The sequence below is a fragment of the Azolla caroliniana genome, unplaced genomic scaffold, assembly GCF_043228905.1.
Source record: "Azolla caroliniana isolate FFs.n. ecotype wild unplaced genomic scaffold, voAzoCaro1.0.p SCAF_4, whole genome shotgun sequence".
Lineage (NCBI taxonomy): Eukaryota > Viridiplantae > Streptophyta > Polypodiopsida > Salviniales > Salviniaceae > Azolla > Azolla caroliniana.
Genome location: NW_028230439.1, coordinates 1,279,353 through 1,351,441, shown reverse-complemented (window position 1 = coordinate 1,351,441; position 72,089 = coordinate 1,279,353). Strand labels below are relative to the sequence as shown.

At 40.5% G+C, this 72,089-nt stretch overlaps 5 protein-coding genes across 6 annotated transcripts; all 5 read left to right on the top strand.

The window, feature by feature from the left end:
* The first annotated feature begins 1,548 nt into the window (after positions 1–1,548).
* On the top strand, positions 1,549–4,093 carry LOC147864697 (uncharacterized). Its single transcript, XM_087318823.1, has one exon. The coding sequence runs from the start codon at positions 1,748–1,750 to the stop codon at positions 2,813–2,815; it is 1,068 nt and encodes a 355-aa protein (XP_087174949.1). The 5' UTR covers positions 1,549–1,747; the 3' UTR covers positions 2,816–4,093.
* A 27,504-nt stretch (positions 4,094–31,597) lies between these two features.
* PTAC7 (plastid transcriptionally active7) lies at positions 31,598–33,922 on the top strand. Its single transcript, XM_087319029.1, has 3 exons — positions 31,598–31,722; positions 32,364–32,438; positions 33,426–33,922. The coding sequence occupies exons 1-3, from the start codon at positions 31,612–31,614 to the stop codon at positions 33,759–33,761; spliced, it is 522 nt and encodes a 173-aa protein (XP_087175155.1). The 5' UTR covers positions 31,598–31,611; the 3' UTR covers positions 33,762–33,922.
* A 16,609-nt stretch (positions 33,923–50,531) lies between these two features.
* On the top strand, positions 50,532–54,331 carry LOC147864695 (uncharacterized). Of its 2 annotated transcripts, XM_087318822.1 has the most exons (5): positions 50,532–50,626; positions 50,932–51,972; positions 52,570–52,703; positions 53,257–53,886; positions 53,967–54,118. In XM_087318822.1, the coding sequence occupies exons 2-5, from the start codon at positions 50,960–50,962 to the stop codon at positions 53,978–53,980; spliced, it is 1,791 nt and encodes a 596-aa protein (XP_087174948.1). In that variant the 5' UTR covers positions 50,532–50,626; positions 50,932–50,959; the 3' UTR covers positions 53,981–54,118. The 2 variants fall into 2 exon arrangements, with proteins under 2 accessions (XP_087174948.1, XP_087174947.1); XM_087318821.1 differs by having other exon boundaries at positions 53,257–54,331.
* Positions 54,332–57,489: 3,158 nt separating this feature from the next.
* On the top strand, positions 57,490–64,079 carry LOC147864694 (cilia- and flagella-associated protein 52-like). Its single transcript, XM_087317649.1, has 14 exons — positions 57,490–57,739; positions 58,463–58,558; positions 58,644–58,727; positions 58,861–59,151; positions 59,468–59,527; positions 60,008–60,279; positions 61,036–61,207; positions 61,492–61,632; positions 61,763–61,828; positions 61,930–62,013; positions 62,216–62,284; positions 62,918–63,019; positions 63,117–63,317; positions 63,579–64,079. Exons 1-14 carry the CDS (start codon positions 57,611–57,613, stop codon positions 63,843–63,845), a joined length of 2,034 nt encoding a protein of 677 aa, XP_087173775.1. The 5' UTR covers positions 57,490–57,610; the 3' UTR covers positions 63,846–64,079.
* A 1,315-nt stretch (positions 64,080–65,394) lies between these two features.
* On the top strand, positions 65,395–71,803 carry LOC147864693 (zinc finger matrin-type protein). The gene is made up of 7 exons (XM_087317831.1): positions 65,395–65,574; positions 65,672–65,785; positions 70,039–70,248; positions 70,574–70,653; positions 70,770–70,845; positions 71,200–71,301; positions 71,392–71,803. The coding sequence occupies exons 1-7, from the start codon at positions 65,518–65,520 to the stop codon at positions 71,563–71,565; spliced, it is 813 nt and encodes a 270-aa protein (XP_087173957.1). The 5' UTR covers positions 65,395–65,517; the 3' UTR covers positions 71,566–71,803.
* Positions 71,804–72,089: the final 286 nt, after the last annotated feature.

The window sequence follows — 72,089 nt, the reverse complement described above, 5'->3', positions numbered from 1 at the left end:
AGAGGGCTCAATTCAAGACTACTTTATGTCATATCAAACGTTGGGAGCCCTATGGCTAGCAAAGTGTCAGTGAGTCCGGCCTCATCTCTTGGCCGGACAAAAACAAAAAAGTGTGTACAAAGAGGGAAGGGCTTAAGTGTGAAACGGGCAGCGACAAAAGGCAAAAAAGAAAGAACACAAAAAGGGGAAAAAGAAGAACAGAGATTACGGCTGTCACGTGCTGTGTTCCACTTCCACGTGGCCGACACGTGGCGGTGAAGGGGCTCGGCCGCCGTCCGATGGGGGTTCAGATCCGACGGCTGGGAATTGCTCTCTATTCCCCCCGCTCTCCCCCGACCGACCGTCCGTACGACCTGTCGCTTTCGGTATGAATGCGAATTGGAAGCAAAATAAACCCCCCCCCCCCCCCAAAAATAAAAAGAAAAAAAGGGGTATCCGTGACGCCAGCGTGACGTCACGCCCACGCGCGCACGCCTGCCGATTCAGCATCGCCGCAGCAACAGAGGAAAAGCAAACAAAAAAAGAAAAATTGTAAAAAAAAATAAAAATGAATAACCTGGTTTTTATTTATTTATTAAAACAGGGAAAAAAGAAGAAGGATAGAAGACGCGAAAAATTAGAAAATGAAGAGAGATATGTAATTAGAAACAGAAAAATAAAGATTGCTTATTATTCGTATATGTATATACATAATTTCATTTGCTTTTTCGATTGCGTTTTTGCTTGTTTGATTTGTCTTAAGAAAAAAAAAAAAAGAAGAAGCAGTAGGGCCCATGGGCGATGTACGTTGATTTTTATTTTATTTTTGAGTTTCATTTTTTGTGTGTTGTTGATATATTATCTGTCATATATTATAATTTCTGTGTCGTTCACTGTTCATGGTGGACTGAGCAGTGTTCCTTCCCCCTGCCCCTATATTCTCTCTCTCTCTCTCTCTCTCTCTCTCTTATGATCTCTGTTTGTTTGATTCAGACACACAGAGAGAGAAAGAGAGAAGCTTCTTTTCGGGGGCTTCGTTCATTGCTCTTACTGTAGGTGGGGATGGGTCTTTTCCTGCGTGAAATAGTGATCAAAACCCTTCTCTCTCATAATTTCCTTTGATACTGTAGTCTGTGACTCGCTCTTTCTCCCCGTCCCTCCATCTTCCCCCCCCCCCCCCCTTTCTCTCTCTCTCTCTCTCTCTCTCTCTCTCTCTCTCTTGTGTCTGTCGCTCTTTCGCTCTTTGCACTGAGATTTTAGTTATATCCATTGATTTTAAATATATCATTAATTATAAAGAATATTATTAATTTTGCCTTGAAGCCAATCGAGTTTATGGATTTCAAGTAATAAATTAAGAAAGGAAAGAAAAACAGTTTGTTTATTTTTCTTTGGAGAAGGGGGGGGGGGGGGGGAGGGTTAATTTATGTATGTACATATATCAATCCTATTTATTTATTTATTTTTAAATTTTATTTATTTCGTTTTGGTTTTTGAAGTAGAGGTGGGGGTGGGGAGGGGGGGAGCAGATGATGGTGTTGTTGTGGGGTTGCATATGCATGATATCCAAATCCGCACCGACTGTTTGGTTTCTATGAGAAGAGGAATAAAGAAACAGAAAATGCTGCCATCCGTCAGGCAATCCATCCGATGATGATGATGATGATGACGACGACGACGGTGGCCAATTAGGGTTGCAGAGAAGAAGAAGGAGGAGAAGAAGAAGAAGAAGAAGAATTACTGAGGGGAAGAAGAAGGGGAGGAGGAAATGAGCGAGGGAAGAGGAGGAGGAGGAGGGCAGGGGAGTAATTATCAAATCCAAGGCGGCGGATCTGGGGCGGCGGGGAACGCGTCAGAATTTTCGGCGGCTGGGACGCAGGCATTCCTGGCGGCGGCGGCGGCGCAGGAGATGGCGGCGGCGACGGGGAAGACCGGCGGCAGCGGCGGCGGTGGAAGCAGCAGCAGCAGCAGCAGCCGGTACGAGTCGCAGAAGAGGCGAGACTGGAACACGTTCGGGCAGTACCTGCGGAACCACCGGCCGCCCCTGTCGCTGCCGCGGTGCAGCGGCGCGCACGTGCTGGAGTTCCTGCGCTACCTGGACCAGTTCGGAAAGACGAAGGTCCACACGCAGGGCTGCCCATTCTATGGCCACCCAAACCCCGCCGGCTCCTGCGCCTGCCCACTCCGCCAGGCCTGGGGCAGCCTGGACGCCCTCATCGGCCGCCTCCGCGCCGCCTACGAGGAGTTCGGCGGCGGCACCCCCGAGGCCAACCCCTTCGGGGCGCGTGCCGTCCGGCTCTACCTCCGCGAGGTCCGCGAGACCCAGGCCAAAGCCCGCGGGATCGGCTACGAGAAGAAGAAGCGGAAGAAACCCGGGGCCGGTGCCTCCGGCTTGGCCTCGGCCTCGGCCTCAGGTCCCGGCCCCAATGCCCCTAGTAGCACCCCTAGCCACCACCACCACCACCACCACCACTCTTTACACATTCAGCCTCCCTCCCTCAACACCACCACCACCATCACTACATCTGGCCATTCTTTTAGTGCCAATGTCCCCTCTTTTAGTGACCACCCTCCTTCACTCCACCCCCTTGGGCTTGGGGCCTTCCATACCTCCTCCCAACCTCTCAACCTTCAACACTTCATCAACCAACCCAATTCACAAACACAAACACAAGCACAAGCACAAGCACATGCACATGCACATGCACAACAAGGAGTTGGCCCTGGCATGAACCCTTTCAACCACAACCACCTCATGATGAACAACCTCATGAACAACCCTAGCTTCAATCCACACTCCCCCGGTAATAACAACAACTTCCATCAGCACAATTAAGATCGAGTCGCTCTGACATTTACTACTCTTGAATTCCTTGCATCCATTCGTAGCCATGATCTCTTGGACTAATTACCCATAGTTGAATCTCCAACCATGTCACATCAAAATAAAGCTTACCCCCCTTGGTACAATTGCTACGTTGCTCACAGATTTCCGTCGAAATTATCGAAGCATGAACCAATTCCCATCAACATAGCTAGGTTCCGAAATCCCCCCACCCCAAGAAAAAAAAAACAATCGATTCCATTGACATACATTAGTAACTCTACTCAACCTAGTAATTTTCCTATCAACAAAACATGGTTCTTAACTCCCTCGATATCTTTTCTCTAAATGCATCATCTTGCAATGGTTTCGAACCTTCTTATATATTATTTATTGATGCCAACTTTGACGAAACGTCCCACATATTTGTTGAATGTAAACCCTCCATCCAAATGCCTTGACCCCATTGTGAGCAACTACAACTAAAACCAGGTCAAAGTGTCCAAGATTATGCTAGAGCCCGTCCTTGTTCTAAGCATCATGAATCTAATTACTTCATCACTTTGAATCGGCTAATCGGGTGTTTATCTCCATCTTCAACTAAGGTAATCCATTAACCAATCCTAGCCTTCTCTTTTGTTCCATACCCGGTATTTATAAACATGAACTCTCTAGGATCACAGGGAGCTCAACTTCAAGAATTGCATTTTTCGACAAATGGGAAGTGCTTGTTGGCAATCATGATCTACACCATTATGTTCTCTCTTTGACTTGGACTAACCCAAACTAATCATGATATCTATGCAAGGTATTGAGATAATATACAGATTTAAAGGTAGATTAACAACATATTATAGCCCTACCAAATGAAGGTTGTGCAATCCCTTGTTGCTAATTCGGCACTCTCTATGTGCCATTAGTGCACTCTATGCCAATACCTTAAAAACACGTGGTCTACAACTTCTTTACAAAATTATAAGGTTTTTCCAAACATTTTATGTTCTCTAGGTGATTTGTTCCCTACCTTTCAAGGTATTTTATCTCCCAAAATTTTCTTCCTCCAAGGGTAATCCTCGTAAGTTCACAGGGTTGCTCGACGTGGCAAGTGTACATTATGTGAGTTTCTTACAAATGCATTGACAAAGCTTATTATACAACATTATGTTTAATACATATGTAATTTCTTTGACCATGCCTTTAAATTTATAAATTGTGTGTATGTATCCCAAGTTGGGACTCTACATATTTCATCGAATATAGTCATTAATACCCCGACCATTATTCATTATTTATGTTTATGATAATTTGGCACCTTTAGATAAAATTATTTGATCCCTCTTACAATTATGAATAAGTAGGAAACCATTATGCCTAATTTGTAATTGGAGGTGTTAGATTGCCATTGTCTGACCATATTAGTAGTCATTTGAATGGACGTTGCAAGATTACTCTTGTTTCATAAACTACACATAAGTTACAATATGCATTCAACATGTGTCACTTTCATATGATAATATTAGATGTATATTGATACGGAGTCCATTTTTTATTCAAATTCTAACTATCTCAATGACACCTTGTTTCTTGTGAGTGCTCTTAACTATTTCATGTTAAAAATATACTTTGCAGCTACAATATTCTTCCCCTTGTAGCTTGTTGTATATTGTAACCAAATATGTGAATATGATTGGTTATACAATTAAATTATCTAGGACAAGTGTCAAAGGGAAGTCTTTGGCTAATCTTATATTCATTATATTATATGCCACAATATGAACTCCATAGTAAAAGTGTTCATTTGATCAATTCTTATATATATACCATTTGCAGTTAATCCTTCATATGTATTATAAATAATAAGCGAATGAATATTATTCGAATAGGTTTTATATTTCATGCATAACAAGAGGATGGAAACACTAACACGTTGGTTTGATGCCGAAAAAATATCTACAAAGAGAATCAAAATGTATCTAGAGGAGGGGAGAGAGAGAGAGAGAGAGAGAGAGAGGGAATGAAGTGTGTAACCACAATATCATGTATATATCAACGCACTAAACTTCACATCAAATATCACCTCACAATTCAATGTGCTACTTATCGTGTTATTTGATGCGCAGTTTAAAATTAACATTACGTATTCATCTATAAAGAGTTGTCCACATTGACGTGGATGGTATGGTATTGTCACTACGTTACATCTACCAAAGGAAAAACCCTGTTAAGATCAAATCATCCCACTATAGTAACAAATAGAAATATTAGACTTTGAAAATAGCTACCATGACACGTGGAAAACGTAAATATGGCATTAGATTGTCGGGATAAGAAAAACATTTTTGAGTATTTTGTAATTGCACATGGAAAACGTAGATATGGTAGTAGATGTTAGGGGCATTAAGGAAAATTGTGAGAGTGTGCAATCATGTCTCGGCAATGATAGTTCTTCATATGTCATCACTAAACATTCGATATCCATGTGAAAGATATTTTTCAAATTTTAGTCAATTGAAGCAGAAGCCATAGCAAGTCTATCACGGCACATAAAGGGAGAAAAGTTGCGGTTATGAATTTGTAAAGATTTGAACTCTAGCATAATGAAGTGTTAGACCTAGGATATGGAACTTTGTGTTGGATATCCATGTGATGCATGATTATGCGCATCTTATCACAAGATAATATTGGTATATAGACCAATGTGGATACAACACATTAAGGCATGCAACCTTACTTTCAAATGTCCTCACTCATGAACCATTGTCAAACAATCTATCATTCCAAGTTTTGGATTCTTGTTGACAATATCAATGGAGAGTGAAAACAGTTGTATGCTCAAGTTGTGGCATTAAAGAACATCCACCCCTCACAACTAATATTGTGTCATGCTAGCCCATGGGATTAGTTGGATTTGTCATGGCTTAAGTTCTCCATTACAAATACACTAGGAATGAATCATGACGAAGTTTTATCTCAAATCATATCCAAAAATTGCTAAACAACTTAAAAGTTCCCCTTTAGTCATCTAGATGGTTGTATAATGTGCCTTTGCGACTCAATGATTATTAAAAGTCCCCCTCAACCCCCTCCCCAACCCACCCACCCACCCAAGCCCTAAGTTTTGATCCCATAGAAATTAAGCCTATCAAGCGCCTAGTATAAGTTGAATTTGTAACTTCCCAATTACTCAACCACACTCCTAAACTTATATATTCTTCACTAGATAAAGTATTGGCGAAAAGCCCTTTCTAGTTCATGAATAAAAGCTCTAACTTTCAAGGTAGATATTGCACCCGATTCACGAAATGTTTTCCTTATCGATCGAGGCAAAGGAAACATATTGTGTTCAGTAAAAATTGATTTGTAATAACCTTGCTTCTGCATTCACTATGTGTAAAACCCTTGGACACATAGATATGAATTCCGTGATCAAAGATTTTCTTAGTTAGACCTCATTAGAAATATCACATATCACATGTGAAGAGATTCTTAAACCCAACAAGGCCAAGTTCTTCAAAATTCTAACTCCATGCAAGCAAACTTAGAAGCTACCATTCTTTATGCTCAAGAAACACAAGCATTTGGTATGTGTATGCAACATAACCTAAAAGTTATCTCCAAACAACTTCACAACAATTAACGTTTATGGGTACTTGTGTTGGTCTCCTCTCTTCTTTGATTATAGAAAATTGTCAGAGTATTGTTCCTTGCTTTGTAAGAATAGTTTTCCATATATTTACGAGTGAGTAGTGATATCTCATTTTTGTTCCAACAATGTATTAGATGAGGTTTAGTTGAGGAACAGAGACAAAGAAGAATTATAAGCTCTTTGAGGGTTCCCAAATAGCAATGAACTGGACCATTTCGCTAGACATCTATCTAAAAATTGAAGACGTAAGATGATGTATGGATACTTTGGTTGAAATCATATCCTATAGGCTTTACAACTTCATGTGTTTATGACTTCTCACTCGCTTTGAGGATAACTATATTCCCATTTTCTAACAATGTTACGTGAGATATTCCCATTTCCCACTTTTCATAGGCTGAAATTGGTGGTGTGGTGATGATAGATGCTTGTGTAGCAGTGGCGATGATAGATGCCTAGCAGTGACAACTAAACAATTCGGTTAACACTTACACAACTACAAATCACGATCGAGCTATGAGAAAAAGTTGCATATATACTAAACATCTACAAAATTTACAACATTATTTTATTTCTAGAGTGACTTTGTGGAAGCCCAATAAGTTACATCAATAGTGTAGGGTAGATTTTCTACAATTTATCAACACCCATATTGGCACATGAATATGTGGTTTGCGTAATGAGTACCATTTAATTGTGTCATGTCACGTTCGAATGAAGTTTAGAACTAGAGATTTGGCCATTATCTCCTACGTTTTCTAATGTCCACATAACGAGGATCATTTCATTGCATCAATTCACTTTCAAATGAGACTTACGGGTTAAGATTTTACCTTCGCAAGATTGGCTCCTACAACTGCTTAAAGGTGAAATTTCTCCCTATAAGTATATTAGCTTCTTAAAATTGATTTTCATGTTGAAGTCAATTTATTTATTGGATAAATTTTCTTGGAATTTATTTGACTTTGCCCATGTGACCTAGTTGTTACAATTTACTTTTCATTTGTGGATAGTGAAAAATATTATAAAATCGCTTGAAAGTATTACAATACAAACTAAAATTATTATGAAACATCTATTCAATCTTTCTACAAAGTAAAACTTGATGATGATGTTAACATTGTACATCAATGGGGACGTGGTAATGGTCACATAACATGGAGATAAGAAAGATAAACTACAAATTTGGAGGCATCTAACTATGTTCAAATATTTGCCTATATATGTTTGTGAAACTTAGCAAATAAACTCAATGGCCATATGAAAGAGTGGATAAGAGAAGAATAAGGGTTTTATAAAAGGAACATACTTATTAGATGTGATAATAATATTGTGGGAAGGCCAAGAATCTGTGTCCAAAATCAATAAGGATAGTGTCTTTCAAATTTTATTTTGCATAGTATATGACTTATTGGATTGGAACTTTATCCTACAATCATTACTCAATGACATGGTGCTTGGGAATTGGTTTACCATTTTAATGAATATGTATCTTGGCAATGCTACTTCTAAAAATAAACAATGATGGAGACCTTTCCTAACCACTTGAACAACCCAATGTAACTTGCAATTGCTGTTTGTGGACTAACTTGACTAGTTCAAGACAAGGTTTTGAGTTGGAGGTTCTTTTGCAAATCGCCTAATTTGTTCCTTCTACTTGAAGTACATTAATCATTTCCATTAACTTTTTGAAACACAAACCTTGAAAAAACAACCATGAAAAATCTAAATAATAAAGCATATACTTTTTGAATGTATATGTAGTGCATTCTATATATACATAAACATTTTCAACATCACATATGTCCTCATAAAATGTTGGGTGCCCATCTAGAAGCATGCAAGCATAACATACGTCCCCCCATGTTGATTGATGTCCTAAGCTCTACTTGACAATAAAGTTAGATGCCCCCTAGATACAACATATGTCCCCTAGAGCCGGCTGACAGTTGAGGATGAAATGCATTTCAAATACAATGTTAGAATGTCTTTTCCCTTTGATGAATAACTAATTCCATTGAAGTTAGAATATGACAAGTTGTACCTTCTAAACTCGAAATTTCTTCTAAGGGGACATTTACATCATCACTCCCAAGTTCTTTAAGGTGAGTAACTATAAGTTTTAAGATGCATCAAATATAATTATGATGATATGGAGTAGTTCACAAAATCTACACGATTAATTTTGCACCTTTTCTAGTGCAAATTGTTTTATACCCTTTTCGACACTTCATGGCACATCCCTACTCCGTCTAGAAGATATGATACATAGCTCATAACATATATATTTCATAGCTTTGATTTCTACATTTCATCTATAATGAGAATGTGCAAAACTAGGTTTCCAATATCTAGAAAACCATCAACTAGAAAGTTTGGTATCATCATCATTGAGAATTTTGTTGGTAATACATACAATATATGTAGTTGTTACCAAAATTTTGAACCAAATTTGGTTTCTTAATAAAGAATTTAACAAGGTTTACCATTTTTGGAAGTCTATTGACCACAATCATGATGATTTCATTTCCTCTATTTAAGTGCACGTTAATCGCACACAATGAGATATATCCAGATACTTAGAGAGTTCTTTGAAATGGCACAAGTTAATGGCAACTCTTTTCGCTTTAATGCTTGGTGGTTTCTAAATGTTATCATAGATTTACATAGTCACAATCATGTAGTGTATAAATAACTCAAGAATATCATTATTCGATTTCTTTTGCAAAAAAACATAAAGATATTATCTTATTACTTTTGGAAAAAGTTGTGTGCGATGGACACATGCTTTCTGTACTATTTACCTCTACCATGACCCTTTTGGTCTGGAATCTATAATAGATATAATCACCTTGACATATTTTTGGTTCAACTTTGTTAAAGTTGATCATATAGAGTGGATTGTCGAACATAACTTTTGAGTAACAATATATCACCATGTACTAGACATAGCTATTTTGTACCATGAAAGCATTCTTTCATCCTATTATGTCTCCTATCCCCATATACCTTAATAGTGCTTCAATATATTAATTTTTGCATCCTTGACCAAGAGTTCCTCATTGGTCACTAGCATAGCAACATTGAGCTTATATTTGGTATCATTACAACAATCTTCCTTGGGCTAATTTATCTAGTAGGATTAGGAAGTGATTAAGATGCATGAGCCATGTGGTCAATGTGATGTAGAAAAGAGGAACCATAGTAGACATCTTCGAGTCTTCTTGTTATATTGTGGTTTCATTGATGACTATATTCCCCATGGAGGCATTTAATACATGTTTAGTGTCTCTCGCACTCACACAAACAATGCATATGATGATCACGAGCAATAAATGAGAAGGCCATAGAATAGCCTATCAATGTCTAAGGTGACAACATAATGGGGATTGAGGACCAAGAGGAGAAAGGGTAACATCGTCAAATTTCACCATCATAACCTATCCCTCGCCTTAAAATCTTTTGCACTTGTATTGTGTACCCTCCTATCATCACCGTGACATGCACAAGGCATGCTCATTGTCCCACATTAGTGCTAAGAAAGATACCTCATAGTAGAAACCATATGAGTGTTGTTTGTCACTAGTTCCTACTAGAATGAATATGTTGTTTGTGATTATGCTAGTGTCACACCATAGTTTTTGTTGAGTTTTGATGTGGTTCCAACGACGAGGTAGGTTCTACTAGCTCTCTTCGGGAGCCATCATCTGAGTGGATGATGTCATTAGTCTTGCATGGGTATTTCACAATTTGTATTTTATGGTAGCCTTCCGATGTAGTGGCTGGACACTCGGATTCAATTCCTACACTTCTAGTGGGGTTGCACCCATAACTTCTTAGTGTTGGTCAAAGTTATTTCATACTCTAGTTTGCATAAGATTCAACCATGTCTAAGACATGTGCTCTAGTTGGGATTCCAAGGTTTCCACCCATGGTTCTACGTGACAGTGTGCAATAATAAGTCTCAACTGACCTTGTACTACCTCCTACTCATATAAGGTGTGTGCCATCCAACTCGTCTTCCCCCCTAACCAAGTTGTTTGTTGTCTCTTAGAGTCGATGCTCCTTGGCTCCGAGCTCAGCCTAGCCAATTTCCTCTAAGAGACGATTGGCTTCTCATGCCAGAGGAGAGGGCATGGCACTTAATTATCAACATTTGGCATCAACAACCATATTGATAGTCAACTATCTCCACAACAACTCCAATTTCTCTTCACATTTGGCCTAGGTTCTCATATTGTGGCCAAACTATTGTTGAGATTGTAGTGCCCAAGGTACCCACAATGACATTTCATACAATTGGGATGGGGATGCGATTGGGTTGTCGTGGTTGATGTTGATTCCTCCACTCGAGACTGCAAGTAGTATATTTGCGGTTGGAATTGGCTTGGGTTGGTCTCGGATAAAGTTTGGGGTGAGGAAGTCGCAATGGTTGATGTTGAGCCCTTTGCCCGAGACTATGTAAGTGGCCCTTTTGTGGTTGATGTTTCACTTGGTCACCTTTCTTTGAGGAGAAAGCGAAGGACAAAGTGGGGACATCTACACACGCTTGCCATCTACATTGACCAAATCTTCTTCCCTCTTCCTTGAATTTGGCCTACTCCAACTTTCACACAGCTCCAAATACAAAAGGGTGCAAATGGTTAGCCTTCCAAAACCTCACCTCCATATTCAAATTTAAAATAGGAACCACCACCTCTTCACTCACGCCAAATGATGCATAGATGGCTCATTGGTGACACCTCCAATGCCTCATTATCACAACTAGGCTTTCAAAAGTCCCTCTCCCACCAAACAACTTACTTCACTTCACCCACATAGATCACTACATCTTGAAACTTGATGTGGCATGTGCAAAGGGAGAAAAGTGTCTAAATACATGGTAGAAAAAGCAATCAAAATGAAAATTAACTCAGTGAGACAATGTAGTTCAAATAAAACAAACTAGCCATTAAAATAATATGCTGAAAGGTTCGAACCTCATTATGGTGAGGAAGGAAAAAGATGAGTTGTGATGAAATCAACAAGGAATGTTGTCCAGAGGACATAAATGTAAATTAGGAAATTAGCGAACGGCGGTAGTGTAACCAAGTAGGTAAGAACGCCAGCGAACGCCGAGTCCGAGTATCATGAGCTCGACTGTGTATTAGGGAAACGTTATTTAAATGAGGTCTAGTACCTCAAGGGAGGAGTAGAAAATATAGGCGGAAGCACTAGCATATTCCATCGTAACTAGATAATCCTGTAAGGTCACCAGTCGTAGGCCGTGTTCTGTAATCCTTTGGGTGTTGCAGTAATATATATTTGATTTGTGCCCATCTTGCTCCATGTGTCTGTGCTTTTTCTCGTACTTATGATTTCAACGCCGTCCACGCCTATCAAGATCTCGCTAGTGTTTTATCTCTGATTATTTTCTCCCTCACGAAGCCTCTGTTTACGAGCCTTCACGTACCACGCCCTTGGGTACCGATAGCCGCAGGTCTATCGAAGGTGTTCACCCAAAGGAACGGGTAACACAATTTGGCACGCGCGGTTACAGCTGTGAGTGCACAGCGAATTTCGTTGAAGGTAACCACCAACCGCCATTACGACGCCCCCTCGCACCACGAGGTCTCGGCCACCTGCCCAACGCCCTGAGCCATTCGAAGGAACTTCCGACTCGGCGGTCACTGACCAATCCTTTCCCGAGCAATCGAAGGCTTCCCCAGTGCAATCCTTGCCACCGGACACTCAATCGTGAATTGATTCACCACCAAAGCCCCCGCCAAGCCCTCGGAGGTCAATCAACTGGAACTAAACCCTTTCCCGGTGCTACCAGAAGACCCAGAGTACGATATCATATCGTACCCATACCCACGATACACTGACGGACCAGACGCGGAGTCACACATCTGTGCCTTCATATCCACGTGGCAGGCCAACCACTCAACGCACCGCCTCACGCCGGCCGAAATCGATGCCTCAAAGATTGCCGAGTTCACACTCTCCCTCGATGGACCAGCCGCATGATGGTACTCTCGCCTCGAAATAGGAGAGGCCACCACTTTCCAAATCGTGCGCACAAAGTTCCTTGAACTTTTTCATCGCGAGGTGCCCAAACGGGAACTGCTCCGGCAATTCTTCTCTATATGCCAAGAACCGCACGAAACGGTCGCGCAGTTCACGATCCGGTTCCAAGATCTCTACAGACAAGTGGCCGATGATGTCTCGGCACAACATATACTAGACACTTTCCTGTCCAGTTTACGAGAGCCTCTCCGAACGACTCTCACACTTACAAATTTTGCCAACCATACTATCGAACAAGTCATAGCGCAGGTTCTCGCCCTCAATCGGACCCAGCACGACGCGGCCTTCTCGATGACATCCTTACAAAACGCTCTTCCCCAAGAGGACAATCGCTTTTGCCAAGCTCTCCAATGCACGGCGTGTTCAGGATTAGGGCACCTGGCCCTCGAATGTCCCCACCGACCACAGTGTCCGATCTATCAATCTTGAGCTCACATTGTCGAGCAGTGGGAATATAATATGCTGAACCGCACAACGGCGGCACCGGTCCGCCAGATCGAGCCAAGAAATACATACTCTCGGCAGGACAAGCGATATGCCTACCGAGACCAGGATAACGATCGACCGTGATCCCCGGATCGACGGCACCGAGACGACGACTACCGGCGTGATGACCGGCGCGATCGCTATCGCGATGATCGGGACGACGATTATGATCGATATGATGACGATCGTGATGACCGGTATGACCGACGGAACTCACGCAATGATCGGCGAAATGGCAACCGCAACTCACGCAACAATAGAAGTCATAACGACAACCGCTGACGGGACGCTCCTCAAAATGACCAGCGCAACTCCAACGCACCTCGGACAAACCCACCACCAAACGAGACTGGGAATCAACCGCAACAGCTTCCACACACAGACCGAGCGGACACCAGCAACTCGGCCAACGTTACGTGTTTTAAATGTAACCAACCAGGCCACTATGTCACGCAATGCCCAACAACCGACCGTGGCAAGGCACCCGCGGTGAATAGTATCATGGCCGATGTTCAAACCGTCACTACCCGGAGTAAAGCGCAGACTACACATGTCGTAATTCCGTGCTCGGCCACAACCGAGGAACAGGATCGATTCACAGAAAACGGGAAATACAACAATGCACGAAAAACAATAGAGAGAAGGGCACACTGGATGTTTTACGTGGAAAACCCTAAATGGGAAAAACCACGGGAGTGCAATACTCCAACTATCACTATACGCGGAAATGTACAATGGCGAGCTGCAAGGCGACGACCTTGAGCTCGCTGTTCTCGCCACAGGCGGCGGTATTACGCAGAGGCGTCGACCTCTTCCTTCCTCCTTCTCTCTCACTCACTCTCGGCTGCTCTCACTTCGCTCCCTCTTAGTGGAAAACAGAAAAATGAGCAACAACAGACTTAACTGTTTGCCCTAAGTCATATTTATACACATATGACTTTCGGGCTATTTACAAATATAGCCTCAAGGGCTCTTGGCAAACATATTCACAAATATGTCTCCGCATCCGGATCTCTCTCCGGGTACATTCGTCATCCGGCTCCGTAACCGGGGTCTTCATCATCCGGCTCCGTAGCCGGGGTCTTCATCATCCGGCTCCGTAACCGGGGTCTTCATCATCCGGCTCCGTAGCCGGGGTCTTCATCATCCGGCTCCGTAGCCGGGGTCTTCATCATCCGGCTCCGTAACCGGGGTCTTCATCATCCGGCTCCGTAACCGCAACCGGGCTTGCCGTCATTCATCTCCGGACATCCCATCCGGAGGGACCGAAATCCCAACAAACTCCCCCTTCACTTCGGCATGGGATGTCTCTCCAGTCCGATCCTCTTCCGGCATGCTTCCAGCTTGTCGGGTGTGAGCACCTTGGTCAGCATATCCGACCCGTTCTCGTCCGTGTGGACCTTCGTCAGCACGAACTCCTTGTCTTCTATCCTTTCCCGGATCCAGTGATATCTTCGCTGGATGTGCTTCGTCCGGGAGTGATAAGCCGCGTTCTTCGCAAGGTGGATGGCACTCTGACTGTCGCAGTAGAGTCGGTACTCCTCCTGCTGGATACCGAGCTCTCTAATGAAGTCCTTCATCCATATTATTTCCTTGCCGGCTTCAACAGCCGCCATGTACTCCGCCTCCGTGGTTGACAACGCAACCGTCTTCTGCAGCCTCGACCGCCACGAAACAGCTCCACCTGCATACGTCATCACATACCCTGATGTGGACCGACTGGTATCTGCATCAGCCGACATATCCGAATCGGTAAAGCCGTCGAATTCGGGCTTACCGGAGCCGAATCGGAGGCACACGTTTGCCGTGCCCTTCAGGTATCGGAGTATCCACTTGACCGCGTTCCAGTGCTCTTTGCCGGGATTCCTCATGTACCGGCTCACCACTCCAACTGCATATCCTATGTCCGGTCTTGTACACACCATTGCGTACATTAAGCTTCCGACGGCAGAGGCATATGGTACTTTCATCATGTCCTCCTTCTCAGCCTTTGTCTTGGGGCTTTGCTTGCTGGACAACTTGCAGTTTCCCGGGAGGGTTGACCCGACCGGTCTTGCTTCCGACATGTTGAACCGGTGAAGCACCTTTGTCACGTACTTCTCCTGTGACAGCCACAACTGCTTCTTCTTCCGGTCCCAGATGATGTGCATCCCTAGTATTTGCCTCGCCGGACCCAGGTCCTTCATTGAGAAGGTTCGGTGAAGCGCTTTCTTCAGCGTCCGTATCTTGACCTGGTCCCGTCCGACGATCAACATGTCGTCCACGTACAGGAGGAGTATTAGAGAGTCTCCTCCTTCGAACTTCTTCACAAACACGCAGTGATCAGACTGCGTTTTGTGGTACCCTTCGTCGGTCATGAAGGAGTCGAACTTCCGGTACCATTGCCGGGGAGCCTGCTTCAGTCCGTAAAGGCTCTTCTTCAACCGGCATACCAGGTGCTCCTTCCCTTTCTTCTCGAATCCTTCCGGTTGCTGCATGTAGATCTCTTCTTCGAGGTCACCGTGAAGGAATGCCGTCTTCACGTCCATCTGTTCTACCTCGAGGTCCATGCTTGCCGCTATGCTCAGCACCGTCCGGATGGAGGTCATCTTCACTACCGGGGCGAATATCTCGTCGAAGTCGACGCCCTTCTTCTGCTGAAACCCCTTCACCACGATCCTGGCTTTGTATCTCGGGGGGTTTCCGGCATCTCCCGGTTTCAGCTTGAACACCCACTTGTTTCGAAGTGCCCGCTTTCCTTTCGGCAACTCCACAAGTTCATATGTGTGGTTCTCATGCAGGGAATCCATCTCGTCCTGCATGGCACTCAACCACCTGCGGCTCTGGGTGTCATGCTTTGCTTCTTCAAAGCTCTCCGGCTCCCCTTCGTCGGTTAGCAGCACGTGCTCTGGTTCCGGAAATCTCCGGGGGGCCCTTCTCTCTCTTAGAGGATATCTCCGTTCCGGAGCTTCGGTAACCGGTTCTTCCGATTCTTCTTCATCCGAATCCATTTCGGGATCGGGGCCGGTTCCGGTATCATTTTCATCTTCTTCGGCCGGTTCTGTTTCTTCACCGTCTTCGGCCGGATCCTCGAGTGGTAACCGGTCCCTTGCCGGTCGGGACTGCTCCTCGTAGAGTTGATCCTCACCGGTCGACTTGGAGCTCTTCATCTTCTTCTCCGACTCCCAGTCGGCGAGTGTCTTGTTCTCCATGAAGATGATATCTCGACTCCTGAATATCTTCTTGTCGACCGGGTCCCATACTCGGTAGCCGAACTCGTCGTCGCCGTAACCGAGGAATATGCATGGCCGGGTCTTTGGATCTAGCTTTCCTCTCCGGTCCTTTGCCACATGCACGTATGCGAGACACCCGAACACCTTCAGATGCCGGTAAGATACTTCCCTACCGGTCCACACTCTCTGCGGCGTGTCTCCGTCCAAAGGTACTGAGGGTGATCGGTTTATCACATATGTCGCCGTCGACATTGCCTCAGCCCAAAACCCCTTGGGTAATTTCGCATGCGCCAGCATACTCCGGACCCTCTCCATTATGGTCCGGTTCATCCTCTCGGCCAGCCCGTTCAGTTCCGGCGTCTTCGGCACAGTAAACTCGAGCCGGATTCCCTTCGAGCGACAGTACTCCTGGAACTGTCCCCGGTATTCCCCTCCGTTATCCGCTCGTATCGCTTTCAGCTTCTTGCCGGATTCCCTTTCCACTCTTGCGTGGAGTTCTTTGAAGACGGACAACACTTGGTCCTTTTTCTTCAACGGCGCCGTCCACAGCTTCCGGCTGTGATCATCAATGAAAGTCACGAAGTACTGGGCTCCGCCATGTGACTTCGTTTCTACCTGACACACATCCGTGTGCACCAACTCCAATGGTGCGCTACGTCTCGTCGGTGGCCTTGAGTGGAAGGAGGTTCGGTTCTGCTTACCGGCCAGGCAATCGGTGCACTTCTCCAGATGCACATGCTTCACTGGAATGAGGTTGTCTTCTGCAAGCCTCTTCATCCCCTTCTCGCTCATGTGGCACAGTCTCTTGTGCCACAGCTCACCGGCAGTGTCGGCTGCCACGTTCAGCTCCTCCGGACATAGCCGGGAATTCATCAGGTACAGGGTGTTGACCTTCCGGGCCCGAGCCACTATCAGGCTCCCCTTGCTGAACTTCATGACACCGTTCCGGATGCTACCCGTGTAGCCTTCATCATCTAGCCTTCCGGCCGAGATCAGGTTCAAACGGACCTCCGGAACGTGTCGCACATCCTTCAACAGCATCTTGCATCCGGTTGATGTCAACAGCCACACGTCTCCTATGCCGGCAATCCGGCATGTGCCTTCATTTCCCATCCGGACACAGCCGTGCTCACCGGCTGTGTAGGATGAGAAGTATTTCTTCTCCGGGGTCAGGTGGAACGACGCTCCGGAATCGACCACCCAGGTCATCTCTACACCGGCAAGGTTCAGCTCCCTCTCTTCGGTAATAAGCATTATCTCTTCTTCACTTGCCGCGAGTGCCGTCGTTCCTTTCCGGTCCTGCCCTCGCCGATCCGGACCTCTCCGGTCCGTGGCTCCCCGGTATGCACCGTTTCTCTCCGGTGACTTCTTCGAATCGGTGTCGTCGGCTCCGTTGTCCTTTCGGTAATGCCGACAATTCTTCCGGAAGTGCCCCGGCTTCCCACAGTGGAAGCATGTTGGCCTTCCTCTTGACTGCGACCGGGTCCCCGACTTCTCCCGTCTTTGCGGACTCCGGTTCCATTGTCTTCCCCGATCCGATTCGGTAAGCAGCATCTTCTGATCAGAAACCGGTTCTTTATCTCTCCGACGCGCTTCTTCGTTCAAAATACTTGTCTTTACCGTTTGTAGGGACAAGTTATCTTCGGTGCAGGAGGTGCTGAGAGTCACCACCAAGTTCTCCCAGCTGTCCGGCAATGTACACATCAGGATGATGGCTTGCATTGCATCCTCCAACGGGAACTTGATCGCCGCAAGCTGGTTCACGAATCCCATGAACGTGCTTACGTGTTCCACCATACTCTCGCCGTCCCGATACTTGAGGTTCACTATCTTTCTCATCAGGGAGGTCCGGTTCAACGCATTCTTCCTCTCGTAGAGGCCCGACAGCTTCCGCCACATCTCATATGCGTTGGTGTCGTTCGCCACGTGTTGTAGAACGCTCACGTTGACGTATTGCCGAATGGTTGCAACGGCTTTCCGGTTCAGAAGCCTCCACTCCGTCTCAAGTACCCCCTTGGGTATTTCCGACCTGTCGATCGGTTCATACAGATCCCGAACAATGAGCAGATCCTCCATCTTTATCTTCCAGTCGGCGTAGTTCTGCGCATTCAGCACCATCATCCCCGGCTGCCCGCTGCTGCCGCCTTCCATTTTCTGTGTTACCGTCGCTCTGATACCAATTTGTCGTAATTCCGTGCTCGGCCACAACCGAGGAACAGGATCGATTCACAGAAAACGGGAAATACAACAATGCACGAAAAACAATAGAGAGAAGGGCACACTGGATGTTTTACGTGGAAAACCCTAAATGGGAAAAACCACGGGAGTGCAATACTCCAACTATCACTATACGCGGAAATGTACAATGGCGAGCTGCAAGGCGACGACCTTGAGCTCGCTGTTCTCGCCACAGGCGGCGGTATTACGCAGAGGCGTCGACCTCTTCCTTCCTCCTTCTCTCTCACTCACTCTCGGCTGCTCTCACTTCGCTCCCTCTTAGTGGAAAACAGAAAAATGAGCAACAACAGACTTAACTGTTTGCCCTAAGTCATATTTATACACATATGACTTTCGGGCTATTTACAAATATAGCCTCAAGGGCTCTTGGCAAACATATTCACAAATATGTCTCCGCATCCGGATCTCTCTCCGGGTACATTCGTCATCCGGCTCCGTAACCGGGGTCTTCATCATCCGGCTCCGTAACCGCAACCGGGCTTGCCGTCATTCATCTCCGGACATCCCATCCGGAGGGACCGAAATCCCAACAACACAGTGGCAAATCCAGGATGAAGTCCGTCAAGCAGCAAAAGAATGGATCGACACGGCCAATAAAAATAATGTCGTGCGCATGCAAACTGACATGAGAGATGGGCCCAGTGGAGCACAACAAACCTCGGTACCATCCACGTCGGAGGAGGACGACTAGCTATGGGATGCTCTTACCAACTCCCGCATCTCGCTGCCCCTACATAAGTTGTTACCACTCATGCCGAGATTTCGGGACACCCTGGCTGCACTCCAGGCCAATACTAAGCCCGTAACGCCACCGGTTCACCTCACCGAACCAGGCACAGGTCCACCACTCATGGATTCTCAGAACCCAGCCGTGAAAATCATCATTAAAGGACAAGACATGCACGGATGCATCATAGACGGCGGATCTGGCGTAAATGTTATTAGCGAGACAACTTGTCACAACCTCGGCCTAAATCAATGGGAACCGTGCCCCTTTTGGCTTCGGATGGCCGACACCTGCTCCGTTCGCCCCATTGGTTTAATCCGCCACCTCGACTTCACACTCGGAGGCCACATGTTCACCATCTCGGCCGTCGTGCTAAGACTGGAGACACAAGGCGCCTACCCAATGTTACTAGGTAGACCATGGTTGCGTACAGTGAATATCAAACAGCATTGGCAACGCAACATGATCTCGTTCCAACGAAGCAAGACAAAGGTCCGAATTATCACGGAAGAACACGTCCCCACGGTCCTCAACGCTTCGCCGTTATACGCGGAGGGGGTGTTGGGAGACAGGTCCCTCCGGATGGGAAGGGAGAAGAACAGTGCTGATGAGCAAACTCGGCCGAGGCCGATAGGCCCCGGTGAGAACCGGATGAGGAGTACTCGGCTACGGAGAGCCGGATGGTGCAGCCCCGGTGAGAACCGGATGAGGAGTACCCGGCTACGGAGAGCCGGATGGTGCAGACCCGGTGAGAACCGGATGAGAAGTACCCGGCTACGGAGAGCCGGATGGTGCAAACCCGGTGAGGAGTGCTCACCGGATGAAGAGACATATTCGTAAATATGTTTCTAAGAGTCCATCGTGGCTATATTTGTAAATAGCCGAAAAGTCATATTAGTATAAATATGACTTAAAGGGCAAACTTTTTGTGTGTGTTGTCATTCTTGTTTGCGCGAGATCAGAGTGTGTAACTGTGTACAGAGAGAGAGAGAGAGAGGAAGAGGTCGTTGCCTCTGTTGTAACCGCCGCCTGTGGCGAAGATGGAAAGCTCGAGGTCGTTGCCTCAGTGCTTTACTGTTGTACACTGTAACATAGTGATAGTTTGGAGTCTGTGGACTCCCGTGGTTTTTCCCTCTCGGGGTTTTCCACGTTAAACATCCTGTGTACTCTTCTCTCCTTTGTGTCGTGTGTCTTACTTTTTCCTGTTTTATTGTGTATGATTCTAAGCTCGGTTGTGGCCGAGCGTTGCGCATACGGGACGTGTAGTTCCCGTCAAGTGGTATCAGAGCAAAACGACACATAAAATGGACGATTCGTTGGGAGTCATGTTCAAGCTCACCGGCTCCAACTATTCGGTATGGAAGTCGAAGATGAGGGACATGCTCGTGGTTAAAGATCTGTGGTTGCCGGTTCAGTTTGGGGACAAGAGACTGGACAAAATTGACGCCATGATATGGGAGGTGATGCACATGAAGACAACGGCTTACATACGGTGCTTCATCGACATGAGCCTATACAACAACTTCAATGAAGAGAGCAAGGCTCATGAGCTCTGGGAGAAGATCGACATTATGTTTTAGAACAAAAATGTTGTTAATCAGGTTTCGGTTTTCCGGAAGCTAGTAAGACTCCGATACCAAGATGGCTCCAGCATGGCGGAAGACATGAATGCCTTCCAAGGGTTGATCCACCAGGCAACATCATTGGAAGTACCTCTCGCCGATGAGGTACTAGTGCTACTCCTGCTCGGTTCCCTCCCGGATAGCTGGGAGACGTTGGTTGTCACTTTGGGCAACGCTGGGCCGGATGGAAAACAGTTATCCCTAGCAAGAGTGAAGTCGAGCTTGCTGGATGAGGAGGCGCATCGGAAAGATAAGGATACGAGCTCCGACTCCAAAGCGCTCCTTACTGAATCGGAACGCGGAAGACAAAGGAACCGTAGTCCCCAGAACCGGTAAAAGTCGGGGACACGGTCAAAGTCAAGCCTACTTGCTTCTATTGCGGCAAGCCGGGACACTTCCAGAAGAACTGTCGACATTTCCGAAACCGACGGTACCGATTCGAAGCGGATACCGGACCGGAACGGTAAAGACTGGAGGGGAACGGACCGGAAGGGGACAACGGCAATCACGGCAAGTGAAGAAGAGTTGATGCTCATCACCGAGGAGAGTGAGATAAACCTTGCCGGCGACGAGATGACTTGGGTGGTCGACTCCGGAGCATCATTCCATCTTACCGGAAATGCTTCTCATCCTACTCAGCCGGTGATCACAGCTATGTCTAGATGGGGAATGAAGGAACATGCCGAATTGTCGGCATAGGAGACGTGTGGTTGACAACACCAACCGGTTGCAAGATGTTGCTAAAGCATGTCCGACACGTTCCGGAGGTTCGTCTGAACCTGATATCAGCCGGTCGGCTAGATGATGAAGGCTACACGGGTAGCATCCGGAACGGTGTCATGAAGTTCAGCAAAGGGAGCCTAATTGTGGCTCGGGCCCGGAAGGTAAACACATTGTACCTGATGAATGCCCGGTTATGTCCGGAGGAAGTGAACGTGGCATCCGACACTGTCGGTGAGCTGTGGCACAAAAGGCTGTGTCACATGAGCGAGAAGGGGATGAAGAGGCTTGCAGACGACAACCTCATTCTAGTGAAGAACGTGCACTTGGAGAAGTGCACTGATTGTCTGGCCGGTAAGCAAAACTGGACCTCTTTCTGATCAAGGCCACCGATGAGACGTAATGCGCCACTGGAGTTGGTGCATACGGATGTATGTCAAGTGGATACGAAGTCACATGCCGGATCGCAGTACTTCGTGACGTTCATAGATGACCACAGCCGGAAGCTGTGGGCCACACCATTGAAGATGAAGGATCAGGTGTTATCCGTCTTCAAAGAGCTCCACGCGAGAGTGGAAAGAGAAACCAGCCAGAAGCTCGGAAGAGAGGCGTCTAGCCGGATTCCCTCGAGTGGCGATGCCGGGTATCCATACGAAGCTGCTCGAGGTACGGGCCGAGAGCCGGACCTGGGAGGAGTTCGAAGGTCGGCTCCTCAAAAAATACGGGCTTGAAGATGCGCTTCGACTTTCGAAGTGGGACTTCATGGAGTGGGTGGAGACCCCCGACAAAGGAAGGAACACGTCGGTGCTCCTTCGGGAGTTTCAGGAACGCTTCGCGTGCCTCTCGGTGTTTGACCGGACCGTTCTGGACACGAGTCGTGTCCTATTGTTTGTTAAGTCGGTTGACGAGCGGGATCGGGAGCAGGTAGGCCTCCTATTGGAGACTGATGACGGGCTGACGGCCGACTGGGCCGTGGTGAAAAGGGTCTGTGGCCGTTTCGACAAACGGCGGGAATGGGTTGACAAAGGGTCGACAGGGGCGGGCTCTGTCGCAGCAAAGAAGCTCGAGCCAACACCACCAACGCGAAGGGAAGAGACCCGAGATTGGCTCGAGACCGGGTCGGCTTCAACCGGCGTGGTCAAGGGCTCGTCCGGGGGAGCAGCTCTGGAGGAGCTAACGCGGATGGTAAAGGATCTCCAAATCGCCCAGGCACAGAGGGATGGTGGCAAACAGGCCCATGACCGACGACCTCTGGCTGAAAACAGGTGCATGTGGTGTGACGCGGTGGGGCACGTCCGAAAGGACTGCGGGGACTTCGCCGAGGCGATGAGAAGCAACAAGGTGTACCTGTGGAACGGTCAGGTGCACACCAGCGAGACCCGGAGGGCCCTGAACCTGAACGTCGGGCGAGGGGGCATGAAAAGGCTGTTGGAGGAGGCGGTGGCTCGTCATGCGGAGACCGTCCACTACTCGGCGTCAGCTGGTATTCGGGTCGGAGGAGGCAAGGCCCCGAAGAAGAACAAAGCCGGGTTCTGGCCGACGATGCTAGAAGGCCTCGTCGGCGCACGGCTGAGGAAAGAAGAGGTGGACCGCGCGGAAAAACGGGTCCGGGAGGTAACCCGGTGGAGTGACCCGGTGGAAGAAAAGACGGGCTTCGTCGAAGCCACTTGTCAAAACTACGAGGCTCTGGTGGAGGACAAGCGGGTAGGGAAAACCGGAGGGGTCGGGCCCTCGCAACGATATGAAACTCGATTCGGGCAAAGATGGAATGAGGCCGTTGTAACCGGCGCCCAGGATAATCCCAAGAAGGGCGGGTACCAGCTGGGCACAGAAATCGAAAGATCCACAGACCTGCGAAAGGTCCTGGAAGAACGAATCCTCGACAGCAAGGTGGAGCTATCGCTGAGGGAAGTGCTCGGGATCGTCAAGAAGGAGTTCCACGACTCCATTGTAGACTTGGTGAAGAGGAAGAGGCTGTCGACGGAGACAGAAGGGCGGGTACCAGCTGGGCACAGAAATCGAAAGATCCACAGACCTGCGAAAGGTCCTGGAAGAACGAATCCTCGACAGCAAGGTGGAGCTATCGCTGAGGGAAGTGCTTGGGATCGTCAAGAAGGAGTTCCACGACTCCATTGTAGACTTGGTGAAGAGGAAGAGGCTGTCGACGGAGACAGAACCGGAGAAGCCGGTGGAGGTGCGGACGACGCACATAGAGGACATGGCGCTGGAAGACGAGTTGGTGGAGAGCCACTATTCGAGGCCGCATTGGGCCAGAGCGACCACGGAGACCCTCGTGAAGATCAGAGATGTTCATGAACCGGTGGTGGCGTTGGTGGACCACGGTTCAGAAATCAATTTGATGTCCATGGACTTCTATAAGAAGGGGAAATGGCCGATCAACACCAAGCACGGGTGAAAAATACGGGCGGCAACGCGTGCCACCGAGGAACTGCATGGAGCCTGCCCGAATGTACAAGTAAAGATCGGTGATGTCGAGATTGACCAGCACTTCTTCGTACAGGAGACGTCCTCACATCCGGTTATACTCAGAGAACCGTACATTACGGCAGCACGAATGGAAACCAAGGTGCTGGACAACGGCTCGGCCTATGTGAGGGTCAAGAGCCAGGATGGGCGCCACTCGGTCCAGTTCCTGACAGTGAGACCGAACCATGAGAGGAACTGTGAGACCCTCGGGGGCGAAAGCCAGGAGGATTTTTGAAGAGGGTTATCAAGGCGTGGGGCCGCGATAGTTCGGACACTCCGGGAGAACCCCACAAGTGTAAGATAACGAAGAAACCCTGTACTATAAGTAGGAAATTTTGGTTCTCCCACAACGGAGGGTGTACGATAGTTGACGTTGTTGGACGGAAGAAGAAAAGGGCGGAGGAGCAACTTCGGGCATGTGGCGTCCTCGGCCTTGGAGAGGAAATCAACGGAGCCGTGGAGACGGTCTCTTTCGACGATACCTTGGGGGAGCTGCGAGAGGTAGTCGGAGGAGTCCTTAAAGAGGACCGGACGATTCCGGTATGTTCGGAAAGGATGTACGAAGTCATCGCGGACTTCAGTAGAGGGCTCGGGTCGGGTCGGACGGCCCGGGTGGACACGAGGTACAAGACTGTGGACCGGAAGGTGAGGCCAGTCGCGGCTCCCTTGCCGGAGGGCAGCGAGTTGCGAATAAAGGGGGTTGCGTCGGACCCAAGTTTACGAAATCCGGCCTGGACACGGGCCAATTGTCAAAGCGCTAGTACGGGCGTGCGGAGGCCGAGTCGGGGACTGGCCACGGCTGCTACCTTATGCCTTGTGGGCGGACCGGACTACGCACAGTTCGGTAACCGGGTTCATGCCGACCGAGCTGATGTTCGGACAGAAGCCGATCATGCCAATAGAGAGAACGATCTCCTCGTGGGCCACGGTGGACTGGAGGGATGAGATGAGCCGGGAGGAACTGTTGGCGGCGCGGATTCGACAGCTCGAGCGGAGGCCGGAGGACGTAGAGCGAGCCACGGAGAAACTTCGAGTAGCGAGGATAAGGAACAAAGCCCGGTTCGACCGAACACACCGGTCCAGGCCGAGGAAGATCGAGCAAGGCGACTGGGTGCTAGTCTACGACAGTAACCTCGACAATCAGCACAGGGCCACACAGAAGTTTGCGAGGAGGTGGTTCGGGCCTTACGTAGTAACAGGCGCCAACGACAATGGGACGTACCATCTCGCGGAGCTCGACGGTACGAGAATGGCGATACCGGTAGCAGGGAAGAGGATCAAAGCGTTCACGAAACGACACGACGGTGAGCCGGAGCTAGGGGGCACGGACAGCGACGACGAGCAGCCCGAGGCGGAGGATGAACCGGTAAACGAGGAATAAAAGCAAGGACCGGTTTTCTCCAAGTAGGAACCCAATTTTGGCGCATACCGGTGGATGCGCGGTTAGGTGGGGGCGGATGTCGTGAAGAAAACCGTCCCCAGGCGCAAACCGTGTATAGTGTGTGTGAACCAGCCCTTACACGTGGGCACGTCCCTTGTTGTGCAGTAGATAGGTAGGCACAAAGGTCACATCCTAGGTAGCAATATTCTATAGGGAGAATCGAGGAGTATCTCTGTCCGAAAGGACGGAGAATTAACGTGATGTAAACGGGTAAGACGGCCTCCCTCCTTGAGCTATAAAAGAGAGGGAGACGGGGAGAGAAAGGTATCGCGCGCTAAGGAACGAAGTGTTGTCGGACTGGGACCGAGCTCTTCTTCTCTATCGTTCTCCATAGCTTCTTTTACGCAGGTTCTCAGGAGGCTGATTCTGCTCCATGGAACACCCATGTGCTTCCGACAGAATCTCCATCTTGCTCTCCTGTGCACGTGGGTGATCAGGCATCGGCATACACCTCGCCGACCTGATCGGCTGTAACCGTTCGAGTCGTCTGCATACTTACAAATACATGCATATATTTACATACATCCTCTAGTGTTCTCAACTCGTGTCTCCTGTGTTGTTGTGTCGCGTCCCTGTGCGCCTCTTTGTCTATACATGAGTGAGCGTCTCTCTCTCTCTCTCTCTTTCCTCACCTATTCCTCGGTCCAAGACCCCAGTGGTCCCGCCTTGTTCTCCACGCACGCGCGTAGCAACACGACAACGGAGTCTGTCCGAAAGATGAAGGAAGCACTTGCCGTAGCTCCGGCACTCCGGAAGGCTGTCTACGGTTACCCGTTTACATCACATTAATTCTCTGTCCTTTCGGACAGAGATACTCCTTGATTTCCCCTATAGAATATTGCTACCTAGGATTTGACTTTTGTGCCTACCTATCTACTATACAACAAGGGGCGTGCCCACGTGTAAGGGCCGGTTCACACACATTATACACGGTTTGCGCCTGGGGACGGTTTTCTTCACGACAACGCGGCCATCGTGGCAGAGAAAGAGAAGGAGGTCCTAGACCTACAGGCCGCACTTGACTATGCGAAAGAATGGAACCACCGGGAGGAGGAAAGAGATCGCCAACGGGAGGAGAAAATGGTCGCAGAGAATGCCGAGCTACAGAGTCAGCGTCTGTCCTTTAAAGAAATGGCTGACAAGTTTTTCGTAGAATGCAAGTTGCTTTCGGAGCAAAAGGATGAACTATCAGACTCCTACCTCGCCCTACAAGAAGAGAATCGTCGAACGGGAACAAGTCCGGGCCGAGTGTAAAAAAGAATGAGAGGGAGCTACCAAAGAGCTCACCAAGCATTACGAGCAATCTATCTAGCTTGTAATCGCGGAAGCAAAGAACACTCAAGCCACTTATGAACTACTCGCAGCGAAGCTTCAAGCCGAGGTCAACGGATTAAAAGAAGAATTGGCAGCCGTCCGGGCACAGCCCGGCATGGATGAGACACACATCAGGATATTGATCGAGAAACAGCGCCAGCACCTCACCAAAAAGGTGGAGGAAACATTAAGTCACGCAAGAGAAGAATGGGCAGCCCAAGCTGCCGAATTGCATATTTTACGAGGTGACGCCGAGAACCGACGGAAGGAGGCCCGCGGCTTTTATAAAATGGACGAAGCTAGCATCCAAAACCTCCGTGCAGATTTAACCGAGGATTATCATTCCTTGGCGAAATCTCACACCGCAGCAATCGAGCAAATGCTGGAGGACTTCAATGACGATCAGATGTTGTTTCGCCTGGAAGCAGAAGCCCTCGAACGTGAACGACTCGCAGCCATCCCAACAGAAGGAAGAACCTCCCAGCGAGGAGATCACGGACGCGACATAGGAGGAACTCGCCCCGGCCAACAGACCTCCCGAGGACGCCCACACAGAACCAGACTCGGTCGAAGTAGAGGTCAGCCCGCTCGAACCCACACCACCACCAGAATCAGCCACACTAGAGGAGGACTCCCGAGAAGAGATAACACCCCCGGCCCCAACTCAACCCCCTACACTGACGCTACAACAAGACCACCCTGCCACCACCCCAGACCCCGAAAACATCCTCGACATCTTAGAAGAGGAATAGAACGAGGATCACACCTAAAGGGCAATTTTTGTAACTTTGTTATTATTTTTTAAATCGTGGGTCCGACGGACAATGTCCTGTCCCACGGGCGTGCCAGGTGTTGTCCAGAGGACAGAAATGTAAATTAGGAAATTAGCGAACGGCGATAGTGTGACCAAGTAGGTAAGAACGCCAGCGAACGCCGAGTCCGAGTATCACGGGCTCGGGTGTGTATTAGGGAAACGTTATTTAAACGAGGTCCAATACCTCAGAGGAGGAGCAGAAAATATAGGCGGAAGCACTAGCATATTCCATCGTAACTAGATAATCCTGTAAGGTCACCAGCCGTAGGCCGTGTTCTGTAATCCTTTGGGTGTTGCAGTAATATATATCTGATTTGTGCCCATCTTGCTCCATGTGTCTATGCTTTTTCTCGTACTTATGATTTCAGCGCCGTCCATGCCTATCAAGATCTCGCTAGTGTTTTATCTCTGATTATTTTCTCCCTCACGACGCCTCTGTTTACGAGCCTTCACGTACCACGCCCTTGGATACCGATAGTCGCAGGTCTATCGAAGGTGTTCACCCAAAGGAACGGGTAACAAGGAATACAAACATGTAAACAAACATTTACTAGCATCATACATTCATGCAAGGATAAGGATGAGCGTGTGCACAAAAAAGAAAATTCATGGATGCACTCTAAAAGAGGTAACAATAACATTTTATCCAACAATATAGTTTTTGAAAGTTATATTATGAGAGCTCATTGTCGATTTTGTAAAATGGATTCAAACACTTGGGATTTGTTGACAAATGGATTATCACAAGGTAGTGAATAATGAGGGTATGTGAGAGGCCAATGTCAACCAAGGTGACATGTTTTCTATTATAGACTTGCTCCAATGAAATTGAAGGATATCCCTCAAGTTTTTTTCAATTATCTTAATGTCCCCCACCCTATATAAAAGGGTTTTAATTATAATAAAACTTATTTGATCTTCATTTTATTTTGCCTTGAACTAATTCTAGTTTGCAAGATTCATGAAGCTTATGGATTTAGTCTAAACTCTCTGTTTGGAACATACAATCATCTAGTTACAAACTAATTGCTACATACATAGTGCATGTTTACAAGGGTGCCCACACTAATCGAGATAAGAAGCTCAACTTGAAGAAGACCAAAGAAATGCCAACTCCACTTTTAATTTGTGCAAACCTCCATCTTGCAAAAGTTCAACTTCATGAAGGCACATACTTGCTTGCACGACACTTTTCAACACACTCGCACATTATGGCATATAGTGCATGTTTTCAAGGGTGCTTGCATGAATTGGGATAAGAAGCTGAACTTGAAGAAGGCCAAAAAGTGCCAACTCAATTGTTAACTCCCACAACCCTCCATCTTAAACAAGTCCAACTTCATGAAGATGTATGTCTGCTTGCACAACATTTTCATACATACTCGCACATTCCAACACACACAATCATACAGTATAAACATATTGCCACACACATATAGTGTGTACAGTGCCCACATGAATCAGGATAAGGAGCTCAACTTGAAGAAGACCAAAGAAGTGTCAAATCCAATATGAACTCCCTCAACCATCCACCTTGCACATGTTCAACTTCATGAAAATGTATATCCACTTGAATAACTTTCAAACACACTTACACATTCCAACACACATAGTGCATGTTTACAAGGGTGCTTCCATGAATCATTATAAGAAGCTCAACTTGAAGAATACCACAGAAGTGTTAACTCAACCATTAATTTCCAAAGCCCTCCATATTACACGAGTTCTAACTTCATAAAGACAAATATATGCTTTTCTACGAGGGTGCCAACATGAATCGAGATAAGAAGCTCAACTTGACAAAGAAGTGTCAACTCCATTGTTAACTCCCACAACCCTCCATCAACAAAATGTTATCTTTTATTCAAGTTGCGGTGGCCTACCCAACATTTTCAGACCCATGAGCATATATACTTACGATAATAGGAGGCTTTCCCCACTTTCTTAGAGGATCTTCATGCCACAACTACCTAGCTCCTTCTCACCTCTTATGTTTCCCCTCCCTTAACACATTCCCTCTATTGATCTCAAACATACATGTCACCTCCCACAACCGCCTATAGCACTTGACATGTCCACCGAACCTAACCAACCCTCCTCCCCTTTTAGTACCTCTAGTGGCACCTCAATTGGTGCACATGAGAGTGTACACACCTTGGGTCGAGGGATGTTAAGTAAACACCTCCTATGCTACAATCAATTATCCACCAAAGACCCGTTGAGGATGTAGGGTGATAAGGAGAATGAACTAAATATTGTAATGGATACAATGACAATATTTAGAAATCTTTATACCCTTAAAAAAGTGTGAATAGGACATAATTGTAAACCTTTTAGAAGGGGTAATCCATATAGCTCAAGCTTAAGCCTTTCTTTCTCTAATAACTTTCCTAATAATTTAAGACCTAAACATAATTACTGTATCTAACTAAGGTTTTAATTATGTAAGCAGACTAATGGAAGCTACTTTGTGTTAGTGATTGCCCATGTTGTTCCTTAAGGAGCATAGTCAGACATGATAAAGTCTCTTATGTATTTAGTTTTACCATCAATTGTGTGAACATGATTAAGTCTTAGACTAGGATTAAAGTTTGATCAATTAGTTTATATGTTAGTAGCCCGAGAGTGTTCAACCCACACTCTTGTTCCCACAAGTAATGGGTGTTCCCACACACCAACCTCGAGATGGTTCTCAAGAAGGACAAGGTAAGAAGTAGTTTCCGACTGGAACGCAAAGCAAAAAGTTGTTTCCTAGTCAATAATGGGGAATTTTAAGTGCTTTCCAACTCACTTATAGAATAATCCATTTATTTGTTGAACACCTATAGGCACATGTACACTTACATTTTGGATCATAGAGTTGCATTAAAGAAATCTTGATTGTGATGTCATCCACAAATGCATTGACTTCTTCATTTTAGTCTAGTAATTGCATAATTGGTGCCACGGATAACAAGAACTTCAATTCATTTAACCATGTGTGGTCACTTAGTAATTTCCAAAACTAGTCCAACCATTCCTCCTACTTTGTTTTCCATTGGTCTCTCAATGAACTCTTCCTCTTAGGAAAATAGATTAGTTGGCATGATTTTGATGCATGTTTTACAAAAGAATATCTCTATCAACTGATTTTCAATCCATTTATAAAAGGACTTACATAGTATGCCATTGCATCTAATGTTTTGCTACCATAACTTTGGATCATGTCCGAAATATTGGTAGTAAACATCCTTTGGCAAATGCTTGCCTTTGCTTCTAGATCATTTTGAGCATAATCATACATAAATTTTGGTTCTCATCTCATCCCATTAATGATATTTCGTTCTGCCTTTGCTAAGTCTTCGTCATCCATTTGCGCCGACATTCTATAGCTTTAAGTTTTCCACCAAGGAGTCCCCAAGTAGTCAATCAAACTTATTGTTACTAATAGGTAAGCTAGTTGGAGATGTGTCACATTTTTATCAAGAGACAATGAATAACCCCCCTCATTGATCATGTATTGTGGTAATATGACACTTTAACTTCATAACTATCCAAACACATGGCATGCCTCACCCACACGTGGCCATCCATGTATGTGCATAACCCATTTACTTCCACGCACACGTATACTATCAGCCTAGGATAACTGCACATGAACGATCGAATCAATACTCGGGCAAGTCAAGTCTACCATGATCCTCATAGGTGTGGAACCATGCCCAACGTTAGGATTTAGTGATTGAAGGGTACAAGGCAGACGAATCCATAAAACATGGAGCGATATTAACAATCATCACATATGGAATGGGACACGGGCGAGTCCATGATGAAACATCGAGCAATATTAACAATCATCGGATACATGAATGCGGATGACCGAAAGCATATGTGATGGGCATGAAACTTACCTCGAGAAAGGTAAGTTTGTGAGGAGAGAGTGGATAGGGTAGGGTAGAAGGAAAGGTGGGTGCCCATTTCATCCTATGTATGTATGTAATGTATGTATCTAATGTATGTAATGTATGTGTATGTAATGTATGTATGTAATGTATGTATGTATGTATGTATGTATGTATGTATGTATGTAGATTGGTTCCATTCTTATCAATGGCATCCACCTTCCCTTCGCTCGCCTTCTGCACATCAACGACGCTCTATCCGGTAAGCGATTCTTTCTGCGTGTTCTCTGAGATTTGATGATGATGATGATGAGGTGGGAAACAGAGACAGAGAAACAGAAGCCAATAACACTATAATTGTATATGGAAGACACCACACCTAATAAGAAACTGAAACCTGCTATGAAAGAGAGAAAACTAGAGAGATAGAAGGAGAGATTGAGAGGTTTCTACATAATTGGTTCACAGTAAAATATGGTGTCGCGTCAGCCTGTTTGGAGATCTTGAGGTGTGGCAATGTACTTTAGGAGAAGTGATAAATGGTGTAACAAAAGAACTCAGGACCTTGCTTTGATAGCCTAATTAGCTTACAACTAGGGTAGGCCCAGAATTTCAGAAAGAACGAAAGATATATTAACGTCTTCTAAGGCCAAAATTGGCCCATGAGACAGTTGGTTTACAACAAATTGGGTATTTATCCAATCAGAGAGAGAGAGAGAATCTGCATATGTGTTTATAGATGCATATATGCATATATGTGTAGATGTACATGCAGATGGAGACACATAAATACATGCATACATCACATATATGCAAATACATGTGTGAGTGTGAGTGAGTGAGTGTTTGTGTGTCTGGAGAGAGATAGAGATCTCTCTTTTTTTTATCTTGCGTCTTTTATAGGAACGTCCAAGAAAGCTAATCATAAATGCTTGCAGCCCAAGAAGGCCAGAAGAGCGTAGAAGGCGAAGGTTCCTGGTAAATTTCATATCCTCACTAATGTTAGAGATGATGTTAGTATTGGAAAAAAGTCCTATATTTCAGGAAGAACCATATATATAGGATTAAGGTTCCTGATAAACTCCAGTTCCTCTCTAATGTTAGAGATTATGTTAGTATTTGGCAAAAGTCGTATGTTCGAGGAAGAAACTATGTATAGAATGACAAAGATGCCTTCTTTTCTTCGTGTTTTGAGATATCCAATTGTCAGCTATAGAGTAGAGGTATGGTTATATTCACAAGCTTAAATATGGGAAATAGAAGCAATAGCTGTTTGTTCTGTTTGAAGATTTAGTATTGGATAGAAAATATCTCCATAAGGAAATTTAAATCTCAGATTTCTTTACAATTAAATCATAAGAAAATTAGAGAGTTAGAAATTTGAGCTGACCATCTGAAAAACATTAGACACAAAACAGAACATATGCAGCCAGAAAAGCTAACCAATCATTAGAAAAATAAAACTAAAAGGTAGCCAAAAGGGCAAATGAGAATAACAAAAAATGCAAAGAACATATGTCCAACAGACAGAAATAAAATAGAGCTGGAAATATTTATCACAAACTCAGAAATGGACCATTCAGGTAAAGCTAATATGGGCATCATGACTAGTAAAGAAAACCACAATGAAACTGGATTATACCTTACAGCAGCTAAGTATGAAACATAAACTCATAAACCAGAAATGTCAATGTCTAAATGATATACATATATGCAGACATTCATGTATATATACATATATACAGATACATTTTCGGATACATCTGCATATACATAGGCATGAACATACCATATATGCATCCATCCATACATATGTTTGTCAAAATATGATCTAATTAGACAGGGCTTAGCTCATGGTGAGGATCGAACTTGGGTTCTCTCAATTTGATGACTTTTGATGCTTCGGTGCAAAACTCTAAGCCTAGATGATGATGAGAGAGAGAGAGAGAGAGATTTTCCTACCAGAAACGAAAAGACACCAAATCTGAACGGGGTGAGGATTATTGGGATCCACATTTGGAGCGTCAAGAGCGGCGAATGAAAGAGCAAGGTATGCACCTCAATTATGATGTGGAGAAGATGAAGCTACAAAGTGACAACAAATTTGAGCTCATCTTAGAGATCGCAGAGGAAGCAAATGACTTTCTACTCAATAACCCTGATGAATCGATCTTGAAAAGACCAGTGTTAAAGGTTATTTCCGATCGAGTTAATGAGTCTGGAACTCGAGATGTTGCCGATGCATATCTTGATGCCACATTTGAGTTCCTTGAGGATCTTGGACAGTTCAATTTACATTGATGCATTCGAGAACAAGTTGCAGAAGGTATTGGTGTCTATAACTGTAGCATGGTTTCACGTAATTTTAGTATATGCACATTTCTCCCCTTTCAAAGCATGTATGCATCAATTTATGCTGATGTTGGTACCATGTCTTTTAATAGTAGCATTTGCTTTTTGCCCATCTTTCAAATGGAGATTATATTCCACATAAGAAGCCAAATTGATAGTGTAGACCACCATTGATTGTAAAGTGTTGTCACCTATTGGTTTTGTACAGCCATGCAAGTGAATACTTTAGTGAATAGGCTATGGTCTTCTCTAAACGAGGAATGGTTTACTGCAACTTTAGCATATGCCCTTTGTGCTTTTCACATGGTGCTTATACTATTATGTAAGATGTAGGCTTGTTATCAAGGTCACCATGGGTCTTATATTTGAAGCTATTCGATGCCTCAATGGGATTCTGATTCTTGAAGGATAGCATCTTGAGTATGCTTTTAAGGGGCTATGAAACCCTACAATGTTTTGTCAACCAATTTTAGTTGGCAATGCATGGGGAACTCTATTCACAAACTTGTGAAGAGGGTATGCCGCATTCCTTCAAACCCCAATTTCAGAGATAAAAGAAAGCCACTAGTCGCAATTTGGATTTTATTTTTTTCATTGAAGATTCGCCTGGGTATTAATGGAAAGATGCCCAAAGGCTACAAAGAACTCATACATGAAAACGCAACCACCATACCCACATGTTGAATAGCAAAAGCCATCACGTAGCTACCTTCCATAATGGGGGCCGGAAAAAGGCACCTTGGTGGAGCATGTCTCCACTTTATTCTCTCCCCAAACGATGTGAATACGTCTCTACCTTTGTCCACATTTCTCTAAAATGTTGTTGCTTACAAAACACAACATTAGGCTCACCAATATTGCTTCATATTGACTTCTTAGAGTACGCAAAAGTATCAACCATATCTCCTTGACTACTCAACCGCATTCTGTTTGACTTTTTGAAATACGTAGTCACATCTTGCCTTCCATAATAACCAAATTACTAAAGAAGATATCATATACCAAACCTTGTCCTCAATTTGGTTTTTCTCTCGCCAAAATAGTTTTTTATCTTCATTGCATCCTCCCTTGGTATAATGTTTGTTTAGCAAGATTCCTTTGTTGAGCTTGGCAAGTGTTATGTAAATGTTCCTTCAACTTCCAGCTCTAATTTTGTTGGTCTTATTTTTTCATAAACGAGAAAGTTGGCAACCTAGATGGTTATTACAATAAATTAAAGGTTTTGATCTTAAACATTTTCATATTCTTATGGGATAGCGTTGGATTTCAACATGATAAACCAATAGTATTATAATATCCATCAATGTATGAAAATTTCCAATGACTATCTAATAATCTTTGGTATGTGAAAGCCTCCAATAGAAAAACATTATGGCAATATCTAGAATGATCATTATAAAAGCTTCTTTTCTCTTTTTTTGTTCCCACGAGAAGGCCAAATTTCACCTTATGGAACCAAATAAACATATCACCTTGGATGTGAATGTAAAAATTGTCTATGTGAAAATAATGCATGCACATATGTGCTCATCGTTCTTAGTGGGAATTTGTATATGAATCTTAAATGGTCCTTATCACCTTATGTGTTGTGCATGTGAAAAGTGATATTCATCCTCCACAAGGTTTCATTGCATATCTTCATTCTTGGGGTAATGATGCCATTGTGTGGAAATGCAAGAATTTTGAACTACGGTAGCCCAACATGACAACCGTGCATTGGGTTCCAAGAAAAACGTTATGGAATGGGGGGGGGGGGGGAGATGAATATATATTGGATGGCTGGGAGATGAGTCAATGTCAACTTTTTGTGTTGTGTAAGCTACAAAGTCAAACATTATAGACAAATTGATAGCTAGATCCTATCATGCTTGGAGGTTGAATATGGTCAATCAGGCTATGAACATTACAATCAAGAGTGTAGCTTTCTAATTGTGAGAGATATGTTTCTATGCATTGGGTCAAAGTCAACATGTATGGAAAGAAAAATTAATCACAATTGAAGTCAAAGTACAACGCTTAGACTCATGAAGTTGTTCAAGTGTAGCAAATGCAAATTATGTATCCACGAGTTTCCTCACTTGTGCCCACTCATTAAAGAGAAAATGAGCTAAGCTATAGCAATGACATGGATGGTAGATAAAGGGATGGACTCTACCAAATATCAGTCAATGTGGTCTGCTCACATGTAGAAGAAGATGGTCTTTTTGTTTGGTAAAACATATGAGATGTAATGTGTGAAGCCTATGCTTCCAAATCTTTGAAAGTTCTAATATGTTCATATACCAAAAATGCCCTATTTACGAAGGAGTATATTCTACATCATGAAACAAGTATAACACATCCCATCTTACGAACCAATTTTTCATAACCAATCCATTGGAACACAAAAAAACTCTTTGAGTGTCTTTTGAAATTTTTTTACTTGTTTCCCATACAATTCTAGAAAGTGGATGTGAGGGGAGGGGATTGAGTTTAACTATAAGCATGTAGTCATAAACTTTTTCCATTTCCATGATCTCAAGGGGTAGTTATCTGTGCTCAAGAAGTTAGAACAAATATGGGCAATTTATCTTAACTTGACAACACCATAAGAAAAACACCATTGGACATTGTCAAACTCTTTCCAAGTGGACATTGAGTTATACTGCCCTATATTTCAATAAGAATTACATTCATTTCATTTAGAATTGGAGGGAATCTAAAGCCCAATTAACTTTAATCTTTCTATTGTTTCAAGTGGCTCAATATTATAATACTATGCATGGTTTATCCTTATTTTGAGTCTTCACAAACATTCAAATTTGCCTAGTTACAATTTGATGCAAAACCAAAGCAAGTATTTCATAGACATTCATTAGCCTCTCATGACAAATGGGCCCACTTGAAACTTGCAGCACAAGTATTCCATCAACTAAGTGAAGTTCAAAACAATGGCTTTTCTTTGTACTCACATGTAGAGTACTATGCCCAGTCATTTGCTTCAAAGTATTATGCCCAGTGGGCAAAACATTAGTTTATTCATTGCCCATTATTCGAGACATTTAGCTCCCCAATTTGAGCAAGAAATGTGCATGTATCATGGCGTCAAATTCTTGTTTTGGATATTTTTTGGGTCATTCCACATCCAAGACATTGTCCAAGTAGCATACCATAGTGTTGGCCAATTGGCAAGGGATATGTAAAGTAAGCATGTAATATTATAAAACTATAGGAGGGTTAATGTTGAAAATAGAAGAAGTCTCCTAACAAAGAGGCATCTGGGTGAAAGATATCATTCTCCTTTTATCTATTGCCTAAGGTGCTCAAATGGCTATTTCCAATGATTATTCCTTGACTTGTGCAATTGAGTTGACCTCATCGTTGTTTATCTAACACTCTTTAATCCCTATATTACACAAGTCTAAGAGTAACTAGCTCTCCCTAAAGCTACAAATGTTGGTAATTTATCATCTTCCAATTGATCTAATCAATTGCTACATATAATCTATGGTCAAGCTGGAATAATGTCATCGAAGACACTCATTGCAACCCACTAACTAACAATTGTTTCCCCACACCCACAAATTTGGGTTCTCATTGCTGCGAACATAAACAATTTGGAGTGATCATCCATCCACATGAACTTCAAGTGTAATCTAGGCATTTTAAAGTTGGACCCAATTAGGTCCATGTTTGGGGGAGGGGGGGGGGGGTGACACCACCTAGTTTTGGTACTATTATAGGGTTTTCTACACACATTTATTAATACGATTGTGTGTTTTCATGAGAGAGAGAGAGAGAGAGAGAGAGAGAGAGAGAGAGAGATTCTATTATCGTCTTTGGAGGTTAAATGTTATCTCTATCCTAGTCCTGAACATGATCTCAACTTTAACCCTAAGATATGCACATCTAGGCTTATGTATAGAAATTTTAAAAACCTAATCAAATGTGATTATAAAGGTAATCTACATTTCTTAGAAATAGTCGATGTGTTGAATTTCTTTAGGCTTCATCACCGTCTTTTCTTCGTCATTACAACATGTCAACTTAGATCTTTCTTGTGCTCTTTTCATCTTATTGTTATCCTTTGAAGTGTCTATATTACAAACAATATGATGGGACCACATGGTGATTACTAGTTATGCCAACTTATTAGTGGTCATTGTCATAGCGGTGAGGTATATTTCTTAACACATATATTCCCCAAAGTTTTGAAAAGGTACAATTATTGTGAAATAAAAAAGTAAGTCTTTTAAATAGGGACAACATATAAGCCTAGACATGTTCTCACCTATTTATGCTCATTATGTATATGTAGTGGCCCCTTTCCATAGTTTTTCCATGGGTTCTTCGTACTTATATAGATGTCATGTAAGGAAAAGGCATAAGGTAAAACAAAGATAATTGGCCTATGAACACTTGAGTATCTTGTCAATATTAACCCCATTATTATATGGAAAAAATCATAAAATATGCACACTCTCATAGAATAACTAGGACTTTAATAAAACATTCATTCATAGAAACATATCCTAGAACAAAAATGGATATAAACTCTTTGCATTTACAATCATTTGCCTTACATGGTAAGTAACCTAACAATGTCTTCGCCACAAGTTAGTTGCAAAATATCAAACTAGAATTGTAATGTTTCAACTTTTTAACAAAAGAAACATGTTATTGTGGTAAAAGTTTTACAACTTAACTTTACAATATCAAGGTGGTTGGATAACGAAGATATGGGTACAAGCTATATTATGTAGAATGTGATTTGGAATTATTGACATCGGATGCTATACATAATGTTAGAGCTTTTGAATTGCTAAACAGCTAGATAATGAACTTGAATCTAATTATCTCAACCAAGGAAAGCATGTTCCACTATATCCAACATGTTAAAGAGTTGTCGCAAATTATTATGAGTTTTATAATCATCTATTTTTTTGTACTTTGGAACAAGATGTGTTGATTCCATGATAAAGCTTGACATTTGCACGATAATGTTCTATGGAATGATGGAAATATGTTATGATTTGTTTAGCTCTTGTAATAAATTTATTTTTCTAATTCCAACCTTAGGTATAAAGAGCATTTGAAGCTTTTCTTCACTCAAATTAGGTAGATTATGTAGTTTGGCTTCCATTATCTTAAAACATACTTCGGAAACACAAACAAGAGGAGAATAGACAAATGATCATTTGACTAGACATAGAGGTTGATATACTAAGACTTCTGAAAGGATCAATTGAATGTTTAAAAGGCATTATATTTCATTGGCCCACATATTTATAACTAACCTTAGTGCCGAACAAGATTGTATCAAATAAATCATTGTGTTCTTTGTTACAAAGAAAACTAACGTGGAAATGTAGCTTAAATGTAATCAAACTTTTTGAATTTGTTTTTTTGAGTGGTAATTTCACCTCTAAAAGTGAGGGTACTCATGATCTTACTAAAGAGTCAAATCCATATTTTTACCGTATGTCCGAACAAATTGAGTTTCATCTAGGGCACTCTTTTAAACTCTAGATCTAAAATGGCAGAGTTATGATCTTTTTGCTATTTTTTTATTTTTTATTTTTTCCAAAAACCACTACTTCGCATTAGTTAGCAAATAGAATACAACAAAGTTTGTCCAAATCCACAATGGGATCAACATATACAACTTGGAGAAACAACATATGATCTTTTTGCTATTAACCAAATCCTTTGCAATATTTATTTTTGTGTAAAGTAGGAACCATATTCTAAGGAATAACAAGAAAAACATGACATAAAAGTCCATTCTAATAAGAACAATGTATTCCTAACAACATCATTTTATCCTTATAAGGGCAAACCCTTCATACAATGGATGAACCTATTATTACATAGTCTAAATCATCACCGAGAACTCTTGAACAAAAGAGCATAGTAATCATTAATGTTTTTAATGGATGCCGAAAAATGTTTGCAATTTGTCCACACTTCCCATTCTATTTTCTACGACACTATCTGACTCTCTTTGATGAGATACCGAAGAAATGTACATATTTCTATCACTTTCTCTGTCAAAGGATATATTTGTCATATATTGTTGCTTGAAAAGAGAATATGCCTACGTGTGGTTGTCACAAGCAAGAAGTCATGTTATTTGCTCCTCTTGCTATCCTTTCTTTTTTATTTTACATAATGCATACAATAACACTTTACTTTCTATTGTCAAATAACCTCAATCACAATCGTGTGCTTTACGATCGCTATTCTTTGCACCCTTCAACTTTTCATTCATAAACCTATCTAGATGTGCTAATGAGCCTCACACTTAGTGTGGTCTTGAATGAACTAAATTGTACCTACCAAGGTGTTGCGTTAGACACTATTTATTAGTGCTCATTATACCACGCAAATACATTCTATGGTTGTTGTCACTAATATTATGTGGCCATGGATCATGATAGTAATTTTGGGGCAAGCTCACACTTCTCACATTCTTGTATTAACTAAATTGTACCTACCAAAATGGTTATTAAACTTTGTATTTATAGCGATCATTACGTGACTAAGGATATTGCATATTCAATTAAGATTCTTAACTAGAATGTACCTGCCAAATGGTTAAACATTGTATTTATAACGATCATTATGTATAAAAGAATATTATATATTCAGCGGAGATTCTTGACTAGTAGAGTGACGAGTCACTAAAATAATGCAAACCTTGACAATGGATTTTGTTGCAAACCATCAACACATGTTTATTATATCGACAATTACTAATATCAAGTCACTTCATGGAAATGTCCTTGCCCATCAAGTAAATGAAAAGCATGGAAATTCTCTCTACTTCACATTGGGATTCGATTGTCTCATTCAGTCATCCGACTACCTTCAAGCATTTTGTCTTGTTCATTTAACTCTACATGCACTAAATTGCATTTTTTTTATGCCATTATGTAGTTTTTCTGGCAATACAAATAATGCAAAGAAAAGTTTACACACTTTATTACCTATCGTTGGATGTGTAGCAATTGGGAGAATCATTATTGTTCACACCATTTCATGATCTCAAAACTACACACAACACTTGATGATGTCCAAACCCACATTCACACCATAAATAACCGCCCAATCCTAGACCCAACTCTAGGAGCCAACAACAAGCTGCGTCATAAGGGTCAACATCCTATTTCGCTAATTCTCAGTACATGAATGTATGAGCAAGCACATCCCTCGTTCAATTTGTGGAGGCTCAATATCTTATTTTAAGCACTTTATATATAGAGGGCACGTCATGCATTTATCCAAATGCCTGGCAATGTCCCCTTATGATTAACCTATTCAAGATTGAGGATACTCATCTTGAGCAATCATGTATGTTTGTGGATAAGCCTATACTTGTGCCTTGTAGGATAGTTATTGGGTTGGCATGTAGAATAGGCTTGGTAGGGTTAACTTTGGTTGAACGCCAAACATCAGTATGACATTTATCAAGAATGTAAGGTTTACTCAAATACCAACCCAAATGTGCTACACATCATACATGGGTGGATGAAGGTAGTAAAGTTTTAGAGAATTATTATAAGTTTAGCTTTACCTATGCATTAATATGCTCAAAAATTAGTTACAACGTGTATATTTTCAAAACATTCAAAAACATATATTTCCTATGGTAAGTTATGGTTGTTTTGCTAAGTTGCACAATATTAAACCCAATATTTTAGAAGGACATAGTAAAAAATTGCACTACTAAAGTATAGAGTCGTATTCTATTATAGATCTTCGAAGTTTTGATACTTAGATTGTGCAAAATAATGTGGACATCTCGGAGACCTAGTTGCCCAAAAAAGGTTTACCATCTTATGGTAAATATTTAATTAAAAACATCATTCTATAAATAATATGACACATTCACCATAATAGCTCTCAAAATTCTATGTTACATATGTTGGCTATCATGGCAGACCGCAATTGGCAGATACGAGCATCAGGAGGAGGGGATGACTTTGGTGATAAAAGTCTTTTCCTCCTCCAGCAGCAATGTCCACTCCACTCCTCTTAATGACAAATCTCAAGAGGTGTTGGAATTGGTCAGCCCAATAACTCTTTGGATTCTATGGAAACAACGATGTAGGCGAGTCTTCTCCAACCAAACCGCATATCCAACAAGGTTACTGCAAGAGATATGGAGTGAAATTGTAGCCACTCTGAAGAGCCAATATGATGGCCTTAAGGGCGGCTCTGATGGAGTTGAAAGACAACGAATAGCCTTCATCCAACAATGGTCGTCCTCTCCCTTTCTTGAGTTAGTGGGCATCCACATAAGATGGAACTATCGCACCCCTTCAAGGATTTGTATATAATTGTCTCATTTGTAAAATTCTATAACTAATGGAAGGAGTTTTTTTTTTGGAAAAAAAAAAAATCCTATGTTAGACATAATGCATTATTTTATGTTTAGGTGAATTTTGAGATTATCAAGGATAAATATGAAAAATATCATAACGAATTCAATGAGGATATATCATGTTGAAAATGGGTGAAGGCATGTAAGAACACTTGTCTTTTTAGCAATGGAAAATGCAAAATCCAAGATTTTACTCATCAATTGGGTCATGGAAAAGTAATCTCCACTAAAGTTGTTTAGAGAAGAATGTCATGGACCTTTGACGAACCAAAGGGTTTAGATCCTAGGGCCTACACTATCTTGTGAACACCCATGTTATAAAATACTCTATCAACTTGGTTGTGTGGTTATGTCTTACAACGGAACATGCTTTATAACGATGGGTCATTATTTGCATATTTTTCAAATAACATGAACAATACCTTCACATAGCCAAATAACTTCACTATACTAAATATTTTGTTATCATAACTCTAATTTTACTACCAACCATATCCATGAAAGGAAGAGTGATTTTGTAAATGCATTTTTGTGGGGAATTATGCATGATCACAAATTAGAAAGATTGTGATTTTGAAAGTAAACCCACAACCTTTAGTTTTCAAAACATGAACTTTACCACTAGATCAACATGTCTATATATTATGATGTCGAATTGAATTATAGAGGGAACAAGATGTAGGAAATATGTTTAGATGAGAAAGCATAGATGTTTTGTATAGAAAACATAGCCATGGCCCATGATAATAGTAAGTGCCAATAAGTGAGCATGAATAATGCATATGAATAAGATGTTATTGCTCGCTACTTCACTCTAAATGAGTTGGAATGAGTTTAGTATGATTGTGTAATAGAAGGAAATTTTAACTTTGAATCAACTGAAGATGAAGAATGGTACAACAAGGGTAGGTGAAAACTTAAAACCTCGTCCACCTCAAAATAAAAATAGATGCCACATTCTGATTGACCAAATTTACTTCTACAAATATGTTAAGATAGTATTGAGAAAGGCTCTAAAGAGTGTCCATAAGAAGGTCGGGAAAGGAGACTTCCATCACACTTTTGCATTTCGTTCATATTCGATACAAAGTAATTTTCTTTTCACACCTTGTAGACTTCATACCTTCAAGGCAACTAAAATAACTCATGAACTCAAAGATGTTTACAAATAGGTCAAGGTTTTATCGATATAAACTTAAAACATAAGATGATCAATCAATGTAATTAAGAATGCTAATGAAGAAAATGTATGATCAATTGGTAAATAGATGTATTTTATAACAACCATGAACTATCAAAATACAATTTACGGGACAAGGTTGAACCCATGACAAGGATCCAACTTCGGTTCTCTATCTTAAGAATTTAGTTCACAACCATGAAGTAAACGGGAAGTTATTTGGTATAAGAAGTAAGAGCATCTATGGCACTTATATCTTAAGTTCAAGAAACTTCATAAGAAAATGATTTTGGACATCTTAAAACTTAGAAAGAGATTATGACAATGGTATCTTTAATGCCCTCAAGAAACTAGAAACATGAGGTTAGAGAGAAAAAATTGTAACTTGGTTTAAGGGTGCGCAAGTTTGCAATGAAAGATACTTTATTGCCTCAATTAGTTCAACAAATTGTCCCATGGATGAATATGTGTGTATCGTATTAGTATAATGTAGATATCCTACTTTTGGTGTTTGGGAAATCATTAATTGAGAATTTGTGTTTGGCAACTTTAATGGTCATATCAAAGGATGGCTCCATATGACCAACTTGATCAAGGATAAGAAGTTCGTCCATTTTGGTCACTCCATGAGATTTGAGAGTCTCCATTGGAGTTCTCTTTTTTATAACCCTTTAGCTCATGTGGAGCCATGTAGAGCATTCTTCTTAGCCAAATGAGGTGCAAATGTAATTTATGTTGAAGTCACTTGATGAATGGCATGCATGAAGTTGTTTAATGCAACAACACAATGCTTGTCCTTATCATGATCACAAATACATTTGCTCTAAAATGATGGGAAAACATCAACCATATACTCCCCTTGACATGAGTAGAAGCATTAAATAAGCATTTTGATTGCCAATTAAAACGAGGTAACATATTCTTCCATATGGTTGCACTATTTACTTGTAACATTTAGAGATTGCATTTTCCCCCTTTTGTGAGTACAGGTTTATCGAATTTCTTTACGCCAAATCACTGGATACGAGACATGGTAGAAGAAAAGACTTATTATACTTCGGAATTAAGAAGAATAATTCATGTCAAATCACCAACCCAATGGCATAGACTTAGGAGGTGTGTTTAGCCACCCTTTGGTAATTAGAAAGGGAGCTAGCATATTAAGACTTCTTATATTCAGATAAAGGAAATTAGTTCTAGGTAGGCAATTACCCACTTTGAAATTATTGTAATATTTATGTGTACATATATATGTAAGTATGTACATATATATATTCTACCCGAATATAGTTGGGTATGTAGCTACTCGGTGCACACATTCAAATGAGTAACTGGCTATTCTAATTGTCCTTGACGGCCTAGAGTTCCCTTCTTAACTCATGGCTATCTCCTCCTTGGTGTTTCCCATGTTAATGCAATTTCATTCATGTTTGCACCACTTTCAATCATGCGCCATTTATGTGCAACAAAAAATTGCAATAACATCACGTGACTATACATTGAATTAGAGTATTTTCATGATTTATTACTAATGTATACTTTCATTTGTGGTTGTGGTTCAATTATGTGTACCTCTTGAAGTCAATATGCTCAAGAGAGCTTGCGATATATGGAACCTTTGATTACTTTACTACTCGGCAATCATATTCTTTTCAGTCTTTGTGATGACTATTTATCTCCAACCCTCTTGTATAGCAAGTCACTTTTATTGGAAAAATCATGAACACATCAATCTAGTTTAAAGAAATTTTATGCTATATTATTTTAGATCTTTGTGATGACTATTTATCTCCAACCCTCTTGTATAGTAAGTCACTTTTATTGGAAAAACGATGAACACATCAATCTAGTTTTAATTTTTTTTATGTTATATTATGTTTCAACCATTAGGTGTGCATTTATTAGAGCTAAATTGCAATAGTAATTCACAACTATGAATCATACAATGTAAGTTCAATTATTGTTGTATTCTATATGATGAGATTTATGTCCTCGTTGGCATTAGTTTTGCAAGAAGGCGCAAAATCGAATGCCAAATAACGAATTGTCAAAGTTGTTTGTTAGACATTTAAAATGTGATCAATATGCTCATTGTCATATCATCTTAAGACGAGGCATGTGTGTATTTGAAGCTCATATGTAGTATTATGGAACGGCAAACAAAATATGTTTTATGTGTTATTTCTTACAATGGGACCAAGAGGAAGCTACAAAGTTGTACCTTGTAGCATCGATCCCACTTTTTCTCAAAATGTACATTGTCCCTTGAGGTATCTTAGAAGCTTGACATTGATAACATTCACCATAGTTTCTTGAGAATTGACCATAATTACTATCCATGTCTCTATTACACAGAAAACTCATGCGCACTTCATATTATGGAATAAAGAATCTCTCTCTCTCTCTCTCAAAACCTTTCTAATGATGATCAATAATAATAGTAATAATAAACAAAGGTTATGCACTCCATGAGAAAGTTGGAAAACCTCTTCCCAATGTTCATGTCATCTTTCAAGCTTTAAGACAAAGAAAGTTGTAATCCCATTCTCCAACAAGCATGGCATCTCAAGGTCACAATCACATCGCACTGTCACAACTCAAACATAAAGAAGTGTAACCCAAAAAAGGTAGAGCAAGACACACACAAATGGTAATGGTGGTTTATCAAGGTGGTTGAGACATTATGTAAAAGTCTTGAACTTTGAAAGTGGCCACTTTGCATAGTAGAACACCCTCACTACAAACCCCCAACCACAACTTTTTTTTACTTTTTGGGTTATGTCCCCCAATAACCCCTTGTGCACACATTGGAGCCACTTTTCATGCTTTGTTATGGTTGTATGGGTCATATTTCACCTCTGAGGACACTATCAAAGTATCGTGCTTTTCCTAAAGAAACCATTGGATTTGCCTTTCTATCCATATGCCATAAATATATCTTGCCCTAAATAGTTATAGGAGGTTTTACTATGTGTATATATAATATTCATATTTGTTTTCCATAATATATGCAAATCCTTGCTATGTCACTTTTGCAAGTAAAGACTAACTATCATTACCAATTAAACTTGTTACAAGTTTCCTATGTGAATATTCACAATAAACTAAGGTTGACGCATTTAAGATGGATGAAGATTATGCAACTACCAACATGAAACACAATTCATATAAAGAAATCCATGGTCTTGTCACCTCGTTGGAAGCCAAGCTCCAAACTAAGTATATATTGATTTTAAATCAGCCTAACTTAGAAGTCAACACCACATATCAAAGTTAATAAATCAGAATAAAGTATGTGCTTAAATTATCAAGACAAGAGTGTACAAGGAATTATCCAAATGAAAGATATATATCCAATGATTAAATTGATCAAGAATATACAATGGAGCACGATTGATGAGCAAATTACGTTAGAATTACTCATTTCCAATACACAAACTTTTGTAGATGTGCTAACGTAATAATGGTATGAATATAAAATAAAAATTAAGAAAATAAGAACCACAAAGATGTGTACTCCATATGATACCATTGTGAACATGCAAAATAATTATGTAATGTGATATAAACCAACAAGTCTCTTGTGACATACAAATCTAAGAAAATCCATAAATTAATAATAGGCATAGAGATAATTGAACAAAGTAGAATAGGCTTGATAATTTCAGTTCCTTCAAAGTTCCAAAAGACGATGATTGCCTTGTTTTATTAGAGAAAAAATAATTGGGTACACAAGGTACACCATAAAGCAAATGTATTAATTAAACCCCACCTAATCAATCAAGAGATGTGTGATTAATAAGTAATTGTTAATGGCTCATGGATTTAAAAAAATGCATACATAACTTTTATGCAAGATTATGTTCTCATTTTTGCAAACAAGTTCTCAACTACGCACATTACAAGTTACAACCTCTCAAATATCTGCAAAATATACATCATCCCCATGTGCATCCAATAGGGTGCTAAATCCACCCTCAAGAATATTAGGATCCCATGATCTTCATGCTAGGGTTTGGGGGTGAAAACTTGGGGTTTTGTGTTATAGATTAGCATGTGCTTAGTCCAGATAGTCTTTTATCATGCTAATGGAACATAATGCATGATATGATCTAAGGTTGAATACGTAAGATGTCGTTAAGATGTGTATGTTAATGAGAACACGATATGCCTTGTGTGCTCTATGTGTGTGTGTGTGTGTGTGTGTGTGAGAGAGAGAGAGAGAGAGAGAGAGAGAGAGATTACGCATCCAACCCAATTATGGGTTTATCTAGCAACAACTACAAAATATTGTATTGATGCAAGGTCATTTACCTTTACAAAAAGAAGAGCAATTGTTGTTTGATCGATTTTTACAGGGTATGATGCCTATTTACAAGTGACTACTAATCTCTTGTATCATTGCCTCGTTGAGTCTCTTCGATGGCTATCAACTAAGGCTAAGTAAAAATGGAAAATACATAGCTCTAATCATGCATGGTGGCAAATCTAAAAACATAGTTTGCATTCTAAATTGCTATTTGTAGTGAAGGTCTTCCTTTGGAGAGTTTTGATTGGGGGTTTACCTTTGGGATTAGCAATGGGCAATTCCTTCTTTTGCACTATTCAAATGGAGTACTCATCATTTCCTACAATGTCTAATTGCTTGTCAGATTTGGAGTTACATTTCTCAAATTTAGCAAGTTTTTTCACGATGTTATTTGACACCAAGACAGTGAATGTTTGCACAATTCACAAAGGTCAACCTAAAATTAGAGATGGAGGTAGTTTTCCTATTTTAGAGGTATTGGGGATTGCATCATAATTGGGATATGCACAATACTTTTGTATTTGATGGTAGGCATGGAGTCAAAGCATATCTACGAAAGTTGAAGGGAAATTTTAATGTGGCAAATTTCTTTATTGGAGCAAGTAGAAATTATTTTCTCGATGGAGTATTTGTCTTGCCTACTGGCAATTCACCATGTTCCACTACCCATCTACTTAGTGGGTGACAAAACTCCATTGTGACACCCATTGTAAGTAGTGTTTTTCACAAACATTTATTAATATAATTGTGTTTTTTGAGAGAGAGAGAGAGAGAGGAGTGCTTCAAGGATGATGAGAGATATATTATCTAATATATCATAAATAACAATAACAATACCCTATACTACTTGTGGCTAGTTGAATTATGCACACAATCTAATTGTGATTGTTACACATAAGGTCTGCCACTTCATAATGACTTTGTTAATATCAATCTAATAACTTCCCAACTGCAATTTGCTTTGATTGATTCGACAAATTAGAAGTATAGCTTGCTTTTATTAATTTATAACTTCTTTACTTGGGTACCAAATTGCAAATTCTTTGAATCTATTTCCAAATAACAAAATGGAGTTGATATCTCAAAAGTAAAAATTGCACAATCAACATTTAAGAGAATGGGAATCAAGTAAAATGGATGATTGTTGGTTACTTGCTTGGAGAAGAAGATGGTTTTGTAGTTTGGTATATTGTGTGAAGCATGACCTCCGTACATTTTCGTACAACATAATTTCTATTTGCGCCTTTGCCCACAACTATAAATTGGCGGAATGATCTCACCAAAGTTCATTGTGAGCCAAGGAACTTGATCACAATGGGATGCTCAAATGCTAACATGCCTCAAGCTCGTGGCATGGTACCTACTTAAAAACCACTAATGCGGTATCTCTACATAAACTTTGCTTACTGATGTGCTCACTTATGGTTGAAGCATAATAGGCGTGAATTTGCAAAATCATTTGACCAAGAAACAATTGTGAGTCAAGGAGCTTGATTGCACTAGGATCCCCCCTACCCAAATGACTCACCATGGATGAGTGATTCATCTGTGCATTCTTCTATTGGGGTAATTTCCCCTTGGCCACTTAAACAATCCCTGTGAAAAGCTCGACAATAATCTTTTGGTGTGAATGAACGCTATGTAGTTTGAGAAGAACAAGAAGAAGCAAAAGTGTGTTGATGTCTTTGAATAGGCAAATGTTGTCCATGAGACCAAAACAATATGACAACATAGATTGTTTGAAAAATGAAATGTAACAAACAATAAATAAAGATAAAAAGTGAGAAGGTAAGATTGGCCATGTTGGCCCATCCCAAAGCCCCATGAAATGCATAATTTTGGTTTTGTGATGCTTCCCAGTGATGGCTCATCTGTTTGCAAAAAGAGTGTTTCATTCTTCTCCCAAGTGGTCTAAGGAATTTCCTACCCCTAGTGCTTTAGCTCCCTTGAAGGTAATCTCTTTAGGGGAGTTCATTTGCTTCTTTTGTACTCTATTTAGGCTTCAATGAGTTGTGTTATGTATAGGCAATGCACATTATCATCGAGGGGTTTACATTCTTCTAATGAGTGCATGGGAGTGCCCTATCTTTCAATATGGTCGATATTTGCCTCTAAAATTCAATAATACAGATATCAAAACACATTTTGCCCTTGAATTGCACGATAAGGTGCAATGGTCCAACCCCTCCCTCCCTCCCTCCCTCCCACAAAACAATCAACAATATCTACCTCAAATATCACAATATACAATACATCCACAAAAATGAGACGTTCCTCTCGCCTCTATGCCCGTCAAATGAAGCTAGCATAGCCTATTATTAGATACTAATTTCTCCTATCTATGGTCAATGTCTATTTTGGGTTGATGTGAGGATGGTACTAATATGTTCAATGGTCGTAGCAAAGATGTGTATGAATACATGGTATACATAGTAGTGGGCATGGCAATGTGCGCCGAGACAGGGAGGGATGATGAAATCTAGATGAAGGTAAAATGTGTACTCGGGAAGCAGGAGGAGGAGGAGGAGACACTATAGTGACAAAAGGTGTCCTTCCAATGAGCCACCACCACCGGAAGAAGCCCAATAAGAAGGCTAGTTGTTCTAAAGTCCAAGGTTCGAATCTCTCTCTCTCTCTCTCACACACAAAATATATAGAACACACATAGCTTTCCATAGCTTTAATGTTTCTCTAAAGTCCAAGGTTCCAATGGGCCACCATAAGAAGCCCAATAAGAAAGCAAGTTATTCTGAAAGTCCAAGGTTCGAATCCTCCTCCCAACCCCCCCCCCCCCACCTCCCAATTCTCTCTCATAAACACACAATACAAACATATATATAATACACATAGCTTCCATAGCTTTAATCTCTCCCTCTCTCTCTCTCTCTGTGTTGTCCATTTACCCACCAATGAGGATGCTTCTCTAATGCCCTCCAGCTTCCCTTGGATGACTTCTGCAGGTAAAGTTCTTGATGGGCTTCTTTGTGTGTGCGTTTTGGGTTTTTTGAAATATTCGGGTTTTAAGGGGCGGCGCAAGGTTGCCTAAGGTTGCCTTAGGGTTCTGGGCTGATTAGGGTTTTGCTTTTCTGCAGGAGGGGATTGAGTATTTAAGGTTTGAGGCTCTCAGGGTTTTAGAGTTTTGGGGGATTTAGGGTTTTGAGAACTTAAGGTTTATAATAGGTTTTATATGGAAGTTGGTTATGGTATTCATTTTTGGAGATTTTAGGATCTAGTGTGTTCATATATTGTTGGCCTTTTGCTACAGGTGGTGGGCAGAGACCGAAAGATTATGCATGGCCTGGAACCCTAATTCTCCCCCTTGGGGTTGGGATTCAGGAGGTTTTTTCGCAACAACCCATGGACATAGTGAGAGTAATGAGCTTCAGAAATCAGCAGTAAACAAACACACCACCTCCTCCATATCTAGCCTAGATGGCTATGGATTTTCTTCACATAGAAACAAAAATTCAGGTCATTCTGACCCAAACCTGGGCATGATCACTTCTTCAATAGACAAAGATGACCGAGATTCTGACATGAATGGAATTGTTTCTTCCAATGGACATGGCATTGAAAGAATGCCTATTTTAACAACTTGCATTGGAGGTAATGGATACTTTGTTGATTCAAGTAGTGATGGTCGCGGCAGTGCAATCCAAGGTCGTTTTCATGATAATTGGGATGGGATTAGTCACTCTCTAAGCCTGGACAAAACACTTACACATAATGTTAATCAAAGAAATAGCTTAAAAGGTGGTGCTAGTAAGACGATGCATGCGATAGCAGATGCCGAACAAGGTCATCTTTATAGTGATGTGAAAAACCACGTAGAAAGTTGTTTGGATAAAACCATAGCTAATTATGTTGTTAATCAAAGGAATGGCTTAAGTGATAATGATGATGATAGTAAAATGATTTTAGATGCAAAACAATATATTCCTCTTCATAGTGGTGTAAATAGCTCAAACATTCTGAAAATAGGGTCTCAGGAAGATCAGTATAGTAGCACTGCCACCGGCTCTGGTGGCTCGGTGGATTCCTTAACGGGTCTTCATTTAGGAAAAAAGAGCTATTCTCAAGATGTTTGTCCAGATCTGAGTGTCAAGCCAAAGCCTAAAGCTCACCGGAAGTCGAGGATAGGGTTGGCCAGGTTGCAAGTGCCATGTTGTCAAGTGGAGGGATGCAAACTTGATCTAACTTCAGCCAAAGATTATCATCGCAGGCATAAAGTGTGTGAAACGCATTCAAAATCTGTGAAAGTGGTTGTCTCAAGCCTCGAACAACGCTTTTGCCAGCAGTGTAGCAGGTAATTCCTGCTGCTCTTTGTGTGTGTAGTTTTGCTTTTTGCTTCTTATGTGTGCCTTTGTTTTCTTTTTTAAAATAATTGCGATATCTTAAAGCCCAAACTGTCCCACACGATATTATTTTCATGTGGGGTCTAAAATTGTTTGTAAAGTGAATTGTCTTAAAAGGAAAAGTTAATAAATTGCACCCAACACATTCTTGCGCACATGTTTAACGAAACTACGATCGTAGTGGTCTAAATTAAATGGGTTCTAAAGTAGTTTTATGCTGTGTTGTTTATTTTTTTGTGTATGGTGATGCCACTACTTTATACAAGTCCAACAACATGAATATATGTTTACTTTGTGCATTTTCACAAATTCAAGTTCTTAGAAGAAGGTTGTGTAGTATCATACAGTGCATCGCCAGTGTGCAGATGGAGTATTTATAGAAAAACTTGTGTATAGATCTTATTTCACTGTCATGATTTTACTTGGGGATTCTCCCTCTCTTGTTAATACTTTATACAAGGTGTCAGAATTTTTGTTTTCTTATATAATTTTCAGTAATGAAGTTTCAATGCTTTTATTGCAAAGATTCTTTCGGTTTTTGTCTGAAGGTTCCATGTGCTAGCTGAGTTTGATGAGGCTAAGAGGAGCTGTAGACGGCGCCTCGCAGGGCATAACAAACGCCGAAGGAAGCCACAGCCATATCCCTTGGAATTACAAGCCCGAGTACATTCCCGTTTTGAAGGTTTTGATCATTTCAATACTTTCACACCATGGTTTTGTGATCTCTGTGCACATGATACCTGACATGCATTTCAATGTGAGTTTACTAGCATTCACACCATGGTTTTTGGGCCTTTGTGCACACAATGTACATCTCGATGTGAAATTATTATTGAACTTAACATATGCTTTCACTTGCAACCTGTGGGTTGCTGTAAATAATTTAGTAAAGCCAGTTTCTTAGGAGACAAGTGTTGATTAGTTGCCACTATGATGCCATTAATACCATACAATGAATTTTTAGACCAATTGTTTTAGCCTGAAGGTTGTAAATCATAAGCGTCATCCACTAGTAACTACACCATCATATTTATACATATTATGGCGCAATACAATGTCAAATGGACACATGGAGGCCAAGTTCTTTTGACGTATGTGGCAATGTATTGTTTTCAAATAAAAACTAAGATATTCCTCAAGGTTCTGCAAACATATAGGTAGCTGTTTGTTTGGTGCATAGTCATTTGTTTATGGCAAATGTGATTTATTGAGATTTTCCCTTTCGGGTTCTGCAGAGTGTGATTTTCTGCAGCATCCAAGGTTTCCTCGGATGACACTGTGGCAAGACCCGTGGGACTATCGAACGGGGATGATGTTGCCACAATACGAAAATCAGTTAACGTACAATAATTATGCATGGCAAGTGCCAAGTATGGAGAGGCAAGTATACATGGATGGCATCTCTCCATCCCTCCCTCATGATAAGCTTCCACTTCTTCTGTTCCAGAACTCCAAACCAATGATTGAAGCTGATGCTTCTTATCCGAAGGATCATCATCTTCAGCAACAACAAAATCACCTTTTGGCACCTGTCAGTAATGGTTTAACTTTGGCATCATCATTGTCACAACTTGGGACCGGCCTTTTTTCAGGCACTGAAATCATACCTGTTACGACATGTTTACAACAACCAAGAGTCACGGACTCTGGGCGTGCTCTCTCTCTTCTGTCACTCCAGACACACGATTCTCATAATCTGATTGATCATCATCTTCTTCGTCATAATCACCATCAAGTTCTTCATCATGACGAAGGCATGGCTCCACATCAACATTGCAATGATCTCTCAATGGAGAGTATGATGATGAGTTCCTTGGCATCGAGCTCCCATATGCTCTCCTCTGGTGCCACGGAACTTGAAAATGGTCTGTATGGGTGTTCTTATGTGCATGATTTGAATACATGTGATTTTGAAAGCGAGAATCAATCCATGATGGGCACTCAGATGCAAGGCCATGACAATTCTAAGAAGACTCAGGATCTCATGCGAATGTCATCTTTTGCCGTGGATACCACTACAGCCACTGCTGTGGCTGGCCATGGACAATCTGTGGCTGCCACCTTTCAGCTTGAAAGCAGCTCATTGGGAGATCTTCAATGCTCATATGGAATCTCGTATTTGTGAGGTTTCTCAAAGAAGTTTTTACAGCTCAGCACTTTTGGGTGATTTGTATGGAGCCCTCCTACTTACTGTGAGGATTTTTTTCATACCTTCAATGCTAGTTATGGAAATCCTTGTAAATTGAAGTTATTTCAATGGTTTTTGTATGACTAATGGATTTTATGCTTTTTCCAATGAAGCAATGCCTGCCTACGCTTTTTGTGGGGTTTTCATGATTTGGCTTATTTAGACATAGAAATGGATTCTGAACTCATTTGAGAAATGAACTTGATGCATTTGATTGCTGTAAATGGAATGAATTGTTTGTTCTTAGTTATTCTTGGCTCTTAAATTTGATAAAGGTATTTCATTGTGGAATTTTGAAAAAAATCCAGAGCTATATAATCATCTCAAACAGAAGATGACGGTGGTGTCTTTTTAATGTAATGAACAGAACAAGTAAACCTGCTCTTGCTAGATTTGAACCTACAGCCTCATAGGTATAATGCCTACACGTAAGCTTTACCACTATGTTACATCTTAATCGTATTTAACAATTCTACAATTAAGCTCATAGAGCTATTGGAATGAAATTTGTGGTTGAGCAAAATGTGGAATCATTGTAAAGGTTGTGATTTGTGGGCTCAAAATCCTTGGAGTCATTTTCAATCAAAGCGGGCTTGTACCTAAAGTAGAATGGCTTTATAGATCACCAATCTCAACTCAAGGGGTGAAAAATATAATAGTTCATGTTTTAATGTTTTCATCCTTCAATTCCATCACACTCCCCATCATTTTTGATGTGGGATTGGTTGGAATTTGGAAATGGTGTTGATCATCCTCATGTAATCACGTGTGGGTTTGTGATGTAGAACCCATTGCAAGGTGACTTGCATGTCAAGGAACCCTTAGGTAAGATAATTTCATGTTTAAATATTGTTAAATATGCATGACATACTTCCTACATGCATTCATCTCATTATTATGCATCTATATTTGTCTAAGATTAGAATCTTTGTTCAATTTAGAATATGTATAATGCTTTAGGAACCATTACTAACTATACATCCAATCACGGTCTTGGCTTATTGGTAGATAAAATGAGAAACAATTTTTGAAAAATGATGGGTACGAGAAGTTTTAAAAGTGTTTTGAAGGCATCAAGCCTTCTCAACGCATACAAATGAAGATCATTTATAGGTGAAGATATTATAATGTGATTCTTTCCGAGAAAGGTGTCAAAACATAGACCAATGCCTTGATGCCACATCGATGACGTCACATCCTCAAGTATGTCAATTGGCCCCTACCATGGCCATTTCACTCTCTAATTCATTCCCCCCTCATGCCACACCACTCTTAAAGAAAAGAGGGAAAACCAATTCTAAAAAAAAACAAATAGAAAATTTAAGCAATTTCCTATTAAGGTGGTTAAGGGTTAAGGGATACAACTTATTGGATTGTTTGTGCATTAAAAACTCGTAAAAAATTATGAGTTGCTCATGCACCACTTCACTCTCTAATTCATCCCCCCCTCATGCCACACCACTCTTAAAGAAAAGAGGGAAAACCAATTCTAAAAAAAAACAAATAGAAAATTTAAGCAATTTCCTATTAAGGTGGTTAAGGGTTAAGGGATACAACTTATTGGATTGTTTGTGCATGAAAAACTCGTAAAAAATTATGAGTTACTCATGCACCACTTCTTTGTCCATTGAAAATCCCCTCTTTATATGTACTTTGTGAGCATTTACTTGCATGTAAATGTATGTTTTCTGATAGTGAGAGCTTACCACGATGAACCAATGAATTTTCCTTACATGGTTACTTATGGGGTTCAATCACATTGATTATTGAAAGAAAATATTGCACTTGCACATTTTAAGCAAGCAGAAAAATGAAGCCAAACAATTTTCATATATAGTTCAAAGAAGGGTATGAAAATGTACACAATTCTCTTGTAGAAGGGATGTTTTGAGGGTTGATCTACACATGTGACATCTAACCTTTACCCAATGTCATATTTTATAATGGCCAAATGACTAGTTTATAACATGCGATCATGTTTTGTCGATGATATAAGACATTTTTCACAAATTCCCTTGATGGTGTTAGAAGATTCATGAATGTTGAAATGGCAAGAAAAAGCTAGTGTGTAATGTTGTGTCTCCCATCTCGGATGAAAGTGTTGCCACAATATTTTCAAGGTCTTTCAAATCCTTGCATAGTATAAAAGATCATAAGCTAAACAAGTTCTCATCCCAAACATACATGTGGTAGGTGACGAGTGCACCCTACACCATAAAATATAAGCATCATGTATCAAAGTGTAGTATGCATGCCACACATATATCTATGATATGTGATTTATATGCAATTTCCACATGATCTTGTGAGTATCCTCTACACATGAGCACCCTTAAGAGTTTCTTGCCTTTGTTTCGATGTCCTCCATATCTTGTCTTGAAAATAATATTCAAACAAAAATCTCCTTCAAAGACTTATTCTCGAAGACTATCATTGCAACTTTATCTACAATCTCAAACATGCCTGTTGACAAATTGTTCCCACTATACTATCATGGTCGTGCTCTACCAATTGATGTGGGCACATAATCCCCACAATCACATATGTTGGCGGATATATAACACATTCACTAGTAATGTGCCGATATCTTTAGAAGTTAATGTGGTGTGCTCCAACTATTGATACATGCAAATCATCCCAATGGTCACAAGATGGTGGTTGATATGGCAACAATCTATAATGGTCACAAGTCAGATTGATTCCCAGGCACAGAGTCCCTAGAATTCGGGTGCTCCAACTGTTGATACGCCGCGCACATCATCCCAATGGTCACAGATGGTGGTTGACCTAGCAACAATCTATAATGGTCACAATTCATATCGATTCCTAGGCACACAATCCCTAGAATTCGTGTGCTCCAACTGTTGATTACACACACATCATCCCAACAGTCACAGATGGTGGTTGATATGGCAACAATCTATAATGGTCACATGTCGGATTGATTCCCGGGCACACAGTCCCTAGAATTCATGTTAGTCAATTCGACGGAAGGGTTCAATTCTCCCAACAAACGAGACCACGCACATGGACAACACTGGATTTGTGATGGTTACAGTGTGGGCCATATTTGGCAAGGACATGGTGGTCCCAATTTAGCATTGGTTGGGCGAGAGATGGGCGAGCGACTATTTTGATAACCGGCGCAGATGCTACGGTTATTTATGCCGCACCTACTGCCCAATATTTTGCTTGGACACACACACACACACATTTTGAAGAAGAACCAAGAAAGAAGAAGCACACCACACCACCACTATTTTTAACTAACTCTCCAGAAGACAGGTTTCAGTTGCAAAGAAACTCTTCTGAGTCAGACATATATACACAGAGCGAAACTAGCGAGAGAAACAGAGCATCGGCGTGAGAGAGAGAGAGAGAGAGAGAGAAGGGGAGAACCAATGGCTCGTCCTTTGCCTTTGGGTAGTGTTATAGGATTCAATGGGACTGTCCCTGGTGGTCTTGAGCTTCTTCAACACTCTTCTACTCTTCTTTACGCCCTTGGAACTTGTGTTGTTCTCCGTCACAAGGTATGGTTTTGCTTCTGTATATATATGTGTGTGTGTGTGTGTGTGTGTGTGTGTGTGTAACAATAGATGGTGCCAGTTTTAAAATACACTTCCCATGTGCTTCACAACAAAAATGCAATAAGGAACATTGCCACTTGTGAAAATAAAGCTTCGATGGGACTGACATTAAATTCAGCAAGAATGAGATTTTCAATGTGATTTGAAATAATCGCAAAAAAACAAAAGAATGCCACATTAGTGGACAATATTCTCAATGTGGTTCACAAATAGTGGAAAAGAATAGATTATCTTCTATTATCCTTGGGGCTGTTCAGCTTTCTTGTTTATGGATTTCGGAATACCTCACCTTAAGGTTTTTCATCAGTAATATAAAGGGTTAATAAAAAAAAGATATCAAAACACATCAGCAACTGTCTACATTTGTGAAATTTTCAAGGGTTGTATACTGATAGAAGTTGTTTTGTTATCCTAATAGCCGTTCATGTATTGATATAAACCTGTGTGTAAACATAAGTATTAAGTATGTTCGGATCCCAAATGGAGCAATAAAAATTTCTAGATATTATATCAGCAACTGTGCTACAATTTTTTAGTTTACACACCTAAATAATAGCCAATCATATATGGCTATTAATTTGAATGTAAACAGAAGCATTGAGTTTGTATATGGATCCGGAGCTAACTATCATGCACAATGCTGCTTTATGTTCTTTTCTTTCTCAGAGTGATAACAGTTCTCAAGAGTTTTTAGAAGGGCATGGAAACAGAGTATCATGTTTATGCTTGTCCAAAAATGGTCAATATTTGGCAACAGGGCAGGTTGGTTTGTTATCTTTTCAGTTATAACTAAGTTTGTTAATTCTAAGGTGAAACTGATATGCTACGCTTTTGATATGTCCATTAGGTAAACTATATGGGTTTTACAGCAGATATTATAATATGGGATGTTGAATCTCGGAAACTTATACATCGTTTGGCACTCCACAAGGTATTTTTTTTTAACTATTTTGAAAAAGATTGTATAAACCCAACATTTTTCTGGTATAAACATTTCCTCAGTTATCAATTGATTTTTTTTTCACATCATTGTTGTGCATATATATGTGTATATAAATATATAGGTGAAAGTGGAAGCCTTGAGTTTCTCTTGTGATGCAAACTACCTCGCATCTGTAGGTGGACAGGATGATGGAAAGCTTGTTGTTTGGGATGTTCAAACAGGAAAAGCAGTGTGTGGTAGCCCTGTTCCTGTTGATTATGCCCAGACAGTTAAGTTTTTTAACAACACGGAGGACAAACTCGTCACTGCAGGTGGTATGAAAATCACTGTGTGGGATTTCCATGTGGCAATGCGGTTACTTCGACCAACAGAGACAAATCTTGGCCGTATTAGGAGAACAACTTTAAGTATAGTAAGTTTGTTAACTAACCGACTTTGTTTTAGAGTGCCAATGCTTTGTGTTTTTGGCTGTAAGCTGTAAAAGCTATTTTTAAGTGAGGAGCAAATTCTTGATGCACATGATCTGAAACGAAAATTTATAAATATTTTTTAATAATGAGCCATCATCAAATCTGTTGCATGAGAATTAACCCACAACCTTTTGCAAGCTATCTACACAATAATTTGTGGGGACATCCAAATTCTCTTCAATTTGTCATTTGAGTCATTTCGAGAGGGTGTTGCACCAATGAAAAAGTATGTAAGAATATCCAAATTCATGTAAACAGGTTATTGATGCAAAGGATGAGTTCGTATATGCAGGCACTTTATCTGGAGACATAATGGAGGTTTGGAAATTCGCTTGCTTCTAGATTAATCTAATCATTTGATCAATAAATAGGTGAATCATAATAGGGACAAGTTAGCCTGAACTTTAGAATTCAAGCCTCTGTACCATTATGATCAAGAGCTATTCTTTGTTTTCTTCTGGATTTGCAAAATTTGTTGATATTTTAGTTACTCTTATGTATAAGGACTAATTCTATTGAGCATTTTAAAAAAGCCAACGTCTAAAATTGCAATATATATCTTAATGTATATTTATGTTCTTTTTTCATATTACTGTGAGAGGAGACTTCATGCAATTTTAAACATTAATTATCCAGTTTCAGAGCCGATTCTTTTAAATTTCCTCTAAGAAATAATAAACTTTTTCACTATCCAAGAATAATTGAATCTATCCTTTAGAAGACTTGAAAATGTACATACATGTTTTCTCTGGTTTATGTGATGATAATGAATAGCTTCACATGCATGTGTCTGATCAGGTTAGCCTTGGACCCAAGGTATATCGTCGGGGCGGACCAAATACAAAGATTGCAATGGGTATTTTGTATTGTGCGGCCACTCCCAATGGAGACCTATTGGCAGGGGGTGGTGATGGAACGGTTGCACTTGTTAAGGCTGATTCGTTTAACTGTATTTGCTCTACCAAATTGGAAGGGGGTGTGACTTCTATTGTGGCAGTATCCAATAGTGTGAAATCAGAGTCATTCGACTTCTATGCTGGCACATCCACGTGCAATATGTATTTTGTAAGGTAATAACTGATTATCAATACAGCTATAAATAGATAAGCATTTTTCAAAATAAATAAATAAGCAGTAGTGCTCTATTAATGCTTTTGGTTGATGAAACAAGGTTTCCAAGAAATAATGCTACTAGTGGAAGAAGTCTGCCAAGTCATATAGTAGTATGTGTGTATACATGAACAATAGACATGTGAGGGAGTACAATGAAATTTATTGTGTTCTGGGTCTTGAATCCAAACTATACTGTCCTCCTTCAATTGGCAAAGTTGTCATATCCAACCAGATATGATAATAGGAGTGCCAAAGTTATAGAAATAATATACTTCACTTGAATGTAGGGAACATTGTGGATGCTATATATTCAAAAAAGTACCCCCAATAAAATTGTTCCTTTGTGAGGCCTATGATTATGTTTGACTTACAATGTATGTGGAATAGTGGTGTGCATATTCAACTGCGCTTCTCTTAACCTAACAATGTTTGCAATGACCTTATGAAGATCAATGAGGATAATATGCAAACCAAGAAAACAATGAATAATTGACATGGGTTATTTGTGTGGTCTTTGAATTTTCCCCAAATCGGCATAGGAGGATAATTTCACACCCTTATCTCCAACCTAATGACTTAATCATGACCATGGGCAGAAATATGAAAACCAAACTCTTTCTTAAAATATATAGATTTGTTTTATATATTAACAATTCATTACCATCTAAGGTTCAATGTTAATGGCTTGCTTAACATAGTTCAATTATCAACAGGTATGATGCTAAAAGAAACATAATGCAAGTACAGACCATTCACACTTGTCACTATGACAAGATCTATGATATTGCATTTCCTTCTGGATATAGTGAAGTATTTGCCACTTGCTCACATGAAGACATCCGTCTTTGGCATTTAACTCAGGGACGTGAACTGCTATGCATCAAGGTTTCTATATCTAGTCATTAATATGATAAATTCAGCTTTTGGAAGTAATGATAAGTGAATCAATCAAATGAATCTTTAAATTTGAGGACGTAATCTCCCATATTCTCCCAATTGAACATGGCTGCTAATATATGTGTGTGTCAATGACCTAGTGTACAATAACCTAAAACTACAAACAACAGATCAGATCAGATTTAGCATGACAATTATGCTAGATTGTGATACTATTATCTCTCTTGAGAGGGGAACTAAAGGAAATGTAATATGTCTTTGTGGTTTTACAGGTTGCTAATCAGACTTGCCTTTGTATTTGCTTTATGCCGGATGGAAAATCGATCATTAGTGGTTGGAGTGATGGCAAAATAAGAGCTTTTGGTCCACAATCGGGAAAGCTTTTGTATACAATTCTAGATGCACATGTTACAGTAAGGATTTGTGTATTTTGCCCTTTCCAGAATTTAAAAAAAGAGCGGAAAGGAAAGCTTTCATTTGGTACAGTTTAAGGTCTGAAAACTCTATAAGTTAATATTTATTTATTACATTCATGGTCTGCAGGGAGTTACAGCAATTTATGGAACATCAGATAGTACTAGAATTGTTAGTGGTGGAAAAGAGGGACAGGTAATTTTGCTTACATCAGAAGAAGAAAATGAGACTTAAAATAAAAAGAAAAGTCCATTATTTTCTTTTAATATAAATGCTAAGAATTTGTTTGAATGCAGGTTAGAGTGTGGAAAATTGGGCCACAAAGCCACTGTATGCTAGTGAACATGAAAGAGCACAAAGCACAAATAAACTCAATCCAGGTTCAGAAAATTTGTACCTGCAATGGGAGAAGCACAATAATAATGGGAAAATGACCAAAATGTATAATAATAGAATGAAAATTAATGCTCCCTAGATCTCCAGCTTTATTGGCTAATAAGATTTGAATGATTTGAATACGTGTACCATACAGATGCATAATGTAGAACCCAAAACTAAACTTGAGATCAATGTGTATGCTAGGTGCGAAAAAATGATAGTGAATGTATCAGCTCAAGCAATGATGGGTCATGTATTATCTGGGACCTTTCGGTTAGTAATCTGCTTTGAAACTTTTGCTTTTTTCTTTAACATGAGTAACATGATGACAAGGCTGATACGTGTTTCATGTTTATATTAACTGAATATCACAAGAAACGATTCTCTATGGATGTGGTTTGGGATAAAGTATGTTTATAATGATTGAATAGCACAAAGTATCTCTCAGACATGCCCACCAATGTTTTTTGATATTAAAAAAATGTTTTTTCTTGGATAGTAATAGTATTATTAGACTGATATACACTGAGTTTTTCCATTATTCCCCCAAATGTATTTAACATTTATTTCCCTAATCACCCTTGTTCAACCCCAGAAAGAGAGAAAAATGGGGTGTCTAATTAACTTTATACTTTTGGGAGAAAATAGCATGCATATAATTTCTCGTTTGGGGGGTTGGCCAAAGGCATTTGGGGAAATAATGAAAAAATAGGAGATTTGGGCGATCAGAAAAAACAAAGGGGTATTTTCCAAATCATATAAGAGATATGTCCTGCATGTAAAATGAAGTCAAGAAGCTAAATGCATTCCATGCTTAGGGCATACAAATTTGATGCTTTTATGTATATGTACATATGAATCTCTTCATTTGTGTTGATACTCCTTTTTGTTCTCTTGGTTTTGCAGAGATATACTCGAAATAATAGTCTTTTTGCATCAACTTTCTTCAAGTCGGCTTTCTATCATCCTGATGAGAGCCAGTTTTTAACAACGGGTACTGACAGGAAGGTGAGTTTGAGTTTAAATTTTGTTCATTACCAATATTCTCTTTTTGAAGGAAAGATATTCTCAAATATTAAATCTTGTTTTTACTGTATTTCTGTAGATTACGTACTGGGATGCATATGACTGTAATGCAATCAGAGTTATAGATGGTTCTCTCTCAGCTGAAGTGACCTCAATTGACATCAGTCCTGATGGAATGGCATTTGTAAGTGGTGGAGCAGACAGGGAAGTCAAGCTATGGAATTATGATGAGGGGCATTGCTATTTTGTCGGTCGTGGACATAGTGAGCCAGTAGTCAAGGTAAATCTTCTCAGTAGTTCGATGAGCGGTTATTGCTCCATCATAGTAGTGAATGAATTCAAATATCATTATCCATTCCAAACTCTTCATCTTACACATGCCAAACTTACTTGATTGATGTATGTATGTAAGTATGCATGTATGCATATATGGGTTTAGGGTTTAGCATATGTACATACAAGCATCACATTCATACATACTGCAGATTCACACATACATCCAATGCATGCATAACTGTTTTGTGGTTGAATTTTTACATAGGTAAAGATCAGTCCTGATCAACATCGTGTGGTATCGGTTGGAGAGGAAGGAGCCATATTCATATGGGACTACAAGAGCCCTGTTTCAGCTTCAACAAGTCCGATTGCAAATACAAGTCCAGCAAGCAGCAGCCCTGTTCCAGCAAGTAGTCCAGTTCCTGGTCTTGGTAGTAGCCCATCGAGTCCAGTACCATATCCACACCCGTCAAGCCCAATTGATGCTCTCCCAAGCCCTCCATCCATCGGTAGCCCTGTTTCATCATGCTAACTAATTGATGTCTTCCATCACTACATTTTTTTTTTCTTTGATGCAATGAGATGTCTATATCCTTCAGCCCTTTTTTTCTTTTTGTTTCCTTCTATTAATGAAAGTGAATCATGGATAACTAACCGACTTACACAAACATGGGTAACTAACTTTTCTCGTCATGCTGAAGAAAATCTACACTTCCATGGGTTCCCCATTGTTTTGATGCAGTTTAATGAGATGAATTTTTGGTAATCTCTATTTGTTTATCTGGATTTATGTGGTCATCCAGAAAACCCTCTTCATGAGTTTTGCCCATAGTCGCTCATTATGCTAACAAACCCCCTTTTCCTTGTATCACTTTTAAGAGACATTCAACTTTGCTTTTGTATAACCTTACGAAATTCGATGGATTTGAAATTGTATGATCCTAATGAGCATCTAGTATTTAGTGTATAACTTATTCTTATCAATCTGTATATGCTTGTGAAGCTTTACTAGCATGTCTTGGACTGGGACTACCAAAAGTACATAGCAACATATTCTCAAAAGAAAAAACCGAGTGCAATTGTGTGAACACAATGTGTGGATATTGAGGAGTTATTTTCTATGGACTGCTTTGTGGATTATTATGTTGCTATCCTTGGCAAATGACCCAAATTTGGATGTTAATTCTTGTACACAATTATTGTTATGCAACTAATTCATCATGCCTTGAGAACTCTCTCAAATGATGTACCTTTACTATTATTAACACACTTCTAATAACTTATTGGGAGAAAGGTTTTGTGAATAACAAATAAGGTTAGCAAGTGTTGTGATAGAAAACAGGTCTTCATTACATGTAAAGCACCGTGTACGAGCATTGTTTTTACATGCACCCATAGAATGGACTTCAAGCACCTCTAACAAATGTATTCAAAGAAAATGAATTCTTATAGATTTGAAATGCTTTTGTTAATAATGTCCAAAATATGCAAACCCTAAATAAAAGCAAAAATTCAACCTGTGTTCCATGATTAGATAAAACGACTTGTGGGAAGTTTGTGAAACATATCACCAATTGGATACTAGACTACAATGCTCAAAAATGAAAGACACAACCTTGGAGCATGAACCTTATGTTTGACCAATATTGTGAGGCCATGCTTGTAAATTATAAATGATTCACTCCTCAACGATTACAAGATTTATATAATGATAAAATGTGCAATGTTAGTGGGTGTGTATCAACAAGATGTGAGTGAGTGAATGAGTGTATGTATGTATGTATGCCCACCAAATAAGGGGTAGTTCCTACACGAAGAAAATATTTTCCTCATTCGTAGGGGTTACATGGCCGTGACCTTAGTCTAGAAGTTGAGATAAAGAATGAGGATTATTCAACATCAGTGAGAGAAGTGCGAAAATGCACCGCCTCGAAGAAGATTTGTTTGTGTTTTTTAACCCCCTCATTCTATGTATTATTTGATGGCCAAATGATGGAACAGAAGAAACCACCAATAATATGACTTTAATCATGAGATATATTCAAATTTCATGCTTCTAAGTTCTCATATGTACATACATGCTCTGTTCCCATACATAATATATATTGTATTGTACATACATACTCTGTTTTCCTGATCCATTCACTTTGTTTCATACATACTCTGTTCTGCCCTCTGGACTTTGTACTATACCCTTTGTTGCCATGCTGAACCTGTGGAGAGCATTACCAGTGGCCAAAATAGACATCGTCAGACTGAGTGTGAGTCTTATGTTTCTGCATCTTTTGTCTCAATCTCACTTAATGGGTTTGATTCAAAGACCCCCCCTCCCCCCCCTTTGTTTTGTTTTCTTTGTAGATTAATGGAAACTCCCCCGCAAGTTATAAGCTTCCAGGGCTGCAGAGATGTCATCATCATCATCGTCATCATAGAGTGTCTATATTCCCACTAAAACCAAGTAAGCCCTTAAAGGTCTGTCGTGTTGATTTCTCTAGTTCTTGGTTGATGTCTGGACTCTGTTCTTATATCCACTTGAAAACTCTGGTTGTTTTTAACACACTTACAATAAAGCCCCGTTCTCTATATGTGTACATGTGTACATATGCGTATCTATATGTATTCTATGTATATGTGTAGATATGTACGTATATCCACTTGAAAACTCTGGTTGTTTTTAACACGCTTACAATAAAGCCCTGTTTTACGAAATTAAAATATTTATCGTATGTGGCTTGACATTTCTATGTAAATGTATGCCTACTACATGGTCTCCAGAATGTGTAGATCTCTATTTGCATATGGATGAGCATATCTATATGCAAACGTCCATGTGTTTATATCTTTGTGTTTTTATATATGCATACATGCAGAAGTAGATAGGTGTGTCTCAGTACATAGATTTCAGCATGTTTGGCTATGTCTTTGCACATTTGTTGACATATATTTGGGTCTGGACTGAGCTGAAAGGTTTCATATGAAGCTTTGCATTCAGTGATAAAGTTTCACATCTATTAAGGAACCTTAATTTGCCCAATTACTTGAAAGAATCTATCTCACTCTGTATATAATATAATATGTGTAACTTTAGGCACTATGTTGAGTTTCATCTTTGGAATTTATGAAAAATCCTAGGATTCATTTGAAATCCAAAATACCAATCGAAGTTTCAAATATTGTGCTGGAATTTACCCTTACTTTTGATGAAGTAAAGGAATGATTTTTTCTGTGAACCTTTGCATATATTCCTCGATATATTTGGATTCTATCATAGGTTCATTCTAGATAATGTGAAAATAGTAATTTCATGATTAACCAAATTATACAGAAGCATTGTATTATTCACATTGTCTTACTTGACCATAACCTCACACTACAGTTGGGCTCTCCTAGAAAGACATTCATCATCCCATGAGTCAGATTTATCTAGGGATTCAAGAGAAAGTTTGAAACATATACATTATTCAACATAAGTAGTTTTTGTGCACTTAGCTACATTCATGAGTATTGGAGTTATGTGCAACACGAAGGATGGTTCACGAAAGAACCCAATGAATCCCATCAAGAGATTTGCAGGGAAAGAGGTATCTCAATCTTTAAGTGTCAATCAGCTGTATGAATGTGTGAAAATAGACACTGAATGGATAAAGTAGAAACATGGTGATATGAATGGCCAAGTGATGTTGGTGTAGAAATTTCTGTGGGGTCTTGGAGGAACTTGTAATGTTCATCCAAAGTGCTCATAAAATTAAGCTGAATAGCAAATTATAAAGAACTTTTCTTATGAAATAAACCATATGGAAACCAACTATTGCACATACGAAAGGTTTAAAACTTGATCATCAAGGTATTTTGGTTGAAAAATACATCATCATATGAAATGGTCATTGTAACTCATATGTAAAGCTTCATACAAATGGCATGTCCATTAGAGCTAAAGGAAACTCGTGCATAATAACAAATAACAAAAAACCTTCTTATGAAATAAACCATATGGAAACAAAATATTGCAGATTCTGAAACTTCAAAATTTGATCATCAAGGTATTTTCATTGAAAATTACATTGTCATATAAAATGATTGTGAAACATTTATAAAGCTTTATATAAATGGCACGTCCATCTGAGCTGAAGAAATCTTGAAACATGAAGACAAACATTGGCTGAAAAGAAGGCTCATTCACTAGAAAGTGTTCACTATAATGTAAATGAAATCAGGTGATAAGCAATAATATTTGCCCATTAAGCATAGAGAGAATTAAAACCCTCTTAACAAAAGCTCATATCAAGTTCAATCAACATAAAAACAAAACATAAAGAAATCGCATAAGGGGAATTAGAAAAGATAAAGGAATTGTACCAAGGGTCAACTGCTTGTGTGAAATGATCATGTTGGAGTTGCATCTTCATGGAAGAACTGCTGATCTTATGTTAAACTTCTGATTCTAATTGAGTAGGCATTGGGCAACAATGGTTTCATCATGTCTCCTTTGGCCACTTTTGCATTCTTTGTTATCACTGAATGGAAGATTGGATTAGGCACGGATTTGTGAAAATAGTTCCAGACGAGGAGTGATAAAGAAGAATGTTCATAAGGCTCAAGAACCTTGATGGAAGTGTGACTTCACATAGGTGGATAACCCAAGTGGAAATGTATCTCAGAATTTACGCATACAATTCATGGAAAAGGAAGTTGAGAGTACACATAAATGATAATGTGATGCCAAGATGTGAGACCAACACTGTGAAAGAAACAACGCAGAGAGTAGTCATGAACCCTGTAGAAACTGAAAGGGGTTTGAATATTCTAAAGTAAAAATCTTAAGGTAGAAAGCACGTCATTGCCATCATAGATTCAATCATGGTGTTGTAACTGGTAAGTGGAGAAATTCCGTAAAAATAAATGTTTCTGAATGGGAACTTAGACACAATGAGAAGCAATATGATGCATGTGTCAAACATATACAAAAATACAAGACTTATATATAACCTAGATATAGAATTAGGGCCATGCCTTCCTTTGAAGCTCTACATCGTGAATGAAAGAGTTTCAGATGTTAATGACATCTGGGAGAGAAAGAGATCAGTGTCTGTCCCCCAGCAGAGATAGAGGTATACATAAATTTTGTTGTCCTTGGAGATCAAGTATGATCCACGAGATAAAAAGAGCATACAAGAAGTCCTCTGGAGACGAGAAAAATGACTATAGAACAGAACGGATGTACACAGTGTTCTCCTACTATCATAATATAAGTAGGGGCACAAGAAAAAGTAAAACCTACAACTAGCATTCTCCTACTATCATGAAAACTGAAATGTTATACTACATTTTCAAAATATAATGTGACCTATAAGACTAGAAGTTACATAATGTGAACCTTGTGTAAGTCTTGAAAAATATATCAAATTTGTATTGTACCTAAACTAGGTAGCTGTCCTAAGTAACTACAAGATACAATGATGTAGGTACCATGGGAACAAGTAATATGGAGGCGAATATGCATACAATAAATGCATATCTAGGAGTGGATAGGCCATGAACACTCTCATAGGATGGGCATCAATGTACCCTGTGATTAACTGCCTATCAGATAGTGCTTGACCTTAGGTAGTGATACCGTGTATCCTCCAATGCAGGTTATGTATTCTATATGAAAAACCATGTATTCATGGGTGTCAGGAGTGAGCCAAATGAACTGCCCAAGCCAAGCGATACCCCGCTATGAGGTCCTGGTTGTGTTTACTCCTCTTAGATGTTTGGGCATGCCCTTCCGAAGAAGTCTAATATCTGCATTTGTACATGCGTTTTCTGGCTGTGTACTCCTTATAGAGACTCTTTATCTTTAAATTTTGGGATCTCTAGTAAAAATATACCCAAGCATAAGTAACCATAAAAGTTCATGACGTGAGAGAATGGTCCAAATCCCTCTCTAAAGAGATTGCGGAAACTTTCTTGGATCTCATTGTAAACTGTACAGCAGCATACTTAATTGTGCTCATTGCATTGTATGGCATAACAGCCATACCCTCTGTTCGGGAGGTACAGGCACTACCAATCTCTCCACCTGATATGATGAGGTGTTCATATGTTTAATGGTGCATCTCAATCTATAAGACAGATGCATATCTGTATATAGGTCCAGGACACACTATAACCATCCTTGGTGATGTGAAAAAGATAGCCTCAACAAAAGCCATCTTTGTGACTAACTCCTGCTTAGATTCTATTCATGTTTTCCTAGTCTTTAGCTGAGTGATGTCTTGCCCGATGACTGTACTAATCTTTGAGTGCATCAGTGTCGTTTGAGATGGTGAATCCAAGGAGTACCAGAAGGGAGGCGATCTATCAATGCTGAAACTATTATTGTGTTTTGAACACACTGATTGTGAAGTACCTGCTGTACGTAGCATGATTGATGAAGGCATGGGCATGGGCACTTAACTTGTAGCAACCATATGGTGTCAATGTTGCTGAATTCCACCGCCTAAAACCGGCTTGCACTTGTGCAAAATGACAATTTCATCAACTATGACTTTAAAATTCCACTCATCCATACAATGTGCTATAAACCATGAATCTTTTAATCTTAATTGCTCTATAATTATTGTTAACAAATCAGTGTATGAAAAATGTGTGAAACAGTTATGCTATTGTGAGAATCCCACACATAAAGGCAGCCCTATTAAAAACATGTGTGTTTGATATAATGTTATTGTTATGCATTGCAGATCAATCGAAATCAAGGTATCTGTCAGGCACTAACATCTGAAGATGCACCATTTATCATCGCGATCGGTGCGTGCATTTTAAGTTCTTTGGTATACACAAAGAAAGAAGAAGGAACCAATCACAACCCCAAAGGTTCTCCCCTTGGTTCCGATGATGTGCGCAATGGGGCCATGACAATCATTAGTTTCATTCCTATTTTCAATTGGTTGGTATGTCTTCTTATTTTTCTAATTTATATTATTATTGCCATATAGAGAAGAAGCTATGTAAATTAGAGCACAGTTTTCTTTTTGCTTTTTTCATCCCATAATATATTGTTTTAACAGAAAATATCAAAAAGTATCCCTCATAGGGTAATATAAGCAATAATACTCCTGCCTCCCCCTGCCCCTTGTATTTTTTATAATATCAAAAACCTCGGTCAAAAAGTGGTACTTGTGTTCAGAAAAATGCAAATAATGACAATGTGATATACAGCCTATATGTGGTTAGCAGTCTTGCCTAGAATGACATAAAATGCCCTTTTTCATGCAGTGTTGGATCTTTGCATGGCTAGATACTTCTGAACAACGATATCTCTTATATGCATCAGTATATCTAGCTCCATATGTTAGGTATGAATACTCTTGATGCGATATAATATTTGAAGGTTTCACCTGTTGACGCTTAAAATATTCTCATTATTTTCATAATTGGATTTATAGATTGAAACTTACCCCTTTTGTTGCAGGAGTGGGTTTTCATTTTCAGCGGATGAAAATTGGTTGTTAATTTTAAGCTATGCAGCTTGCATTGCACACATCCAGGTAAAAATGTCTCCGACTTATTTACGATTTTGAAAGACAGAAAACGATTTGTGAATTTTAATCGTATTGTGACATCACTTAATCAGATTTTACCATCCAAAGCGTTGTTTTTTGTTTAATTAATTAGAAATCTTGAAGGCTCAAAACACCAAGACCCGTCACATATTGTGGATGAATTTCAGCAGTACTTTCATGTGTTTGTTAAATCTATTTTTTAGGCTTTGGTATCCTTCACATTTGAATATGTCCACAGCACATTGTAGTGTTTTTAACATGCAAGAATGTATTTGTATGTGTGTATTTATCATGGAGAACAAGTGAGTTTCCTCTCAATTGTTGCAAATAACATTTCAGATAGAAATGGGAATCCAGATGGGCACCATAGAACTTAATCTAGATGGATTAAAACGACTTGGAAACAAAGAAACCCCAGAGATACCGGGAACGAGCTTTCCAGTTATAGTCTGAACTTTTCTCCGAGTCTTTCTTTATCCATTTTCTATAAAATGTAATTTTTCTCCTAACTATGATTGTCTTGTTCTTTAGCCAAAGGAGGGGTTCCAAAATCCTCTTGTCGAACAAGATCTCTCTGAAATAGAGTTATTAGAGTTTGACAAGAAGCTCTCCAAAACGAAAAATGATGCAACGATTTCATCTACAGATTCTTCGCAGGACGAAAAAGATAGCAAAGAGATGGATACTGAAGATTCAGATAAATGATTGAAAGGGTTTCATCCATACATATTTTGTATATCCTGATATAAAAAAGCAGAGGGTTTCAAATATCAACTCATCACATGTCAAAATAGTAATTTACACATAAATTCATTCCTTGTTATATATGTAACATTGTGCATATGATGATACTGTGACTTTTCTTTTGTACCTGATGTTAGTATCGATGCTTCTAGTATTTTCCTAATGGCACCCTTTGAAAATATGTGTTCTTCCAATGGTATATGTTCACAATGTCTAAACATGGCCGTCTTTTGTAACGGAAAAGTTTGGAACACTATTTATTCTTTGAGTTGAAAGGGTTTTTGAAACCCATTGCTTGAGCAACTTCAACATGTCCTCAGGGGTGGGCTTCATCGCAGAAAACAAAACATTGGATTTGTGAACACATAATTAGAACCATTTTTCAATTTTACGAAAGAGCTTTGTCTACCATAATCGATATCTATTTGCTGACTTTGTTATTCATAAATTATATATTTTTAATATAGGTCACACCTAATTTTTGT

Excerpts from the sequence above, each read along its gene's own strand:
- LOC147864693 (XM_087317831.1), top strand. The coding sequence starts at position 65,518 with ATGCTGAACCTGTGGAGAGCATTACCAGTGGCCAAAATAGACATCGTC. Across the intron at positions 65,575-65,671 it reads TAGACATCGTCAGACTGAGT|ATTAATGGAAACTCCCCCGC; the intron begins GTGAGTCTTATG and ends TTTTCTTTGTAG. Across the intron at positions 71,302-71,391 it reads TACCGGGAACGAGCTTTCCA|CCAAAGGAGGGGTTCCAAAA; the intron begins GTTATAGTCTGA and ends CTTGTTCTTTAG.
- LOC147864695 (XM_087318821.1), top strand. The coding sequence starts at position 50,960 with ATGGCCTGGAACCCTAATTCTCCCCCTTGGGGTTGGGATTCAGGAGGT. Across the intron at positions 51,973-52,569 it reads TTTTGCCAGCAGTGTAGCAG|GTTCCATGTGCTAGCTGAGT; the intron begins GTAATTCCTGCT and ends TTTTGTCTGAAG. Across the intron at positions 52,704-53,256 it reads AGTACATTCCCGTTTTGAAG|AGTGTGATTTTCTGCAGCAT; the intron begins GTTTTGATCATT and ends CGGGTTCTGCAG.
- LOC147864697 (XM_087318823.1), top strand. The coding sequence starts at position 1,748 with ATGAGCGAGGGAAGAGGAGGAGGAGGAGGGCAGGGGAGTAATTATCAA.
- LOC147864694 (XM_087317649.1), top strand. The coding sequence starts at position 57,611 with ATGGCTCGTCCTTTGCCTTTGGGTAGTGTTATAGGATTCAATGGGACT. Across the intron at positions 61,633-61,762 it reads TTCTAGATGCACATGTTACA|GGAGTTACAGCAATTTATGG; the intron begins GTAAGGATTTGT and ends CATGGTCTGCAG. Across the intron at positions 63,318-63,578 it reads ATAGTGAGCCAGTAGTCAAG|GTAAAGATCAGTCCTGATCA; the intron begins GTAAATCTTCTC and ends ATTTTTACATAG.
- PTAC7 (XM_087319029.1), top strand. The coding sequence starts at position 31,612 with ATGTATGTATGTATGTATGTATGTATGTATGTATGTAGATTGGTTCCA. Across the intron at positions 31,723-32,363 it reads CATCAACGACGCTCTATCCG|GAACGTCCAAGAAAGCTAAT; the intron begins GTAAGCGATTCT and ends CGTCTTTTATAG. Across the intron at positions 32,439-33,425 it reads GTAGAAGGCGAAGGTTCCTG|AAACGAAAAGACACCAAATC; the intron begins GTAAATTTCATA and ends TTTTCCTACCAG.